Source organism: Adiantum capillus-veneris, chromosome 19 (assembly GCF_014529385.1).
Source record: "Adiantum capillus-veneris isolate H3 chromosome 19, ASM1452938v2, whole genome shotgun sequence".
NCBI lineage: Eukaryota > Viridiplantae > Streptophyta > Polypodiopsida > Polypodiales > Pteridaceae > Adiantum > Adiantum capillus-veneris.
The window spans coordinates 32,040,271-32,112,359 of NC_140949.1; the positions used below are offsets into that span (position 1 = coordinate 32,040,271).

The 72,089-nt window shown below is 43.4% G+C and overlaps 2 protein-coding genes across 3 annotated transcripts in view; one reads left to right on the top strand and one right to left on the bottom strand.

Annotated features, from left to right (window-relative positions):
* Positions 1-7,641: 7,641 nt before the first annotated feature.
* Positions 7,642-42,019, top strand: LOC147433786 (uncharacterized). Its single transcript, XM_086490392.1, has 8 exons — positions 7,642-8,820; positions 8,988-9,110; positions 9,197-9,263; positions 9,436-9,539; positions 10,049-10,151; positions 40,238-40,545; positions 40,650-40,955; positions 41,074-42,019. The coding sequence occupies exons 1-8, from the start codon at positions 7,642-7,644 to the stop codon at positions 41,449-41,451; spliced, it is 2,568 nt and encodes an 855-aa protein (XP_086346518.1). The 3' UTR covers positions 41,452-42,019.
* A 10,338-nt stretch (positions 42,020-52,357) lies between these two features.
* The window catches only part of LOC147433787 (protein MOTHER of FT and TFL1 homolog 1-like), a 24,282-nt gene continuing 4,550 nt past the window's right edge, over positions 52,358-72,089 (bottom strand). For both annotated transcript variants that reach the window (XM_086489804.1, XM_086489802.1), the window contains 2 exons: positions 69,634-69,725; positions 52,358-52,694 (listed from right to left, as the gene is read on the bottom strand). In XM_086489804.1, coding sequence (XP_086345930.1) covers positions 52,569-52,694; positions 69,634-69,725 — 218 coding nt within the window. In that variant the 3' untranslated portion in view covers positions 52,358-52,568. The remainder of the gene's footprint in view (positions 52,695-69,633; positions 69,726-72,089) is intronic.

Sequence of the window (72,089 nt, forward strand, 5' to 3'; positions counted from 1 at the left end):
CAACATGGCATCAAAGCACCTAGTCCTCTCTATACATGACCTATGATGAGGATGCAATAGTTGGGATCTCCAACAATCTAATCCACCTTGCACTAGGTAACCCGAGCCCCAATGTTCGGCTTCAAAAAACCTCAGGCACAACCCTCACAAAAGGCTAAGCAATGACACGACTATAATCAAGTCTCAGAAATGACTATCTTCCAGACCAAGTAGTACTAGCCAAGATGGCTTCACAAATGCATACAAGGGCGATATTCGCAACAAACATACATATGATAATCTCTACAATAAGCAAGATATGTGCTCAAACAAATGCCGATCAGAGTGCAAGCAAAATAACTATAACTTCCACCGGAAATGCAATCCGAGAGTAGATCAAAAGATGGTCAACACGTACCACTTGCTCTCAATGATAGAGTTGACCAGTGTAGATCAAAATATGGTCAACACTTGCCACCTGCTCTCAATGATAGAGCTGCCCAGAATGTCAAACATAGATGCCAAACACATATGCAGCATCACAGGTAGATCCAACTACCTGTAATGGGCAAGTACCACCTGTACCTGTAACATGTTGTGTTGTAGTCAATGACCACACCGCTCTCACATAGAGCATGTATAACCCACTTAAGCATACAATAAGCCAATGCTCAAAACACATGGGTTGTATCTCGATCACCCATGTCTTTCATGTCAAACGATTTTGCCATCTTTGACTTCAAAGCTGAAATTTCTTCCAAGTGCTTGCCAGCAATCAACATGTCATCCACATATAAGGATCAGCCAACTGCCATCCTTAGCCTTCTTTGTATATAGACAATGATCGAACTCACTACGTTTGTAGCCTTGAGAAAGCATAAACCTGTGGAATTTATGGTACCATGCCCTCGGTGATTGTTTTAAGCCATAAAGACTCTTTAACAACTGGCATACCCAATCTTCCTTGCCTTTCTCAACAAACCCTTCTGGCTGCTGCATGTAAATTTCCACATCTAAATCACCATGCAAGAACGCTGTCTTGACATCCATTTGGTGCAACACCAAATCTAATATGGCAACCAATGCAAGAAAGCATCTCAATGTAGTCATCTTGATCACCGGAGAGAAGACTTCATCAAAGTCAATGCCTTGTTCTTGCTTAAAGCCCTTGGCAACAAGCCTTGCTTTGTACTTTGGCTGACTATCATGAGCGGTGATCTTATACCTGTAAACCCATTTACAGGGTAGAGCCTTTTTGCCCCGTGGTAATTTAACTAGCTTCCATGTCTGGTTTTTATGCAGAGCTGTCATCTCTGACTGCATGGCCAATTGCCAATTCCCGGAGTCCTTCATTTGCACTGCTTCCTTGTAACATGAAGGCTCATTGCAATCAGTCAACATGACATAATTCATAGATGGAACAAACCTATCAGGAGGTCGCGTGACACGTCCAGATCTACGCACAATAGGTGGCTCAGGCTCAGCCACAACCTGTGGTTCCACTCTATCCTGTCCTTGCTCCTCTTGAGCTCTGACATTTTGTCTTGCACGTGCAGGTCCATCTTCTTGGAAGTCAACTCTTCTAATCTCCTCAACCCTCTCTGGTTTAGAATGATATTTGGATTCATTAAAGTGAACATCATTGCTGCGGACAACCTTTCTGGATTCGGGATCCCAAAGTCTGTACCCCATCTCACCAGAATTACCATAGCCTAGAAAGATGCACTTTCTACTCTTTGGCTCAAGTTTGTTCCTAAATTCCTTTGGAACGTGAGTATATGCCTCACAACCAAAGACTCTGAGATGCTTGTATGAGGGCATTTTGCCTGACCATACCATCTCTGGCACTGAATCCTTCTGCAAAACCTTGCTAGGAGATCTATTTACAAGATGAACAGCTGTTGATACAGCTTCAGCCCAAAAACCATTTGGCAGATATGCATTAGACAACATACTTCTGACCTTCTCTTGTATGGTCCTATTCATCCTCTCAGCAACACCATTTTGAGGAGGATTGTAAGGAGCAGTAAGTTCACGTTTTATACCTTTTGACTCACAAAAATCCTGAAAGGCCTTTGAAACATACTCTCCACCATTGTCAGTGCATAAGCATTTAAGCTTCTTGCCACTCTGATTCTCCACAAGTGTCACAAACGTTTTGAAAACACTAAACGCTTCATCCTTGTGCTTGAGAAAGTAAACCCATACTTTCCTCGAGTAATCATCTATAAATGTCATAAAGTAAGAAGCTCCCCCTAGAGATAGGTTAGGCATAGGTCCACACAAATCACTATGAACAAGTGCCAATTGTGTATCTCTTCTATTGCTTCTATGCTTATGTGGCTGCTGTGTTTGCTTATCATACATACAATGTTCACAGAATTCAAAATCATTAAATGAAAAGCCAGGCAAATAACCAGAACGAGACAAGATTTCCATTCCCTTCTTGGACATATGTCCTAACCGACTATGCCACAAAGAAACGTTCGGCTGCTCGGTTACATTGATTACATTTTTAGAGACATTTGATACATAAATCATGTAAAGTCCTCCAGACTTTACTCCATGTGCTACTGTCATAGAACCCTTGGATATCTTCCACATGTTCTGTCCAAAAGTGGTGACGTAGCCAGCATCATCAAGTAAACCTGTGCTGATCAAGCTCTTTGTAATTGTGGGAACATGTCTCACATTCTTCAGCGTGAAAGAAGAGCCATTCTGAAACTTCAATTGTACATCTCCAACACCTAAGATCTCACATGTTTGCCCATTGCCTAGCCGAACATGATCTTTAGTGGTCACATAAGCGGTAAACCACTCCTTGTTTGGAGACACATGAAGTGATGCCCCTGAGTCTATTATCCAGTCACTCAGTGCATTTCCATCAGATGCTGTAAGAAGAGCTGAGTCCATTGTATTCTTCAAGAAGTAGATGTCTCTTGACACTAGATTGTCATCTTCTGCGACAGTGTTTGTCACATTTATTTCTTGAATCTTCACCGAGGACTTGTTCTTCTCACCATGGTCTTCAGCTTTCTCTTTGCCTTTTTCTGCTTTCCATTCTCTGCAGTCTCTTTTCATGTGACCCTTCTCGCCACAATGGTAGCATTCTATGTCACTCTTGCCTTTAGCACTGCGGGACTTGCTACGAGACTGATTCCTCTTTCCACCTTTGTACTTTTCTTTGGTCCTTCCCCTGACAACTAAGGCTGTTCCTTTGCCTTTGTACATTGTCTTTCTATTGGTTTCTTCAGTAAGCAGACTTCCTTCTACACCTGCTATGTTCAAACCATCTGGAGGTGCAGAATTACTCAAAGCTGTGCGAAAAGTGTCCCAACTTTCCGGCAATGTGATCAACAGGAACATAGCTCTAACAGGTTCATCAAACTTGACACCTTGAGCTGACAACTGACTGTAGATTGTGTTGAATTCATTCAGATGATTGGACATAGGTGTCCCTTCTTTCATCTTCAAGTCAACAAGCTTCTTAAGCCAGTATACCTGTGAAGCTGCACTCTGCTTCTCATAAAGATCACTCAGCTTTAACCATGCTTGATAAGCCGACATCTCGTCTGCTACATTGAAGTAAACGCTTTCTGCCAAAGTCAGCATAATGGTAGAAAGTGCCAATTCATCCATTTCGCTCCATTCATCTTCGTCCATATCTTTTGGTTTTATCCCCTTGAGCTTTATAGGTTTTATCTGCTTCTTTTGTACCAACACGTGCCAAATCTGCTTCTTCCACAATGGGAAATTGGTTCCATCCAGCTTCTTGATATTGTAAAGAGCAGTGTCCTGTGATCCAGCCATAACTACGCTTCACAGTGGTTTACTTTCCTGGGAAAAATTTGGCAGAGTTTCCCCTGTAAACTGACCTCTGAACCAATATCAACCTGTCAAATGAACCAAGAAAGCTTCAAATTCTGCATAAATTTCGGCAGAGTCTCCTTTGTAAAATGGCTCTGGTGTACTAAAAACAGACCAAAAAACAGCTCAAAAAACACTGTCTCTCTGACACTGTAAGTTGCGGGTAAACCTGTCCTGCACCTGTACTGTCTCTCACTGTCCTGTAAGCATAGACTGTGACAATGCCTCAACGGCAGTAAAGCAAAGATGCAATCCCAACTGTCTAACTCACAGTCAATACATCCTAGCTGCCTATCTAAGAGTGCTCGAGGGATCGCTCCAAGACCTGTATCACCGAAAGGATCTCAACATTCGAGAATCCCCCAGCTCAATAAAACCTCACTCGACCCTCAACAAAGGCTGCAGTAAATCTGACAGTACATAGACTTCCCACAAAGTCATACATCCACAAATTTCCCACTATATGTTGTAACCGTTGCGGCGGTTGTTTGCTGCGTGACTCACAGCCAGCAAACCCTCAACAGACATACATCATCTCTGACAATACATCCCATGTGGAAGTACCTGCAATGTCAGGATGAAATCTGGAATATCAAGCAGCAAACACAAGCTACCTGATGAACTAGTGGATGTCGCCTATAGTCTGTGTGTAGATGCGCCCGTGTCGTATGTGACACGCCTCCAAGAACTGTGAGCCATCCTTCGATGTGTAGACAACCACAAATCAACACTCTGGGAGTGTCAATATCCTCAGCACCTGCAGTCGTAGGCCGAAAACCTCAAATTTGCAGAGTCGGATCTGCACCCGCTGAGACCACGTAGTCGAAAATGGCCTACGCAGACCTTTGTCGAAGCCGAACGGTGGCCGAGATGACCTCATAATGAAATTCTGACAACACCTAGCCCTTCGGGCTAACCACGATATTTTGGGCCGTGTTTTCGCTTGTCGAATATCACTCCAATCTGAGTTGGTGACTCTAGCCTCCTGCAGTGCTGTCCCGAGCCTCGATCTGAGCTCTGATACCAATTGAAGGAGTACGAGCGAAAGTGCGACGCGAGAAAGAGTGCGAGAAGAAGAGCACGACGATATGGTGAACTCGCTTTATTGTAATGTGTAGAGCATAGTGAGTTCTTATTAGATTTTTACAAAAGAATATGTGTACATACCTGGCGACCCGCCCACTTACCTGGGCGACCACATTGGGCTTTATACCCCAACAATTGTTGCTCACCCTCGGCTTTGCTCGGCCTCGCTTGGGTGATGCCGCTATTGGCGTCCATGTGAATCTCTCAACGGCCATTACAAAGTGCAAAGATTACAAAGAAGAGGTCAATTCAAGGTTTTTTAAAGACATTAAACTCATCGAGGGGTGTACATGCACACAAGAAATGAAATATTCAAAGGGCGTCTCCAAGGAGGGAGTTTTACACCCACATTGGGCGCGCCTTCCATGTGTGCCAAAAGAGAAAAAGTTTTTTCATGAAATCGATGTAATTCTTTAATGTATGCACATACTTTTTCATTTTCCACTCTATTCAACCATAAAAGTGTTCATGCTATGACTCATGAAAAGTAGAAGAATTGGTGTGCACTCATCCATGTATGTGTGAAGGCATGTCACTAGAAGTGGGAGTAAAATTTCAATAGTAAGCTTGGCATCATCCCACTTCTAAGAACCAAAATTTAAGCACTAAGATTTCAAGAGTAAGAACACGAAAATACTAGGATTTTAGACAGTAAGAATGGTACTCACTCGCATTTTAAGCCTACAACAACCCCCATCATCTTTAGTAAGAACTAGTACAGTCGGTCGCCTTCGACGGCCTCTTTCTCTTTCTCTCTCCCTCTTTATCGCGTGCACATGGGCTTCTCTAAGTTTTGGAGTTTAACCTTCATATCGCAGATTTCGACACGTGTAAAGGGCTCCCCCTTCCGTCATATTATGTTAGTTTAGATGGTACCCACTTGCATTTGAAGACCTACAACAACCCCACATCATCTAACTATTGAAAACTTAATATCTCGATGCTGGTCCAAAAATACTACTATTTTATTTTTAAAGGTCCAAAGCACATGTGGTGTGCTCAAAATTTTTGGGGGTGGAAGGGCATCTGAAGGAGTACCTGCACGTTTTGTTCTTGGTCTTGTCTCCTTATTCATCCTTGAATAGGAGGGCCTCTATTTTGGTGCCATAGTATCCCTACTAACATACAAACAAGCGTGAAAATAAAATAATTAATTATGGAGATACTCCATTTATTCCCCTCGCCCCCAAGGCACCTATGCGCACCCCGCCCCTAAGGCCCATCCCCTTCTTCACCACAACTATAACCCCCCCCCCCCCAAGTTCACAAAAATTGTCCAAGCTTTTCTCTCGCCAATAGCTGAGCAGCCTCTAGAATAGCTCTGTTGAAGCAGCCTCAACTGAGCAGCCTCTATGATAGTAGGCCCCTACTCTTGCAAGAAAGAATTCTCTTGCAGACGTAGAGAGAGAGAGAGAGAGAGAGAGAGAGAGAGAGAGAGAGAGAGAGAGAGAGAGAGAGAGTTTTCATTATCGTCCTCGGAGGTCAAATATAGGTCCTATAGGTCAAATATGACCTATAGAACCAAAAGAACATACATGGCGGGACTCTTTAGAAGAGTGCATGAACATAACTAAATGTCAAATTGTGACATATGTCACTTGGGGGGGGGGGGGGGGATGGTGTCTTTGGGGTTTTTGGAGTCCAAAACTCCTCGATGATAGCCTTGCCGCCCTCGGTAGACAACCCATTTGCCTGCGGCTCGTGCTTCTTATACCTTTTGAAGCTCTTGCTTTTTGTCTTTGAGTTGGACGGGGCTCAAGACCTCACTAATCCAGACTTTTGTGTCCTCGAGGAGTCGTGCTTGTTGTAGAAGCGAGATGTGTGCCTCTTTACTTTTGAAGACAAGAATGCCTTGATTCATGTGATTGTCGCAGTGAACCTTCTCGATGGTGTCCATGTTGAATTCGGTTGGATGAATGGCTTGGCTGAGCTTGACTAGAGTTGAAGTGCAGTCGTCGTCCTCCGTCCACCAAGTAGAAGGCAAGTCGCCGATGCGAACGAAGAGTGCCAATCCCTCCCGTCAACTTCGTTCTTGCATGCATTCTTCTACCGAGAGAGAGCTACCCATGCCACATGGATCCAATTGAGAGAACGGTAGGGAGAGGATCTGTGCAAGATTCCTCATAATTTGCATTTTTTCACTATTGGGCAGATTCGTCATTATATTCATTTCTAAGCAGATTCCTGTGCAAATCTGACAAGTCTCATGCCTCACCATATGTGCCAACACTTCATGCTGCGACTCTTGTCGATTCGTAAAGTAAAAAGAAACCAATGAACTCTGTGGCTGCCCCCCCGCCCCCAAAAACCCCCCGCGGGACCCTTCCGATGCAGTATCGTCGCTGATTAACCTCTTAATTTCTTTTCTTAGAATCGTTGCCAACATATTTGCCCCAACTTTGCAAGATTTAAAATTTCAAAATTTTCAGGGCTATAATATGATAAAATTTTAAATGTCGGAGTTATCTTGAGATTAAAAGCCTTGTTGAGAAGAAAGAAAAAGAAAAATCAGTCGATTTTATTTTCAGAAGTAGATCTTTTGAGCGAGGCAAAACCTCCTGCTTTACCCAAGGCGAGCGAGCTGCTTCTCGCTGCGGTGCGAAATTACCTGCGTGGGGTAACGCCTTGCCCTGTCTCTCTTTGCAACGACCCAAGTAAAGACGCACCGCCAAGCGTAAGTCATATCAGTAATCACCCACAATTATGCATATGCAGGAAAGACGGGGAGAGGACGCAGATGTCAGTGTTCCCGAGAATGGAAGAGAGAGTAGGAGACAAGATAGCAGTGATGATGAGAGACGGCACTCTAATTCTCGCAGAGCGGAGAGGCGAGCCAATGTTGAAAGGAGGAGGCATGACTCATCTTCTCCCGACAGGAAATCTAGAAGCCACAGGGACAAGGATGCACATTCTCCTTCTCATGACAGGAAATATACAGACAATGACGGCTTTCCTAGGAAACAAAGAGAGAGCAGCAGACTTGATGATAGTGATATCGAGCGACGGCATTCTAATTCTCACCGCGATGGTAGGCGATCCTACAATGAAAGAAAGAGGCATTATTCATCTTCCCCTGATAGGAAACTAAGAAGCCACAGCGACAAAGGTGCCCGTTCTCCTTCCAATCATAGACAACATGATGACAGTACACTACAAAATAATGGTTTGCAGCGAGAACACCACAGGAAGCAGAGAACTGGAGATTCTGGAGGTGAGGAAAATAGAAGAGACAGGTCAAGAGATAATGAAGATGATAAAGAGCGCAGCAGAAGCTACAGGTCAAGAAATAATGAAGAAGAAAGGGGGCATAGCAGAAGCTCAAAAAGGCGACATGGTGATGATAATAAGATCAAGCAGAAACGTTGGGCAGTTGAAGGCGATGAAGAGGAGGAGGAAACTCGACGCTCTTATTCCAGGACATCCACCAGGGAGGAAGAGGTGCATGCCGCAGGAAAGGAGAACAAGCCGTCTATTAGCAACATTCCAGCTGCAAATGCCAGTGCACAGCAGCCCCAGGGAAGAAGTGGAGGTGTGTACATTCCACCCTTCAAGTTGGCACAGATGATGAAAGAGATTCAAGATAAAAGCAGTGTTGAATATCAGCGCATGACTTGGGATGCTTTGAGAAAAAGCATCAATGGTCTTGTTAACAAAGTGAATGCATCTAATATCAAGAATATTATCCCTGAGCTTTTGGGTGAAAATCTGATTCGGGGACGTGGGCTTTTTGCACGGTCTTGCATGAAGTCTCAGATGGCATCTCCTCTATTTACACACGTGTTTTCGGCTCTGGTTGCTGTGGTCAACACTAAGTTTCCTGAGCTTGGCGAACTTCTTCTGAAAAGAATCATACTACAGTTCAGAAGGGCTCTAAAGCGGAATGACAAGGTTTGTGTCCCGCTCTGTTACTTTTAAGTACTTTTGTTGTTATTTGGTGGAATTTTAAGTTCTGCTCATGTTTAATCCACCTCTGTGTTTTTTTGGACATGGCTGTTTACAAATTTGGATCATCTTGTCCTCTTTATGGCTTACTTTTGGTTTTTATTCTTGACCAGCCTGTACTGCTAGCAGCGGCAAGATTTATTGCACACTTAGTTAACCAACAAGTTGCGCATGAAGTGGTTGCGCTGGAGGTGTTGATGGTATTATTGGAGAATCCTACAGATGACAGTGTAGAGGTATCAAACACTTTTTTGCAGTGAAAAATGTTAAGAAGAATGATGGTTTACAGGGAAAAATTTGAAATGAGCTTCGTGTGTTTCAGGTTTCTGTTGGTTTTGTGAAAGAATGTGGTGCGATTCTTCAGGACCTTGCTCCCCAAGGGTTGCATGGTAAGCTGAAACCATAAAAATTCAAGGGTACATGCTTTCTTGCATGTTTGGAAATTCTGTTGTGAGTGTGTGGTAATCTAATTGTGTCATTTGGGATGTTAATGTCGGTACTCTTTCAAGGTTTTTAGGACTGTTCAAAATTTTAAAATATTTGTCTCTGTTTTATCTCTAGGTATTTTTGAAAGATTCAGGGGAATCCTTCACGAAGGAGAAATCGATAAGCGTGTTCAGTTTATGATTGAAGGCCTGTTTGCGATCAGAAAATCTGGCTTTCAGGTACTGCATTATATTTGCTGCTTCCATTTAAATTTTAAGAATTGCAGTGTTCAGGCACCTTATTGTTCACATTTCACATGCACTGTTTGCAGTATCTGTAATTATCAAACATATGTTTTAGAAAAAGAAACTTCAACAATGATGATGCCATCAGAGTTTTTCTGGTAATTGTCGTTGTTTTGTTCTTACCTTTACCATTGGTAGAATAGGAGAGTGGTTGAACATTTTATCAGTGAACTTTTGGAATATACAAATTGTGGCTGATGGTCAACATTATGTTCAGGAGAGGTTGGCTTGTTTATTGAGGGGCTCAAGGGAGAGCTTGTCATAGAATTGTTTGGCATTTAAATGTTGAAGATAAATTTTTGCAGGGTACTCATTAGCAAAAGGGGAGGGCTTTTACTAACAGTGAAATAGTTTGCGAAGGGGTGTGTGAGTTAGCTTATGCACACGGATAAGAGGAAGGGAGCATTGCAAATTCTGATTTATTTTTATGCTTCTTTCCTCAGGGCCATCCAGCTGTGTTACCAGAGCTGGATCTTGTGGATCAAGAGGACCAATTTACTCACGAGATTTCTCTATCCGAGGATTTAGACGCAGAGATGAGCCTCGGTAAGTTTCTTTTTGTCATGTGCTGTAGTCTAGATTATTCTAGCAATGTGCTTGAGAGAATCGGCAGAGGAGGTGTTTGTTTGGCTTGTGTGCGGGCACCAAAGACCTAAACCACAACTAATTAGGAAGCTCTATTCTAATATCAACACAACAGAGTGGATTTATATAAACTTTATTGCTGTAACTTTTTCCGCCTTAGCCATCGCTGAGGTAGGTCTATGCATCCCCTTTCTTAACTCTGCTGCTAGGACTGCATTCTTTGCCTATGAGCTGGTTTGGGGTAAGTGTTTTGTAGTGGCCAACTTGCCAAGGGTGGCTTCTGAGTCAAAAATATTGCGGCCATCTGACCCGTTGGCCTGTGACAGTGTACTACACTAGAACTGCGATCCTTCCTTCCCATAAGTTTGGCCAAGATGTAGACAACAAATCCCAGCCCTGGAGCATATGAATCTCTACAGTTCAGCAAAGTAGCATTCTGCATCTCTGATCTGAGCATGTGTGCTCAGAGCTTGTCATCTTCTACTGCTCTCTGACTTGGCCCAAGAGCTCAGTGTAAATGGTGCCAAGTGGAGTTTGTGCAGGAGTTAGTGGGCTGACATGGAGCAATGATCTGCATCTTTCCAGTTAGGGAAGCAGACGAAGGAGGTGACCCTTGGAAACTGCCAATTTTATCGAACAGGTAAGGAGCATTGAATCTGCTCGAAGGTGGTGCTTGTGAGGGTGAAAAGGGGGCTGCGATCTGCATCGTTCCAGCCAAATGGAGAAAAGAGAGATCTCCCTTGGACAATCCCTTGTCTTAGTGTTTGCTAGTGCAAGGGGATGAACCCCTCTTCCAATAGCTTGCATTTGGATTGTTTGGGAGTTGGAGGTGCTGCTGTTCCAGCAGCCCCTGTTGTAATTCAGCTCTACAGCCCCTTCCCCGCCCCCCCCCCCCCCCCCCCCCAAAACAGCCCACGCCCTTCCAGGGCTGAAAGGGCAGGAGGTCTGAAACCGGCCCGTAGGGCGGTAGACTTTGGCTTTCACCCGAAACTTTACTTTATACTCTAGGACATAGAGAAACTTTGCAAATAAAAACCTGTAACAGGAATTGACACTTCAAAGACACATGGCTTGGAAGCTAGAGCGCTACCAAGCAGACCCGACACTTGTTGGCCCCAAAGACTGGCGCCCCTTTCGGTATTACTTTATTCTTAGCGCAAAGAAACGATCCGATCACTTTCACCTAACTCCCACCAAGCTGTCCGGACCTGTCCATGGCTGTAATCGCAGGTTTTTGACCTAATTTCGCCAGCATAACGGTGCAAAATCCTTGTAGGTCAAAAGTACACGCCTAGGACGCTTTTCCTTGCATTCTGGAAGCTTTATGGTGAGCTGCAGGTCAATTTCAGCGTGCTGTAATTTTCTGTTTTGCCACTGTTAGGTGCCTACAGCCCTGTACACTCATCCTAAGGCCTTTCCGAGGCTCCCCTGGCGATTTGCTGTAGTTTAGGTGTGAACCCTAAACCTGCAGTAAAACACAGCAGGCTGTAATTCTCTGTTTTGGACCGTTTCGAGTGGAGCGAACACTTCTATGCGTGTCTCAGATGCTTCCGCACGCAATGGGATAGTTCCCCTTCGAATCGGGCGAGTTTTCACGTGAGAAAACTCTCCGATTTCGCAATCCTTCGCGATGGAACTGTGGGGAATTAGCAATTAGCTAATCCGGTTCCTGTTTAGAAGGCTCTTGCCTTGGCAAATGCGCATAAACCCTCATAACTGTACATGGTCAACTGAGTAGCCCATCTAGTGGGGCATTACCATATGTGCCAAAGGGGGGAGAGAGATACGCAAGTCATCGTGTTGCATGAGACAAGGGAGAAGGCAAGGTTTTTATTAAAGCTGTGATCACCTGCACCTATTACTCACCCACACACTGTAAAGCACAATGAGCTGCAAATCAACCTCCTCTCTCAATTTGAGCGCCCCCTCTTGCTGATGCTTGTGGCAAATCGCTTTGGAGCCGCCATGTGTCCAGTTTGCCTCTTTAGAGTTAATTCCTAGTACCCACGGACTTATAAGTGTAGCGAGGGGGCTTAAGTGACTTTGAAGTGAGCCTAGACACCCTTTTATTGCTCGGATTCCAGTGCCGATTGGCCCGACCCTCTCGTGGCGACTTGCCCTTTCCAATTGCGGATGGAACTCTCGGCTGTCGGCCGTTTCACACGTCATGCAATGTTCGGCTATTTGTGACTTCAAAAAGAGGGTCCCAAAAATTAAATAAAAATCATCGGAAAGAAACCAACAACTAAGGTTAGCAGATGCCACGTCCTTGTGATAGTGATTAGCAATTGCCACGTCCTCGTGGCATTATCCCCTCTTGAAATCGCAAACGTCGGGAAAATAGGCCTATGCACTGTAAAAATGCTATTGATGGGATCTGATTGGAATCTGATGGTCATGCTGTGTGCAACCAGAGGATATGCATCTAATCTAAGTGTCTGGACATGCATGGTTTGCGAACAGACTCACAAAACTGCCAGATCACTTCCTATTCTAGACTGACTTGAACATTGGTCATGCTGTAGCTTGTCCACGGACACATAGGGTTGGATGTGTCACGTGACATCCCCTCCTTTTCAAAGTGAGGTACTAGTACCGGACTGTATGGCGTTGAGGGAGATCGCCAATAGCATCCGGAATCTTGGAAGGGACTCTTCGTCGGCCCACTCTGATGTGTGGGTCGTGCGGTACTTGAACTTCATGAAGGTCTGCAACGCTTGCTTCTTTGGGCCGCGCCGAAAGCGATACAAAGTCTTCTGTGGCTCCTTCGATGCTTCAACTTCGTCTAGAGTCATGCTTCTTTCTTCTTCAAGAATCTCCATGGCTGAAAATTCCTGAAACCACTTCCAACACAAAACCATGAACATACCTGTTTTATGTAAAGTGAGTGGGAAAAATCTTGTCTTCTCTAAAGACTGCATGCAATGTAGATGAACATAGAAATGGAGTGCCAAACCGTTCATCAAACACATGCAAACAATGAGATCGAATCTTTTCTTGCTGATCTAAATCAATAAACTGTGGCAATTTACAATGGAAATGACCATTCTTGGTGCTCATACTTTCATGTGCTCTTTCTACAACTGTGTCGTGTCAAGGAAGAGACATGAAATGTGACTTCCTTGAATGCATACTTTTCAGCTTTTCATGAACCGCATACATTCGTGCTCATTCATGAGTGAAACGTGCTCAACGTACAATATGTCATGCCTAGGATAAGGAATCACACAAAGATGCTGACGAAAATACAGGAAAACGATCACGAATGAAACACTCGAACAATGTGTGCTGACAAATCATTCGAACACATAGTACTTCCTGTAAGGGTTCTTTGGACCTAGGCTCGAGAGCCAAGATCGGTTCTTCGTGTTTGATTGAATCTTCCTGTGGGGGTTCTGTGGACCTCGACTCGAGAGCCAAGATCGGTTCTTCGTGATTGATTGAATCTGCAATTAGGTTAGCTTCACTAGAGAAAGTATCCACTAACACATCATCCTTGTGAACAATCACATCATGTTCATGCAAATCATCATGCTTGTGAGAAATCACATCTTGATCATGCAAATCATCATGCTTATCATTGTCATTCAAATCATCATCATGCAAATCATGTGTGTCATTCTTGGGAGAAGAAGAGACTTGAGAGAGTCTCCTTTTTCTGATTTTGTGCAAACTGCGCCTACACAATAGAAAAGAGTCGCAAGAACTCTTTCATGTGTTGGTCGCTCTGTTCTTGTCTTGCTTTGTTCTCGCGATCAAATTCGGCTTCTCTTTCTTTGTTCTCACAATCCAATTTGGCTTGACTTTCTTTGTTCTTGTGATCCAATTTGGCTTGACTTTCTTTGTTCTCGTGATCCAATTTGGCTTGACTTTCTTTGGCTTCCAAGTCATACTTACGCTCTATGGTTGCCACTCTTTCTTCGTAGTCACGATCTATGGCTGCCATTCTTTCTGCGAACTCCTTGTGCATCATCCTCTTGTCGAAAGCCTCCATAGGAGTTAGGGCAATCCTTGTCGTAGATGGGAAAGGGTCCGAAAAACCTCCTGGTGGGGAAAATTCTTCTTCGCCTCTCTCATGCTCATCACCTCCAAGCGAAGTATCCATTCCGCTTTGAGTGATGACCATACACTGAAGTCGTGGGTTCTTGTGGGTTCTTAAGTTCACGAGGAACTTGGGTTCTTGGGGATCTTGGTTTCTTGGGGTTCTTGAAGTTCTTCTTTCGCTTGCAATCTGTGCTCGAGAAGGATCTTCTCTTCACCCGAGTTGTGCTCTTTTCAGCGGGCGCACCCCTTGGCGGCCTTGCGCTCACACCAAGGTTGCTTTTTCCCACCTCACGTCGATTGGCCGGCCGCTAAGTGCACGGTCTGCTCTCAATGAGTGAAAAGAGGCACAAGGGGAGGTTGGACAAGACCTTCTTTCCTGGGATTCTCGTCATTCTTTAAAAACACGATTAGGAATCGACATGCCCAAGCGAACTTGGGTTCGTGCGACCTCAACAAGCAAAAAAATTCTTGTGATTCTTGTGGTTCTTTCCTTGAGTGATACAGAACATTGCCAAAGCTTTGATACCAATGTAAAGTGAATCTTGAACTTTGCTCAAGATGAGTGCTCCGAACTGTGCTCAAGGGTTCCTTTTACTTACGGAAGGGAGAGCCTTCCGTTCCTTTAGTGAGAGAGTGCAATGGACACACACAAAGTGAATGGACACTGTGAATGGAAGTGCATGAGACTGAGAGATAGAGAGAGAAGAATACGACACCAGAATGTTGTCAAACCCTCCTACGAAGGCCCCACTCTCTATGGCGAGAGCGGTCTACTTATGATTGCACAAATCTCTACAATGCTTGGTGTTATGTCCCGCTCCACAGGAGAGGGGATCTAGCCCAGATGCCGTCGGGATGGGCGTCCAGTGCCCGGGCAGACGTAGTGTGAACCGGTTGGTGTGGCCGGCCATTATTATAAAAGGGAGGCCAAGGCCTCATTTTAAGTTATCGACGCCCACTGGCAGAGTGCTAGTGGTTAGCCCGCGAGGCTAGGAGTGCGCGAGGTCACTCGAGGAGGTGAGGCCGGGTGGTATGGGACGCTCAGTCTTACAGGTGCACGCCTACGTCCTCGGACGCTGGCTCCAGCATGGGGGAGCTGCCGAATGGTGGCTATGGTCGGGTGGTTCGTCCGACGTGCATCTGTAGGCGGTCCGTGTGGCCGGGAGATCCTATCTCCTCGTTCGTTTCATGGTATCAGAGCCGACTTGGCTGCACGAAGGATTGTGTACATACGTACGGAACGGTTCGGGTCGGAAAACCTCAATTTTGCATAATTTTTAGTGATTAAATTGCTGAAATTACTTACTTTTCTTCTCGAAAGCATGTTTGCAGGTGAAATTTGATGTGCTTTTTGCTGATTTTTTGATAAAATTCAGCAATTCGGCAGGTGACAGTGTTGAGAATTGATGGACTTTTATTGCTTTTGCTGATTTTTGATGGAAATCAGTGATTTGTTTATTTATCTGCTGACTTTAGACTAAATTCAGCACTTAAAACTTCTAATCTTTCTCTAATTCTTCTCTGTGCTCCTCTTTTGTGTGTAGTACAGAGAGAGAGAGAGAGAGAGTACCTCTCTCCTACAGCGCTGCTGTTTTTTTCTGAGTTGGAGGGAGGAGGCAGCGTGAGGTTCTAGCATGGAACCAGCGTGGAGTTTTTTTTAAGCTTGTCGTGTGCGGGGCACAAGCGTTCGCAAGCCTCCCAATTGCACCAGCGCCCACCCTCTCTCCCCACGCGTCGGCACTTCCTGAGGCCTTGGCTGATTTTTGTTTACGCTGGCAGATTTTTTGCCTTGAGTTAAGTTTCAACGCCATCGTTTGTTTAATAAATTGGCCCTTTTTTTAAAGGGTGCCCAGGACACTTTAGTTTTTTTAAAAAAGGTATGAAACCTGTCATTTCTTAAAAACTCACTTACAGAGCTTTGTAAGTTACAGAGAATTTCATTTTCCCTCTTTTGCTCCTCTCTCGAGTCTACCCTCTCTCATCTGCTCGCGCTCCCGCGCTCCCGCCATCACCTGCTCGCGTTCTGAAGCTCACGCCGACGCGTAAAGCTCTTCAACCTTCGACTTTTCGCGATCGAAAAGTGCAGAAAAGGCTCGATTTCGCGTGAATTTTTCAGTTTTTCGCGCACTTCGCCATGGATTCCTCCAGCTCTGATGTGCAGCGTGATGACGCGCTAGGTAACATCCAAATTCCATTCACGCATGCTCTCTACACATGGATTACAAGCACTTTCCAGAGTTTCGACCAGCGCGTTACTGCTCTGGAAAACGCGAATGTTTAGACGAACCTTCGCTTGGCCTCTCTCGAAGGGGTCGTACAGGGGCTCAGTTCCCGACTTTCTGCTCTCGAAAATATGGCTCAGTCGACGACTGCACGTATTTTCAAGGGCGAAACCCATCTCCAGCATTTGCGGACACAGATTGTTGCTTTTGGGCGTTCGCAGGGTGGTCCGACTGCTACAATTCTGTACAAAACTACAAATTTCTCAGGTGAAGAGAAGGAGTGTACGGAATTGGCCGTAAATAACTGGCTGCACCAGTGGACCACATACTTTGATTTCCATGGGGAGCATGATGAACGGAGGATTCAGACGATTCCTCTCTATCTGCGCAGCAAGGCGCTTACCTGGTGGCGTGACATGATAGAGAAGCCTACGACGTGGGCTGACTTTTGCGTGAAATTCAAGAGGGATTTCGCCAAAATGGACCCTTTGAAAGCTTACGCCAAACTACAGAGTCTTAACTCTGTCTTTTGATAAATATATGACAGCTTTCAAAGAGGCGCTCACCTTCTGCAAGGTGGACTCTACGCACGCGGTGCACATGTATCTGCTGGGATTGCATGAGGACTACCGTTGGGCCTTAATAAAGGATAAAGCCCTGACTGACGTCGAGGATGCAGTGGCCAAGGCCAGAACGTTCCATTTGATAAATGGAGCGAATTATGAGAAGAAAAGAACTGCAGACCATCAATCCGGTGAGGGTGCTTCGAGGAAGCGACCCCGGTTCCAGCATAAGTCCAAATCACCGCCGAGATCTTCTCAGGAAAAGAAGAAGGCCCTTCAGTTGCTCATGAAGTGAAGAAGGGGGCTTGCTTCGGATGTGGCCAGACGGGTCACCAAATCAAGGATTGCCCAAAAAGAAGAAGACGCAGAAACGGCAAGGCCGTCCTTCGGTTCAAATTCACGAGATCTCAGGTAACTCTGATGTTGTTCAAGTTGAAATCCATCACTTAGTGCACAGTTCATGCACAAACTGTACTTTTAGCACCAAAGTGTTTGATAAGCACGATCTTCTCCGTTTCCCCGGGAAGATCAATGGTCACAAGAGAAGGCAAAAACGTGATTTTCAGCTGTGAGCTCGTTTTTGAGTGCTGTCACAGGTGGGAGAGCTTCAATGGAGTGCTGGCTTACCCTCTATGTATAGTGAGGTGCAGGATGTCATGACCTGCACACCTCTCACTGCCCTCTCTCTTCCCAATGGCAGTATGTTATGCCCCTCTAGTGGGCTCATCAGATTGACCAATGTACAGTCGTGTGGGTTCATGCGCGATTGCCAAGGCAAGAGCCTCTTGCACATGTACTGGATTAACTAGCGGCTAATCCCCCGCATGTACAAGTGATTTCGGAGAGGTTTCACGCCCGAAATCTTGTCCGATTCAAAGGGCAAGTAGCCCTACAGGTGCGGGAGCTTGAGGTCTTGCTACAGATGCGACCGGCACGCGAAACGGAGCCCAAAACAGGGAATTACAGCCTGCTGTGTATTTTGCAGGTTTAGGGTTTTGGCCCTAAACGGACCCTAATATCCCCAGGAGGTTCGGGGACGCAAGGGGACCGCTGTACAGGTGATCTGGCGCATTTTCGGGGCAAAAAAACAGAGAATACAGCGTGCTGCAGATTCTCGCCAGGTTTTGCAAAGTGCCCGTATGCGTCGGGAAAGTCAGTCAATGCGTGGGAATATTGACTGTGAAGTGTCCTAGTATAGTTATGCTGCCGAAATCGGGCCGAAACAGTTGAAATTCAGCCAAGTTTGTGCGGGGCAGCTTGTAGGGAACCACAGCTTTTATTCCCTCTTTTAAAGAATAAAGAAATACCGAAAGGGGCGCCTATTTAGGGGCCAGTATGGTGTTTGACTCGCATACAGATGCATTCTAGCATCTGTATCCCATTCCCCTCTCTTGTGTCATTATAGCACAGGTAGAATAGACGACTAATAATGGGTGAAAGCTAAATCAAGGTTTGAAGTAAAGTCTACCGCCCTTTTTGAAGTTAACAGGCCGGTTACATGGTTCCATCGATGGGATTAAATCACTTCTTCCTCAAAAAGTGAGCCTTGGTCAGTTTGGGTTAAAGACACAGAGAGAGTTTGGGTTAAAGACACAGAGAGAGTTTGGGATGACCTTGAAAACATAGAGAGTTTGAAAGTAGATCGAGTGGATTTACAGGTGAGAAAGGCTACGAGAGTTTTTCTTTGGATACGGGTGAGAAAGGCTACGAGAGTCTTTCTTTGGATACAGGTGAGAAAGGCTACGAGTCTTTCTTTGGATATATGATGGATGGCAACAAGGAAGAGGGTTCCTCTTCAGAGGATAGACAACCTATTCAAACTGCACATGAAATTGGCGAGAGTTCAGGCCAAGCAGAGAAAGCTTTGCAGGTTGTTACTGCCATGATCATGTTCAAGCAATTGATGGAGAATCCAAGATTTATGGAGTTCATACAATCTTCATCAATAGCACATTAAGTTCAAGGCAGTTTTGGCATGCCAGGAACAATGTTTAGGGGTATGCAAGGCATGGTGCCCAACCCCATGTATGCAAACATTGGTTTGCACCCAGGATTTCAGGGCACACAAGGTCAGTTTGGGGTGTCACAAGGCAACTTGGGTATGGCTGGTTTTTCAATCCCATGAGTGAATATGACACCTGGACATCAACATGTTACTGGCAAGGGAGTACAGATGGCTCCCACAGGTGTACCCATTATGCAAACTGTCTCTTTTGACAATTTGGAGTCAATGGATAAGCTAAAGCCATACAAAGAAGATGATCAGTGAGTCCATTGACACATTCAATGGCTTTGATGAGAGGACAAAGATTTTCTCTTTCCTCGAACAGTTTGACAAAGCATTTGTTGGATGGAGCATTTAAAGTCAGGAAAGCTGCCACTTTTTTGGAAAAAAAAAAAATGCAAGTCAGTGGTGGAATACACTGTTGTTACAAGGACAGACTCCTTCCACGATTTCATACAGGTACCGAATTAGCCAAAGGCTAATTCAAGACAGGTACAAGATGATTTAACAAGATTTCTTGCGAGAAATCTTGTGTAAATCAAAGGGCAAGTAGTCCTACTGATGCAGAAGATCAAAGGCTACGAATTGGTGCGATTGGCACGCAAAACAGAGCCCGAAAGAAGAAAATACAGCTTGCTGTATTTTTCTATAGATTTAGGGTTTTGACCCTATTTGATGCCTTTTTGTCCCAAGAGCTTCGGGGAAGCTAGAGGACAGTAATACAAGTGATTTGGAGCATTTTAGGAGCTAAAAACAGAGAATTCAGCGTGCTGAATTTCTAGGACAGGCTTGCAAAAGTGCTCTATTATGTGTGGATAATCACTTGGATATGTGGAATTTTGGTTGTGAAGGTTTCTACTACAATTATGCTGCCAAAATTGGGTCAAAAAGAGAATTCTCAGCCCAATAAAAGTGATAGCATAAGGGTAGATCACAGGTTAATCTCCAAAGATCAAGATGAAGAGCAGCGAAAGACTGTTTTCGATGCTCAGTATGCAAATCAGTGATATTGCATAAAGGCTGAAATTGCCTGAGAATTGGAAGATTCACAATGCGTTTCACGTGAGTCTTCTCAGACCCTATGTGGGTGATGTGCCAGAAGATATGCCAGCTGAAGATCAGTCGGAAGTCGAGGAACTTGACGAGATCTTGGTCCCGGAACAGATTTTGCACATAAAGAAAGAAAAGAAAAGGCAAGGTTGCAAGGTGCTGTTTGGTAAAGTTCAAAAGCTATTCACCTCTTGATGTCAAGTGGATGGAAAAAAGTGAACTTGCAAAGTCACTAAAAGTATGGGAACTTGAAGCCTTGGTTTGCAACCTACCTTGACCCCTTGAGATTCAGAGCTACATGGATTGTCAGTGTGACAATCGCTTCTAAAAGAAATGATGTACATGTTACTTACAGTGAGCTCAATGAAGTGCATGTTACATGAATGTTAGAGCTGTACAGATTGTCAGTTTGGCAATTGCTCTTATGGAATGTCCAAAAGTTTGGTTAGTGCTATAGAAGTGAGTATTTCTTGTCAGTTTGTCAAGGGTACATCAATTGCTTCTATTAAAGGGTACATGTGTAAATGCATTCTCAAACTGTTGGTTTGGGTAATGCTCGAAAGTGTTACTGGATCTAACGTGTACTAAAAGACGGTGACAAAATGTGACGCTTCCATTTTGTCGTTGGAAAGTTATGGACTCAAAGCAATGGCAGAGTGTGACGCTTCCACTATGTCATTGGAACAGGGTTCACACGTAGGCAATACATGTGTCGACGAGATGTTGAATACACTAGGGTTGACAATGAGCATGTATGTATCGTGCATGTGTCGACAGGTGTTGAATACACCCGAGTGTTGAGTGTAAGCATGTACGACATAGGTGCAAACGAGGACGTTTGAGATTTCAAGAGGGGGGTATGTCACCAGCCAGTGGCAATTCCATTTTTGTTTATTTTCTCTTTCTTTGGGAAATTTCGTTTGTTTTACCTTTTGGAAACACTCCTCTGGAAATCTAACTGCCCTGCATTGCATAGCCAGTGTGGAACTGTTTAGAGAGAGTCCAGGCCTGAGGGCTAAAGAGCACTAAGGTTGGACAAGGACTATGGTTAGCCAAAGTGGAGTCATTGGCGAGCCAAAGCGGAATCCTTTGCTACATAGGCTACATTTCAGTTCTGGGTGTGGCTGCAGTGTACAAAGAGGGTCAGATGACCTAGAAGAATGTAATGGCAGAAACTCCTAAATTTTAGGGACTGCTATTTTTGGACGGCAAAATGTCTTCGTGTCATTATGTGCAGTTTGACATAGGGATCATTTTGTTACTCTATGGCCAAGTCAACAGAGGCTGCAGGTGACATATTTTTAGACCCGAGGGTCTAAAGCGGGAAAATGCACAAATGAGTGACACTTGGCACTCTGAGGCCAGTTTACTACTTAAAGAGAAGGCAAAAACGTGATTTTCAGCTGTGAACTCGTTTTTGAGTGCTGTCACAGGTGGGAGAGCTTCAATGGAGTGCTGGCTTATCCTCTATGTACAGTGAGGTGTAGGATGTCATGACCTGCACACCTCTCACTGCCTCTCTTTCCCCTATGGCAGTATGTTATGCCCCTCTAGTGGGCTCATCAGATTGACCAATGTACAGTTGTGTGGGTTCATGCGCGATTGCCGAGGCAAGAGCCTCTTGCACAGGTGCTGGATTAGCTAGCGGCTAATCCCCCGCAGGTACAGGTGAATTCGGAGAGGTTTCACACGCGAAATCTTGTTCGATTCAAAGGGCAAGTAGCCCTACAGGTGCGGGAGCTTGAGGTCTTGCTACAGATGCGACCGCACGCGAAACGAAGCCCAAAACAGGGAATTACAGCCTGCTGTGTATTTTTGCATGTTTAGGGTTTTGGCCCTAAACGGACCATAATACCCCCAGGAGGTTCGGGGACGCAAGGGGACCGCTGTACAGGTGATCTGGCGCATTTTCGGGGCAAAAAAACAGAGAATACAGCGTGCTGCAGATTCTCACCAGGTTTTGCAAAGTGCCCGTATGCGTCGGGAAAGTCAGTCAATGCGTGGGAATATTGACTGTGAAGTGTCCTAGTACAGTTATGCTGCCGAAATCGGGCCGGAACAGTTGAAATTCAGCCAAGTTTGTGCGGGGCAGCTTGTAGGGAACCACAGCTTTTATTCCCTCTTTTAAAGAATAAAGAAATACCGAAAGGGGCGCCTATTTAGGGACCAATCTCGTGTCTGACTCGCATACAGATGCATTCTAGCATCTGTATCCCATTCCCCTCTCTTGTGTCATTATAGCACAGGTAGAATAGACGACTAATAATGGGTGAAAGCTAAATCAAGGTTTGAAGTAAAGTCTATCGCTCTTTTTGAAGTTAACAGGCCGGTTACAACCATCTGCTTGGTTTGATTCATTAGTGCTTAGTACTTCTGTCACTGAATTTCGTAAAAATGTTTCATGTTTTTCTGTTGAACTTGGGGATTTGGACGAATCCAACCTTGTTCGAGAAATCATGACTAATTTCAAGGATGTTTTTCCTGATGATCTACCTCTTGGCTTGCCGCCTTCGAGAGGAGTAGATCATGGCATTGAGTTGGTGGTTGGTAGTCCGCCCTTCTCAAAGCAACCCTATCAGTTTAGTAAAACCGAGGAGGACGAGATTCAGCGACAGCTAAAGGATTATCTCGACAGGGGTTTCGTTCGGCCTAGCATATCCCCGTGGGGAGTGCCAGTGCTATTTTCTCGAAAGAAGGATAACACTATGCGCTACTGCGTGGATTACAAGGGGTTGAATAAACTCACTGTTAAGAATAAGTATCCGCTCCCGCGCATGGACGATCTGATAGATCGGCTCCATGGAGCGTTGTATTTTACGAAGATAGACCTGCGATCAGGCTATCACTAGATACGGATCAAACTGGAAGATATTCCTAAGATAGGCTTCCATACGCGTTATGGTCACTACGAGTTTTTGGTCTTGCCTTTTGGTTTGACCAATGCTCCGGCTACGTTTCAGCAGATGATGAATGATCTGCTGAGACCATTTTTAGGCAACTTCGTTATTGTATTTCTCGATGATATCTTGATCTACAGCCGAAGTTTATCTGAGCACCCAGTGCATATACGTACTGTTCTCGCAGTACTGAGAACTGAGAAGCTTTACGCTAAGGCTTCTAAGTGTGAATTCTTTAAGAAAGAGCTTCTGTACTTGGGTCACATCATTACTCTCGATGGAATTCGCGTCGATCCTGGATAAAGTGTGAAATTGGCCCATTCTGAAGAATGTGCGCCAAGTAAAGTCCTTTTTAGGCTTTACTGGATTCTTTCGCAAGTTTATCAAGGATTACTCTAAAGTTGCTGCTCCGCTTACGCAACTTTTAAAAGGAGGGGTGAAAGGGCCGAAGACTTCGGGTCCTCGTCGTAAAGGTAATCCCCCTGTTGTCTGGAATGAGCGCCTCGACGAGAGCTTTCGGACACTAAAGCACTTGGTGACTACTGCGCCAATATTGCACATTGTGGATCCTAGCAAATCGTTTGTGGTTGAAACGGATACTAGTGATTATGCTATTGGTGCGGCGTTATACGAGGATGGATGTCCTGTTGCGTTTGAAAGTAAGAAGCTTTTTGACGTCGAGATGCATTATCCAACGTATGAAAAAGAGCTTTATGCTGTAGTCCACGCCCTGAGGAAATGGCGGCACTACTTGTATGGCTCTACGTTTGTTGCATGGACAGATCATCATTCCTTGTGCTATATCTGTGATCAGGGTGATCTCAGAGGCCGGAAGGCTAGATGGGTTGAGCTTATGCAAGAGTTTGACTTTGAGATCCGTTATAGAAAAGGATCCAGCAATCGAGTTGCTGATGCGCTCAACAGGATTCCTGAGGTCAATGCCTTGCCTATGGCTGAAATCTCGACGGATTTCTCTCTCTCTCTCTCCGAGGTCTATGTCGTTCCGATGGCCATTTTGGCAAGATATGGAACGAGGTCGAGGCAGGGCATGACTCGCATACAGGCTTGGATGATCCGGAGACCCAAGTGAGTCGTGCTGGAGAGACGAGACAATGACAATATTCCATTAGAGGTGGACTATTGTTCAGAAATGGTAAAGTCTGCGTGCCGAAAATCGATGAGATTCGACAAAGGATTTTGTGCGAATGCCATGATGTTCCTAGCGTTGGGCACCCAAGCATCCAACGAACTTTGGCTTTGGTCAAGCGATATTTCTATTGGCCAAGAATGCGCTCTTACATAGAGAGCTATGTGAAGAGATGCGCTAAATGTCAGGTCAATAAGGCAGAACGCCTTAGGAAAGCTGGCCTGCTACACCCATTGGAAATCCCAGATGCCAAGTGGCAGAGGATTTCATCGTTGGTTTGCCTAATACTAGTCGGGGCAATGACGCTATTTGGGTTGTGGTTCATAGACTTACAAAAATGGCGAAGTTTATACCAACGAAGTCGACAGTAAAAAGCCATGAGTTGGCGGTTTTATTTGTCGATCAGCTTTATAAGCTGTATGGTCTCCCAGAAGATATCGTTAGTGATCGTGATACTAAGTTCACTGGCCGATTTTGGTGAGATGTCTTTGGTCACCTTCAGATGAAGTTGAGTATGTCGTCTTCTGACCATCCTGAGTCCGACGGACAAACTGAGAGGATGAATCAGACGTTAGAGGACATGTTGAGAGCCTATGTCTCTCATAGGCAGTCTGACTGGGAAAGGTATCTTCCACAGTTAGAGTTTGCCTATAATAGTAGCAAGCATTCTGCTACTAGATTTAGCCCATTCATGCTGATGTATGGATTTGAGCTTAAATCCCCAATTGCTATTGGCTTAGAGAAAGTCAAAGAACACCAAGTTCGTGATTTTGCTGTATGACATGCAGGAAATGCTCGAATTGGCTAAGGATAGTATAAGAACGGCTCGTGACCGAGTCACTACTTATGCTAATCAAAAGAGATCTCCAAGGACTCTAGATGTGGGACAATGGGTCTATCTGAAGATACCCAAGGATTCCAAGACTATGTGAACAGGAAAGCATTATAAGCTTTCAGCTAGATATTGTGGTCCGTTCTTGATCACAAAGAAAATTGGCCAAGTTGCCTACAAACTGGCTCTTCCTTCGGATGTTAGTGTACATCTAGTGTTTCGTGTCAGCCGCCTTAAAGTGAAATTGGGCGAAGCTGATGTTGTCGTGCCTATCGAGGAAAATGTATGGCAAGATATGCAAACTGAGTATATTCCTCGAGAACCAGAAGCAGTTTTGGATCATCGTACCCGTCATTCTCGCGAAAAGGCATATGACAAGTACTTAATCAAATGGAAGGGTCAATTTGAAAGGTTTGCTACTTGGGAACCTGTTAGAGCTTTGAAGGCTCAGTATCCCCACTTCATTGATGAGGACATCAATGGTCTTTAAGGGGGGAAGTATGTTATGTCCCGCTCACAGGAGAGGGGATCTAGCCCAGATGCCGTCGGGATGGGCGTCCAGTGTCCGGGCAGACGCAGTGTGAACCCGGCCGGTGTGGCCGGCCATTATTATAGATGGGAGGCCAAGGCCTCATTTTCAATTATCGACCCCCACTGGTAGAGTGCCAGTGGTTAGCCCGCGAGGCTAGGAGTGCGCGAGGTCACCTCGAGGAGGTGAGGCTAGGTGGTATGGGACGCTCGGTCTTACAGGTGCACGCCTACGTCCTCGGACGTTGGCCCCAGCACGGGGGAGCTGCCGGATGGTGGCTATGGTCGGGTGGTTCGTCCGACGCGCATCTGTAGGCGGTCTGTGTGGCCGGGAGATCCTATCTCCTCGTTCGTTTCACTTGGACTTGCCGACGACGATGAGGACGACGACGAGACGGGCTGAAATTTGAAAATGCTAATGGTTGAAATCTGCAAATCTTTATCTGCTGAATTCTGACTCTATGTCAGTGACGATGTCGATGGCGACGATGCGACGACGAGGCGTTGAAAACGCAGATGCTGAAATCTACATTTTCCGGGTTGAAACTGCGAACTTTATAGGATCTAACCGTGCGGCGAGGATCTGTTGCGGGAAGGTGAGATCTGCGAGGTTCGGGACTTGTTCTGCGGGTTCCAACTGCTGAAAACTGTAGGGCTGATTCCGTCGCGACGATATGCAAAAACGTTGAGGTTGATTTGCAAACCAAAAACGCTAGGGCTGAAAATGGGTCCTGTTGCAAACACGCCGTGGATCTGCTTGTGCAAACCACTATCGCTAGTGCTGATCTGTCCTTTGCTGTCGCTGGGCTGATGCAGATGCAAAAATACTGGCTGATCTGGGTTCTTGTCCAAAAACGCTAGGTCATCTGCAGTGATGCAAAAACGCTAGAGTCTTGGGGTCCTACTGAGAAGTTGCCTGTGAGCAAGATGCTCCTGCTGCCTCTTCCAGAAAGTGCTAGCGCTAGGTTTTTATTTATATAAACCTAGCAAAATTGCCCTACCTACTTTCCAACAAAAGTCACTTAAAAATAATAAGTGAAAAATGTCAAAAATAGGGAAAATAGGCCTATGCACTGTAAAAATGCTACTGATGGGATCTGATTGGAAATTGATGGTCATGCTGTGTGCAACCAGAGGATATGCATCTAATCTAAGTGTCTAGACATGCACGGTCTGCGAACACTCACAAAAGTGCCAGATTACTTCCTATTCTAGACTGACTCGATTGAATTGAACCCTGATCATGCTGTAGCTTGTCCACGGACACATAGGGTTGGATGTGTCACGTGACAGGAAGGGGGAGGGTCGGAAAAACCTCTTGGTGAGGAAAACTCTTCTTCGCCACTCCCATGCTCACCACCTCCATGCGAAGTATCCATGCTGCTTCGGGTGATGACCATCCACTGAAGCCTTGGGTTCTTGTGGGTCTTGGGTTCTTGAGGTTCTTGAGTTCTTGAGGTTCTTGAGGTTCTTCTTTAGCTTGCAATCTGTGTTAGAGAAGGATCTTCTCTTTCCCCGAGCTCTTCTCTTTTCCGCAAGCGCACCCCTTGGCGGCCTTGCGCTCACACCAAGGTTGCCTTTTCCCACCTCACGTCGATTGGTCGGCCGCCGAGTGCACGGTCCGCTCTTAATGAGTGAAAAGAGGCACAAGGGGAGGCTTGACAAGCCCTTCTTTCTTGGGTTTCCTGTCACTCTTCAAAAACACGATTCGGAATCGACACGCCCAAGAGGACTTGGGTAATGTGCGACCTTAACAAGTAATTTTTTTTTTCTGTGGTTCTTTCCTTGAGTGATACAGAACACTGCCAAAGCATTGATACCAATGTAAGGTGTAGCGGAAGTGAATGTTGAACTTTGCTCAAGATGAGTGCTCCGAACTCAAGGTTCCTTTTACTTACGGAAGGGAGAGCCTTCCATTCCTTTAGTGAGAGAGTGCAATGGACACAAACAAAGTGGGGATCACTATGAATGAAGGTGCTGAAACTGAGAGATAGAGAGAGAAGAATACGACACCAGAATGTTGTCAAAAGCCTCCTCCGAAGGCCCCACTCTCTATGGCGAGAGCGGTCTACTTATGATTGCACAAATCTCTACAATGCTTTGGAATTGCCGACGATGTCGACGACGATGGGGATGACGACGAGACGGGCTGAAATTTGAAAACGCTAATGGCTGAAATCTGCAAATCTTTATCTTCTGAATTTTCTGATTCTATGTCGGTGATGATGTCGATGGCGACGATGCGACGACGACGCGCTGAAAACGAAGATGCTGAAATCTGCGTTTTCCGAGCTGAATCTACAAATGCGGGCCGATCTGACCGTGCGGCGAGGATCTGCCCCGGGAAGGTGAGATTTGCGAGGTTTAGGACTTCTACTGCTGTGTCTGATTGCTGAAAATTGAAAACATTGGTGCTTCTGATGGTCTTGTCACGGAGAATCTGCAAAACGCTAGAAGATCTACTGTTTCCAAAAACGCTAGGCTGATTTGTGGTCTGATGCAAAAACGATATGGATCTGTTGCGTCTGCTAATGCCGGGGCTGATCTTCACTGCAAAAACGTGAAGGACTGATCTTGCTGAAAACCCCTAGCTGTATTGATGCAGAAAATGCTAGGGGTCATTTGCTGCAAAAACGCTAGGTGTCTTGTTGGGGGTCTTGCTGAGAAGGTGCCTGTTGAACAAAGTGTTCCTATTGGCTCTTCTGTCAGAAAGTGCTAGGGCTAGGTTTCTTATGTACTTGGCTTGCTAAATTGCCCTACTCAGTTTCACAACAAAAGTCACTTAAAAAATAATAAGTGAAAATTGGCTAAAATAGGGAAAATAGGTCTATGCACTATAAAAATGCTCTTGATGGGTTCTGACTGTAATCTGATGATCATGCTGTGTGCAACCAGAGGATATGCATCTACTCTTAAGTGTCTGGACATGCATGGTCTGCGAACACTCACAAAAGTGCCAGAACACTTCCTAAGCTAACTGAACTGAACCCTTGCCATGAAGTAGCTTGTCCACGTACACATAGGGTTAGATGTGCACGTGACATATATCGCATGAAGGTGACAATACTGGTAACATATATAGATTTTTTCTCCTTACTAAAGGGGTTTTTTTCATAGAAACTCTGGTAGGTTGACAGTTGTAAATGAATATGTGATTGATAATACGGCTTGACAAAAGCTGAAAGTTTTTTTTGAAGGTATCTAGAGTTGGTATTGAGAAACACTTTATGGCTTCATGGTAATTAGTTAAGCTAGTGAAATTGGAGCCTGACAAAATTGGCAAGGATGTTCCGGTATTGGTACATATCTCAAGCTGATAACTAGGTTACTTTATGCATACTTGGGAATTTGGGCCTAAACAAATTGGCGTAACAATTTTCTAAAAACAAACAAACTTATGGGTTAAAATAAGATACTTGGATCAAAAGGGGTAATGGTCTTTTGATCAAAATGATATATACGTTAAAAATGTTTTTGAAGGTCTTTTGAAACATTGGGATATAAAGAGAACATACAATTACTAATTTTTTTTTTGAAAGGAACTAAAAAACATGAACATTTTTTGACAGTTCAAAAGGGTTGTAAGTTGGACATGGATAATAACTGATATAGTCTATTGACACCTGTAATACACATCCAAGGCTAACGAATTTGTTGTCTTATTTGGATGAATGCAACTCTATCTTTTCTTGGAATTTTTTTTGGCTTAAAGCTATTGTCAAATCAAGATAATATACCTGCGCTTAGCACTTGGGAAGTAATTCTATATTGGATCACTATCATTGTATATTAGAATGAGGCTTCATTCTCATATGCCATGTACAAAGATAATTCTAAGACTGAGTTATTTTTGTACTAATTTTTGCCTTTTCTCTGAAGCCAGCTGTCTTTTGAATGTAAAAGTTCAATTATGTCTTATATATAAGTTAAAACAGCTACACACACGTCCTATACATAGGTTTTTTTTAAAAAAACACTGGGACGTTGGCTTTAGAGACTATCTTCAATCTTGGTTCTATACTTGGATCCACTACTGTTAATTCCTTGATTGGTTGGCTTGTGTTAGGTGGTCCTACATAAGCTAAGATTTTGGTTTCCTGCTCACGGCTTTCATGGTCTTTGACCTTGCCGGTTTAAGGATTGGAGGCCCGGACTAATCATATATACACTTTCTTTCAAGATCACAAACACTTTTAAGTTGACAGCAAACCGTGACCCGGAGAAACATACAAGGATTTAAAAAAAAAAAAGATTTTACCTAAAGGACCAGACTCCTAAAAATGCCCTAGCTGTTAGAACTAGACCTTTTTTGGCTAGACAGGCCAAACATTGTATTACGTACTACCACAAGTAATCCATGACTTACTAACTAATTTTGCCTATTGCAAACCCTTGCTCTCTCGCAAGGCTTGGAACTTTCTTTTGAACCCCTTTCTGTGGCTACCTCTCTTGTCCTCTTTAATGAATGGGTCAAAATTCTAGCTACCTTGGACAAGGACTCCAAAGATGGGGTGAATATGATTGCTTAGTACATAGCCCAATTGCCTATTCTTTCTTTACAATATCAGTAAGAGCTTGCCTTATTTTCGTCTTCTGGAGCTGATCTATCTAACTTTTTGAAAAAATTGTGTGGGCTCAATCCATCTTTTATTAGTGCCCCTGCTGTCCCTTCTATTCCTCAAACCGGTGGAATATTTTGCAGAGATAGCGCAGCTCTTGAGGCTGTCAAGGATTCCAAAACAATCTTTGTTCCCTAAGTGACTCTAATCTTTTAGAGATGGTTTCCAAGATTTTTCCTTTCCTCGCTGTCAGACAGATTGAAATTGAATCCTTTGGTATGGATCATCAGCTTTGGGTTCTTCCTAACAAAGCTTTTCTGGCACCTATGCTTAGCAAGACTTGGGTTTTGTCTGGCTAACCTTCCAGCTGTCACCATTGAGGACTGTGGACTCAAAATTATGAAAGGTGGCCAGTTCTTAGACAAAGAAGAACTCATAAAAGCCCCCTTCAACCTCAACTTGATAGACGACTCCAAGTGCTCTTCTAATACAGGTCTTTCAATATGTACAAAAGGGAACATAGAGTTTGCTAAAAGTAATCTTGATTTCTACGAGAATCCATTTGGAATGTCTTTTGACCTAATATTAAATGTGCTTGTAAATTTCTAGATCCTAAAGCCCCATGTGAATCCAACATTATGTGGTTTGACCATGCTATCTGGTTTATCCTCAATCATTTGGACCAGCTCTTTCCTGAAAAACTGGTGGACTTTCATTTCTCTCTCATCTGCTCCGGGCTTGGTGGCCAGGCCAAACAATTGGTTATTGCTCAAATTGCTTTCAACATTTTTCGTGGGCTTATGCTTGATATCCTCAAGGAATTGAAGCTGAGGAACCTGGGACCTATCTTACTACCTATGCAAATTACAGGGGTGTTAAGAATGTCACCAGTCTTCTTAGCCTTGTATTGATGATGATGATGGTTCCCCCTCACTGAAAAGACCAAACTCTCTTGCCACTCCCAATTCTTTCACTTCATTCCTGACTCCCAGCTCTTCCTTTAATTTTACTAGAGGAAAATCTCGTAGCTTGTTGCGGTGTTCCTATGCTCGTGTCAACATCCGGGAGTGGTTTCGTGCAGTTCAGATGAAGGCAAAGTGGAGGTTATCATCTTGGTCAACACAAGTACTTTCATAGCAATTTTTCCCATCAAAACTTCTTGCCTCTAAGGTCATTAGCCGCCCTCCTCTCGGCTTCGGGGACAGATTGGTCTTTTTGCATGCATGGGACGAGGATTTTTCATTAGCAGCTTTTGAGGACATATGTCAGGTCTGAAGTATCTACTAAAACTAGCTTATCCTGAGTTGCCAGCACAATTTTGGTTACTAGACATGTTGAGGCCGATGGGTTCTATCTGTGGCACACCATTCATGCGCTTAGTGCAGACCCAGACATCTGTGCCTTCTATAAAGGTGGCTACTATCCCTTCCACAATCTTTTCAGATACCATCACTTTTGAGTGAAAAGGGGCATTGCACTTGCAAAGGATTGTGGTTACGGGTGAACCAAACCAGTGCCTTGGATATCATGCGATGGGGGCACTTGGTGAGGGTTTGTCCTTTCTGTACAGCAGTAGCAGGACCCCGAGCAGAGTGGGCAACAACAGAGTAATGAGCTGACTCAGAGACAGAGACAAAGACAGAGACAAGCAGGTAGACAGGACATGCACAACCTATCCTTGTTTACTGAAGGGTAGTGAGATAGAGGTTGCAGAGGCAGAGCAACCCTTAGAGAGATGTCACGTGCACATCTAACCCTATGTGTACGTGGACAAGCTACTTCATGGCAAGGGTTCAGTTCAGTTCAGTTAGCCTAGCTTAGGAAGTGTTCTGGCACTTTCGTCAGTCTGTTCCCAGACCGTGCATGTCCAACACTTAGATTAGATGCATATCCTCTAGTTGCACACAGCATGATCATCAGATTTCCATCAGAACCCATCAGAAGCATTTTTACAGTGCTACATTTTTCACTTATTATTTTTAAGTGACTTTTGTTGGGAACAAGGTAGGGCAATTTTAGAAAGCAAGTACATAAAGAAACCTAGCGCTAGCACTTTCTAGCAGAAGAGGCAGCAGGAACCCTGTGTTCATCAGGCAACTTCTCAGCAAGACCCCCCAACGCAGAAGACCTAGCGTTTTTGCATTGCAAGGCCTAGCGTTTTTCACCCAAATCAGCCTTCGCGATTTGGATTGCAGATCAGCCCTGGCAGCAGCAAGACAGCACGACTCCCTAGCGTTTTTGGCATCAAGACCACAAATCAGCCATAGCGTTAGCAGTTTTCCACCGCAGCAGACAGTTTTCAGCCCTACCGTTTTTGCATCAGCATAACACTTCAGCATTTTGCAGATTCATTGCGACGGAACCCCAAGAAGCATCAGCGTTTTCAGTTTTCAGCAGTCGGACTCCGCACTAGAACCCCCGAACCTCGCATATCTCACCTTCCCACAGCAGATCCTCGCTGCACGGTCAGATCTCGCATAGTTTGCAGATTCACCCGAAAAACGCAGATTTCAGCATCTGCATTTTCAGCGCGTCGTCGTCGCATTGTCGCCATCGACATCGTCATCGACATAGAGTCAGAATTCAGCAGATAAAGATTTGCAGATTTCAGCCCTTAGCATTTTCAGATTTCAGCCCGTCTCGTCGTCGTCCTCATCGTCATCGACATCGTCGGCAAGTCCAAATCATTGTAGAGATTTGTGCAATCATAAGTAGACCGCTCTCGCCATAGAGAGTGGGGCCTTCGGAGGAGGGTTTTGACAACATTCTGGTGTCATATTCTTCTCTCTCTCTCTCTCTCTCTCTCTCTCTCTCTCTCTCTCTCTCTCAGTCTCAGCACCTTCATTCATAGTGTTCACCACTTTGTTTGTGTCCATTGCACTCTCTCACTAAAGGAACGGAAGGCTCTCCCTTCCGTAAGTAAAAGGAACCCTTGAGCACAGTTCGGAGCACTCATCTTGAGCAAAGTTCAACATTCAATTCCGCCGCACCTTACAACAGACCTTCGAAGGAGAGATTACTAGACCAGGATCGAGAGGAGGTTCCAGAGCAGTTGGACAGAGGGATAGAGGAGGATCAGCAATCGACGAAAGTTCAGGAGCAGCCTGAGTTGGATAGAGGGATAGAGGAGGATCGGCAATTGACCGCAGTTCAGGAGCGGCGTAAGTTCAACAGGCTTTCGATCTCTTGGAGATGCAATCACGAGTGCCTCTCACAGTAGGCTTCGTTTAGAGGGAGCAGGATAGTGAGTCTTTGCAGTTTGTAGAGGATTTTGACTATTCAGCAGACTTTGCATCTGGAGTAGACATCCCACTCTCTGAGATTTTGCCACCTCAGTTCTTTGCGTTTGGTCCATGGAGATCTCCATATCTTTCTTTGAGGAGTAGGCCTCTATGTGTAGACATTCTTTTCCGAGGCTGTGTATGATATCTTACAGGAGCAGACAATGGTTGAGGCCAATTACTTTATGAATATCAGGCAGTTTTCAGATTTGTTTGAGAGTCAGTTCGGAGAAGCCTTAGGGAAGTTGGTTTGGTTAGAGAGATGTGCATTTTGGTACCTTCCCTTGGCTTTTGAAGTGGACAATGGTGGACAGAGCTTTGGGAATATTTGTCACTATCTAGATAGCTATACTTTACTACCTGGTTAAAGTATCTTTATCCCTAGATGTTTCGTGTAGTTTGTTATGGGATTTTCCCCCATGATCTCGTTGTACATTCGTCACGGTTTTTCCCACATTTCTTGTATATAGACCAGGCCTCACTCTTTTGCCAACACAAACACACACACACACACACACACACACACACACACACACACACACACACACACACACACACACACACACACACACACACACACACACACACACACACACACACACACACACACACACACACACACACACAAAGAGTCCAAGCTTCACTTCGGGTCTTGCTTTTCCCGTTTGCCAGTCTACCCCATTCTTCATGGCGGCTTTGCCGGTCTCGAGTGCTACACACGGTGCTCCATCACCACTTGCCTGTCGCGTGGATTGTACTGGTGACCTGTTGACACGCATTGACTCCAAAATTCACCGCTTGGCACAGCATGCCTTGGTTGGCCGGATGATTGGACAGTCTCCACCTCGCTCTTCTATACGTGATTGGTCTCAGACTGCATTGGGCACCACTCAGGGATGGGTCTCGGAGCTTTCATTCCTTGGTAGAGGCATATTCATGGTACGTCTTTCAGATCCTGCCACTGCCTCAGCTCTCCTGGCTCGCTCTCCGATACTTTCTGATCGCAGAATGATATACTTGACGAGGTGGTATCCCAAGTTTACTACTGAGGAGTTTGATAGTCGGCATCTTATTCCCAGATTCCCTTTGACGCTCTCCTTCCCGGATATGCCTCTTCATTTTATTGATGAGCATCTCCTTCAGATGATTGCTGCTCATTTTGGCATAGTAGTTCCAGGTTCCTGCATCTTCTCATCTGGTCCACCTCGCATTCAGGTCCTGGTGTTTGGGGATACTTCGTTACCAGATACAGTTACTGTGGCTGTGCGTGATAGAGACTACTCTTGCCGAATGGTAGTCACTGGCCGCCCAGGACAGTGCCTACGTTGTCACGCGATGGGACACTTGGCTCGCGATTGCCCCACTCAGCCACACCATCGGCGACAACAACAGCCGGCTCGTGGCACTCAGGCTCAGCCACGTGGTCAGCGTCCACAGCCGGTTCCTACTACTACTACTAGAGCACCTCAGCAGCCTCCGGGTGCTCCATCTGCTTCAGTTCCTACTGAGACTGCATGGCAGACAGTTGGTCGTAACCATTCTTTCCGTCCTCGTCAGCAACACACACCACATGCAGCCCCCAGTGTTAACTCTCCTGCTCCCTCTCAAGTTTCTGCCACTCCCTTACCTCCTGCTTCTCCTCGCCCTTCTTCTTCTTCAGCCGAGGATCACTTACCTCTGCTACCAGCTCCTCCTTCACTTGCCATCCCCTTGCCCGTTCCTACCCCTCTTCCCGAGGTCCCTATTCCCATGCAGATGGATCATTCACCGCTACTACCTCTTCCTTTTCCTCCTCTACCTCTCGCCCTTACTCCCCCCCCTCCACCTTCTGGTCCACCCCCTCCCTCAGCTGCTCATACTTACGTCCCACGCAGTTTCCTCAGCTCTTGCCCTCTTTCCTGGGGAACTCATCGGGCTGAAATGTGTGGTGACTCAGAAGGACCATTGCGGGTGCAGCTCTACCTTATGCATCACAAGCCAGGTTGTGTTCCCTCTTTAATAGGCAGTCGCTCTCAACCTACCCATTCCTTTTTCCTTCCATTCCATGCAGCTCAGGAATGGTCCGAGGATCAGGTTCTGCATTTTGTGCATGCACAAACTATGTCTCAGCTTCATTTATGGTTGTCTACTTCCGCTCCGGATGTATTGTCTCCACACTTTCCGTCATGTATTGGTGGTATGGAATGGAGTGATGTATATGCTTGCTATTCATTGCCTATGATCATTCATGTATCCTCAGATGTGGTGCTTCCTATGTCTATGCGCATTTGGGGTGTCAAAGCTGCAGCATCGGTAATGCAATGTAAACAAGCTGAGGTTCACAGTTGGTGCAATGAGACACCATATTTTAGAGAGGGCTTGCGGGTTGCTTTCCTCCCGCCTGAAGCTCACCCCTTGGATGGCCCAACTGCCTCCAAGAAGATGCGCAGTTAGACAGATTCTTTACCAATTCTTTCATGCAGAGTATGGATTTACATGTAGTTTCTTGGAATGCAAATGGTTTACAGACTTCTCGGGTAAGAGGTTCACGTAAGCTTTTACTTCGCAGAGATTTACACGCTCATGTAGTAGGCACTGTGGATATATTACTCGTACAGGAGCATAAGATTGCCACTCCCTTTGGTAATCTCATGCCCTCAGGAGCTCACACTTTTTGGGAGCCTGCTCTGGGCATTCATGGACCGAGTTGCGGTGTATTTATATCAGTGGGGCCACGTTACTTGGCATCAGTTCAGCAGCATGGCACCCTGGTCGCTGGCAGAGCAATCTATGTTTCTATCCGGATTCAGGATTCTATCATTGGTTTTATGTCAGTCTATGCACCCACTACTCCTCGGGAGAGAGCTACTTTTTGGTCCTCCTTGGTTGCTGCTCTACCTGCTGTAGACTCTTGGGTTGTCGGAGGCGACTTCAACAACGTCGAGAGCGACTCTGACTGGCGATCGATCACTTCTCCAGTTCTATCATCCATTTCTCCCGATGAGCAGCCAGCTTGGGATCGATTTCTTCTAGCTATTCAAGGTGTTGACGCCTAGCACATACCCTCTTTTGGTCACCACCCTGCTACACTTCATTACTCGTGGGGGTTTCAGCGACAGCAGGGAAGATTATTAGAGCGACTTGATCGTTTTTACATTGGGCCTTGGGCAGCAGCTCTGGGTGGATTTACTACTATTTGGCGAGGGACCAGCCTCTCAGATCATTTACCCATCTCATTATTTATCTCTTTCACTAGATCCTTTGCACAGAGACGAGGCTGCTGCATCCCTGACAGTGTTCTCACCACTGAAGTTTTGCAGCAACAGATTCGTGACTTGTGGTCCACGGGTGCTTCTTACAGTGGTCCCCCTGGAGAGTTCCTTGCCCATTGCATTACTCAGTCTAGTATTTAGTGCCGTGATCAAACTGCTACTATTCATCGTCAGTTGAGAGTACGCGAGTCTGACCTCCACATTCCTCTTGGTTCCACACAGCGCTTGCTTGAAGAGTGGCCTCAGGATGCTTATCTCGCTGCTCGACAAACAGAGCTCACAGAGGAAATTCGTCGCGTAGAGGAGGCTAGGTCTGAGTTCACTCATCATGCTTCAGTATCTCACTGGGTAGCTAAAGCTGATCGAATGAATAAGGACTTCTTTGCTGCTCACAAAGAACGCCCTCCTGGCACCACCCTTCGGACTTTGTGTGATGCTCAGGGAACACTTCATATGCATCCTGATGTTATTCTTGATATGTATGCAGATTATTTCGAAGCATTCTTCACTGCTGATGTATGCACTACTGAGGTTTTAGATGCCCGTGAGCAGATATGGCATCACACTCGACGTCGTTGTACAGACACTATGGCAGAGATCTTGTTGGCTCCATTCACACTTGCAGAGCTTTATGTTGCTATCGAGAGTCTAGATCCATCTTCCTGTCCAGGCGAGGATGGCCTCACTAGAGCTTTCTTTTTGACTTATTGGGATGTATTGCAAATACCACTGCTTCGTGGTTGTCAGGATATCTTTGCATCAGGATATATGCATCCGGATCTTTGTTTAGGTCTCATATCTCTTATTCCGAAAGGGGGCGACACCACACAGCTCAGCCATCGCTTGCGACCGTTCTTACCAGATATTATTCATACTTCTCAGACAGGTTTTGTCATGGATTGATGCATATTGGATAATATCTTCACTTTTTATGAGGCAGTAGAGTGGGCCAGATCATCTTCTGAACCTCTCGCTTTTTTCATCCTTGACTTCGAGAAAGCATACGATCGTGTTGAGTGGGAGTTTCTTGAAGGATCATTAGCCAGGATGGGTTTTCCTTCGACATGGATCTCCGGCATTTCCACTCTCTTCAGGACTGCCAGCAGTGCAATTACTATTGGTGGTCGTGTCAGTCGCAGTTTTGAGCTCTCTTGATCTGTCCGTCAAGGATGTCCTTTAGCAGCATATCTGTATCTGTTTGTAGGAGAGACTATGTCCGACTTTCTTCGAGCGCAGAGTCATGCATTTCGTGGCTTGACCATGCCAGTACCTTCAGCTCCGGACCTTATCGATCAGGAGTTTGCTGATGACATTATGCTGATGTTGCGCTATTTGCTAGCAGCTCTTGATGCCATGAGGGAGGCCCATTAGGTTTTTTGCATTGCCAGTGGTGCACGCATTAACTGGCATAAATCTATGGGTTACTGGTTGGCAGTGATGACATACCTACTTGGGGGGTGACTGATGGTTTCACATTGCTGTAGCCGGTCGGACATGCAGATATCTTGGCTTTCAGGTTGGATTAGACATTTCCTCACAGCAGCAGTTTGCACCCGTACTACAGTCTATTCGCAGGAAGCTATGTCATTGGTCTTCACGTCATCTGTCGTTGGCTGGCCGTGCTTTGGTTGCCAACCAGGTCATTCTGGCTACAGTATGGTATACGGCCTCCTGTTGGATGCTACATTCTGGTGTGATAGCTCAGCTTCGCAGACTCGTGCGGAATTTTTTATGGAGTGGCACAGATGGGTCTACTGATACTCGTGCTCGAGTTCGCTGGTCCACGATTATTCGTCCTAGGTCAGCAAGCGGCCTTGGCATTATTGATCCAGAATTACAAAGCCGCGCCTCTTTCCACAGCGACTCCACGCCTCGGCACTAGAGATGGCCATACTTGGCAAACAGGGTTTTGTTTCCTCTTTACGGATGCCCCCTTGTGCACCAGCACTCTCTCACCCTTCATCCGCTCACTCATTCAGATTTGGGTATCCATGCGGAGAGCTATCATACGCTCACCTCCCTCATGCCGTGAAGAGATTGAACGCCAACCTCTCATTTGGAATGATGCAGTTCTTGATTCTTCAGTTAATCCACCCCGTCAGCTTGGAGAGAGGACCCACATTGATTGGGCTGCTTGGGACACTGGCCCTGCTGCCTCTATGCGGTTGTTTCATGAGACACGTATGATGGATGCAGATTTGGTGGCAGAACATTATGACATTGGTCGCGGGGTAACAGACAGACTGCTTGAGATTGACTCCGCCATGTGAGACACGGTTCAGATGCCTCCACATTGTGGCTGGGAAGGCCTCTTTGCTCAGAGCACCCTCTTATTAGTTCGTTTTGACACCATGCTGTTCACAGTTGAGACTGACTACTCTCCGGGGATGCATGCTAGATTGACATATGCTACCACCTCTCCGCACCTTCTCTACAGCGGCGCTCGATGGGAGGCCATGCGAGTAGTTGGCTCTCGCGGGAAGCGTCGTTGTGTTGACCCCTGTTTTGCTTCCGCTGATGCTGCACTTTGGAGGCTTTGGGTGTGGGAGGGTCGTGCCCTATCTCAGCTTTATTGGGACCCAGGAGAGTGGCATTGGCCTCACCCTAACCCCACCGGTGCACATGTATCATTCTTTGAGTACACTGTCAAAATTGGAAGATTCGCATTGCTGAGACAGCACCTAGAGCAGTCCACTCGTATGCGTTTCTGGTTGCATTCAGGTCTCTCCCATGCCTATCTACAGCAGTTTTGGTCAGCCATGTGGGATTTACATGTGGCTCGTCGTATTTCTTTTTTCATGTGGATGATTGCACATGCAGGACTTCCAGTTGGGACTTGGCTAGCTTCTATGGGTCATGATCCGTTATGTACTCGCTGTCCTTCGCGACTCCCTGAGTCACCTGCACACTGTCTTTGGTCATGCTCGTCTTCTCATGTAGTGTGGCTAGCAGTTTGCTCTTTACTTAGCAGAGCTGGTGTTCAGCATGGATTTCTCACTTGGGGATCTGTCTCCTGGTTGATGCGGATGCCCGGACCGCATCTTTTCTACGAGGGCTCAGACACAGATCCAGCTCTTATGCTTACTTGGTTATCGGCGAGGGACTTTGGCTATGTTACCACAGATTGCTTGGCAGGGGGATCCTCAGAGGCGTGATGAAATCTTCTCAGTTATCACTAGCATTGCACTATGGAATGTTTGGAGAGCTCGTTGTCTTCACATTCTCAATGCGGCTCCACAGCTCCTTCCGGATACCCTCACTGCCATTTGGCTGGACATCATTCACACCCTCATTTGGCAGTGGGATTCTTCCTCGGGTACATCTAGAGCAGCCGAGGCTCGTCGATTTGACTTCCTTCGGCGTTGGGCTCGATCTCCACTCTTCTTCACGCTTACAGGTGGACAGATTACATGGCATTATGCACCTCCTCAGTGGTTTCTCCTCCACTCATCATATAGACCACCATGAGATTGTTCTAGTAGAGTTGTCACTATAGTGACTATCACCCTTACATTCAGCTTGTACACCCCACGTGATAGGCCTTTTTGGCATCCGTTGGGGATTATATTGTACTCAGTAATATACAGCCATGATTTTTCCAAAAAAGAGAGAGAGAGAGAGAGAGAGAGAGAGAGAGAGAGAGAGAGAGAGATTTTTTTCTTTGCCAGATATTTTCAAGGCTGATCCCAATTTTTTGGAAAGCGAGAAGAAATATGAAGATATTAAGAAGGATATTTTGGGAGAGTCGTCTAGTGATGATGATGATGATGGTGATAATGGCTCTGGGCAGTCATCTGATGACGATGAGGATGATGAAGATGAGGAGGAAGAAATGCAGAGAATGAAAATCAGAGATGAAACAGAGACTAATTTGGTTAATCTAAGAAGAACAATTTATTTGACAATTATGTCTAGTGTGGATTTTGAAGAAGCAGGCCACAAGCTTCTCAAGATAAAACTGGAACCTGGACAGGAGGTATGGAATCAATTTCTTTGGTTGAATGACATGTCTAAGTAAGGTAAGATAATGATCCTTTTAACTTTAAGAATGGTTCACATAACTGTTCGTTTGTCTTTCAGATGGAACTAAACATTATGCTTCTGGAATGCTGTAGTCAAGAAAGGACATACCTTCGCTACTATGGCCTTCTTGGTCAACGGTTTTGCATGATCAACAGCATCTATCAGAAGAATTTCGACATGTGTTTCATGAAGCAGTATTCCATGATTCACAGACTGGAGACAAATAAATTGCGAAACGTCGCCAAGTTTTTCGCTCATCTCTTGGGTACAGATGCTCTTCCTTGGACCGTGCTGGTATATATCAAACTCACAGAGGAGGACACAACATCTTCTTCACGTATTTTTATCAAGATACTTTGCCAGGTAAGTACCTATATTATTTGTGTGAATGGCTTTTTACTGGCACAATTTTTTGCATGTGGCAGTATGTATGCCAGAATATATGTGTCTGCGAGCTAATGCCATTGTTTTTCCCCTTCAGGAACTGTCGGAGCATCTTGGCTTACGCAAGCTTAATGAGAAGTTGAATGATCCTGAAATGCAAGATTCATTTAAGGGGATATTTCCCAAGGATAACCCTAAAGACACTAGGTTTGCAATCAACTTCTTTACTTCTATTGGTTTGGGAGGTATCACTGACAGTCTACGAGAGCATTTGAAGAATATGCCAAGGCTAATTATGCAGCAACAGAGACAAGTGGATAGTGATTCAGACAGCTCCGATTCCGAAGACATATCTGAGAGTGAGAGCAGTAGCACAGAGAGTGATTCTGGAAGCAGCAGCTCTGGCTCTGGATCAAAGTCAGAGTCGGAGTCGGAGTCAGAGTCGGAGTCCAGACGAAAGCGAAGGCGGAAGTGAGTTCAGAGTTTGGGTTATCAAGGATCAAATGGTGTACACTTTGACTGTATAATAGTTTCTCTTCTTCATATGAAGTGATTGGCCTTGCACATCCCAGGTATCCTTCGTGCATATTGTATCAGGGAATGCTTTGATAGCTGTTACCTCCGTGCTACTGACTGCATTGTTGAGAGTGATCTACATTCGTACGTGTATAAAGAGGGTCATATACATCTGCCAGCTTTCAGCACATATAAGCAAAGCATTCAAAGGTTGTTTCGTAAATGTTGCGTGGTTCTTCTTCGAGCTATCGTTTCCGCGGACACGTTATATCTCATTGGTGCTGTGGCTGCTGTCTTTCTGAAGAATCTCGCAGACTTCCTTCACATTTAAGCGCAGCGCTACTGGCTGACCTGTTGATGTGTAATGCTTTGTTTATTGTGTACGTTGCGGACATGTTTTGGTGTGATTACAAGTGGGAAGGTATGATACAAAAAACAATCGAGGACTTGAGTATAGTGTCTACGCTTCCTTTTTTACCAAATCAGATTGTATGGTATACTCAGTAGAATGCTTGCTTACAGAGCTAGTACTATGGGTCTTTCCACATAGCCATGAGCTAGTTGGAGTTTCATCGAGCGTTTTAAGTTGATCAGAGGGTCTTCATCAATACGAGTTGGCCCGCACTATCTCATATAGCTTTGGTGAGGACTAAAGTAAAGATTGGAAAGTGAACTATGACCATGTGTTCTCGTTGGAATGTTGCCTCATCTTTGTAGACTTGCTAACACATCTCATGAAGCGTGAGTTCATTTGAGAAGTATGATGAGTGGAGAAACAACCAGTCTTGAGAAGAAGTGATAATGCACTTAAAACCTAGCTGACTGCTTATGGCTGAATGTGGGGATTGGCTAGAATTCTACATTAAGTCTTAAGTAAAAGCTAAAGAGGTTTTGGAAACACAGCACCTTTTAATCCGTATGATCTAGGAAGGGGTTCTTGTAAAGAAGGGGGATGCATACTATCTTGGAATTTAATTCTTATAGCTCTCGTGTCTGTTGTGCTTACAAATTCTGTAATGTTGCCGCCTGTTAAGGTTTATGTGTTGGCCAAGCTTAGCCTCTCTCTCTCTCTCTCTCTCAACCCTCTCCTCTCTCTCTCTCTCTCTCTCTCAGCCCTCTCCTATCTTTAGCATCCTTCAAGCATAAGTGTGTGCCCTACGACTTTAGCCCTGTTGTAGTCACCTACCTTGTGAAAAATCACATCTGCCCCACTTGCATCAATTTTAACAGAAGTTGTATTCACTATCACAACACTAGTTGTCTTTGCTATCACTGTTGAACAGTTACCTAAATGATTGAGGTGAGAACTAGACCCTCTAAAGGCCAAGGATAAAGTTGTCGAGGCTTTGATTGAGGATGTGGGAGGGAGGCGGGCAGGTGGGGACATGATTATAAGGTAGTAACATATCGATGCAAGTGCTTTTACTACAGTAATCCCATTCTCCATATTATTCACTGTTTACTTGGCTGGCACAACACCCATCTGGGAAACACTGGAAGAAGGTGAGGCCACTTGGCCAATCCCATCATCTGTGGATGTGTGCTGGGAAATCTGGGCCATTAACATAACCAATAAAATATTGGGTGCATGCCCTTATGAAAAACACACTCTCTCTCTCTCTCTCTCTCTCTCTCTCTCTCTGTGCTGCGTGTTGTAGCTAAAGCCATCTTCCGTCGTTTATGCCACAGGGCCTGAGGTCACCTTCCCCCCCTTGTGCACGGAGGCAGGCTAGATAGGTGCAACTAGACAATGGCCGGTCGGTTCGAGAGCAGGGGCAAGCTGGATGTCTGGCATCATGTTCCCACACCTACCACATAGATACTTGCTTATTAGTTCTTTCTTTGTACCTAAGCATTAGTGGGTGACATTTGATACCCACAAAACCATAACAAAAAAAGAATCAATTAACATTAATTCTTTTAAAAAAGGAACTGCATTTTGCGAGGTAGCTCTCTCTCTCTCTCTCTCTCTCTCTCACATGATGATTACTATCAATGCAGCTTGCCATTGCTAGACCCTATACAATCATAGGCGTGTCATTGCGGATGCGAACAATGTGGTTGATGATGGATTTGTGGGCTTGTATACGTCTTACAAGTTCAAGGATTTGTGAGGAGGTGCACACACACGAGACTCCACATGTAGGCGCTCATCCACAAGCTCCTTGAGGCTACCCATGGTGTTGTCAAGCTTCTCCTCAAGCTCCTTGGCCATAGCAATCTCCCTCTCTCCTCTTGAAACTTCTCTCACAATTTTTTCGTCGTTCCTCTCTCTCTTTCTCTCTCTCTCTCTCTCTCTCTCTCTCTCTCTCTCTCTTCCCCCATCTAACATTAACTAGCAACTTTATTCAATCAAATACTACTCTCTCTCTCTCTCTCTCTCTCTCTCTCTCTCATGTTTCTATTGATGTGCTCCATGCCATCAAAGTTTAACCTCGGATAAACTTCTAACAATGGTGAGCTTTTGATTGAAGATTTGACTCTTGTAGAGATGCATGGCTAGGCAAAGTTCAAGCAGAAAGAAGTCTGAAACTCATAGATAGACTATAGATCCAATATTTTTTAGAGCCTTTTTCCTTAAAAAGCATGAGGTCCCTACCTCTATATTCATGTGTTTCAGCCTGTGCACTTGGAGGTTCTATCAATTGTTTCCTCTAGAAAAGAAGCATGGCTACTTGTATCACTTGACTAAACATCCTATGGTTTCCATTTCCTCCTCCTTAGTTTTTGACTTTTCCACCTACCATCACTTTATTCACAAACATCATGTAAAAATTTCCTCAAAATTAGCTAGAGAAATACAAGTAAACAAGTTGCAAGCAATGAATATATAGGCTAACAAAGATAGAGAGATGAATAAAAATGGCTACAAGCAAGAGGCAATTGTGCCATCTACCTTAGTTGGTGTTTTAGTATCTCCTCCATTGTTAAAAGATAAAGATGAGACATTCCAAAAAAATCTTTGTGGCTATAATATCTACTAGAAGTGCAATCCCATTGTAGCCACATGTGTCATTTGCAATACCTCATGCATTTCTATCTCTGACCCTACGAAAGGTTTCCATGTTCAATTCAACAAATACAAACACATGAATGTAGATGGAAGAGAGAAATGTGAAAAGGAGGGGATATAAACCATTCCATGCCTATGTAATATGAATTCCATATGCAACAAGTAAAACTCTTTTGGGATATGTAATGATAATAATTCATATTTGAGGTTTTACTATTGAATTTAGGTACTAGGTATCTTTTTTGTGAATGAACCTCTTGAATTTACACCTCTTTTGTCATATTGAGTTACAACAAAATGAGCATTGACAACAATCACTAAAATAAAGGACCAACATCAATCATTAATAATAATTTTAAGTTTGTTGCTTGTTCTTGATTACCATCCTATTTACTAGAAACTAGACTATGGAGCACGATACCTCCTCCATTATCTCTATCATACGTATGGCACTCATTTAGCCCATGTGCTATCCATCTTTTTCATACATTTTAAAAAAATTCCATAGTATGAAAAGTTTAACGTGCGGTTTAAAGCTTTGGTTCATAGCTTCTCAAAGTGGATGGAGATTTTCGTATGCAAACTTGTTGTAGTGACCATTACTCATAAAACCTAAGTACTCTATCTTGATGGAGAAACTGCACTTGTTGCTTTATGCAAAAAAGAATATTTGATTTTACTATAGCAATTACAATATAATTTTAGCATCTAAATATGTTTAATAATAATTTTTATGTATGAATTGCTTTATGCAAAGAGGAATACTTGATTTTACTATAGCAATTACAATATAATTTTAGCATGTAAATATGTCTACCAATTTATCAATATACTATCGGTTGAAGACACCAACCACAACTGGAATGATCAAAAACCTAGTATGATTTTGGTGTCCAATCTAGCCTTGAGTCCCTAAGATCGATACACTAAGGAATACAAGTTTTCATACAACCTTGTCTAATCCCTTATAACACTTAGTGAGAATACTTGCAATGATTTGTAAGAATTAGACAACACGTTTCAAAGAGCTTGGGTGACAATTGGTTACTTGAACATTTGTACCTTGGTCCAATCTTTATCCTTATTGTGTTTGCATGGAAAGAGTTATTTTTAAACTTGTTTCAAAAAAATGAAATCAGAATAACATTGTCAAAATCCACAAGGCTATTATCAAATCAAGGTTCTTGAAAACTTATGAGAGCAGATGGGGAGCTTGAGGGGGTCAAATTTTGATGGAGAAATTGATGTGGGACTTTAAGATCTTCTTCTTGGCAGGTGAAGCCACCAATGTAATATAACACAATAAACACCAATATGATGACTTAGTTTGTGGATTCACTTTTTGGTCATATACATGGTTGGTTCTACCATAGGTGGTGGCCTATACCAACCTTCACTAAGTGAAATGGAAGAGCTACTTGGTCCATTTGGCATGGCAAGAACCATGGCTTTCCATCCACTTTCAATTTAGCTTGCATCCATTCAAGGGAAATTGAATTTCCACCTTAACGGCAATGCGCCAATGATGAATATGTCCTACTAGTTAACCTACTAGTATATACAAGAAAATAGGTGAGAGAGTCTCTCAACCTACGTCCACTGGCTTGCTCAAGTGATCTACATGCAGCCGTATCGGCTCTAGTGATTGGCGAGTGTGCGTATCCATGCTAGAGCTTGCATGTAAATTTTGTAGAAGACTCTAAATGGTATGCATAGCTCCATAATGCATAATGCTAGTGTCAGTCACCGTACGACTAACAATCCTACTGCAAATGCTGCGACTACATAGCTGCTAGGTTGGGCCTCGATAAAAGTAGGTCATACATGAGATGCCCGAACACTTACAAAATCTGCACAAACATGGCTGTAAAGCCTCTCTTGTGCTATCTACATGTACTATATTATCATGACTACTCACCATGAATGGATGTGTCATTGCCGACACTAGGATGGCTATGTCCCTCTCATCCATAGTAGGTGGAACCATGTGTTCTGGCATCAACTCATCAGCCTCTTGCATTAGCATATGAAAAGCCATCCTATCTGACCTGAGGATTTGGTTTATCCCTTATGGTTAGCCTGCCCATCCCAACATGAAACAAGTGTAACTCTATGTCCGTCATCTCTGTCTATGTCTCTAGGGAGCAGACCTGGTCTATCTCTGCCTACACAGACTATGACAACACCTATTGTGTCTCACTAGAGCATTGCTGCTCTACCTCAGTCTTTACAAAGTCTACCAGCATGTCCTGCATAGCTACATGCTCCGTCTGCACAACATACTGGAGCTCACTAGCGAAGCAGACAAGTCTCATCTCGCGCTCAATGCATGCCAACAACAAAATTGAGACTATGCCATCTTGTACCTCATATATATGCATGGAATATGCCAAGCCACTGTGGGCTCCCCTGGAAATCTCTAGTGATCCACAATGTATATGGAAAGAATGATTTCTAAGCAATGTCTGATACCCATAATCTGCTAATTATGTCACTGAGATCAAACTCTATCCCAGCTTAGGAACATAGCGCACATGTTGTAGCGTATAGGATGTACCACTGAGTAATGAGAAGCAAACATCTCTTACACCTACAATGTCAAACACCGAGCCATTGACCAAGTGTACACAACCAAATTTCCCACTAGAGAAAGTGCTAAACCACTCATGATATGGCGTGACGTGGAAAACTACATCCTCATCTAGCAACCAACGGGGAGAAGTGTCACCTCTAAAAGACATATAAGCATTAAGAATGCTAAAGGTAGATGTAACATCGCTGTCATTGACATAGGAAGCCACTGCTCTAGCCTGTGCCAAAATGTCATCTGCATCATGCATACATCTCCACTCTTGCCTCATACATCTAAAACATTGACACCTAATGTGTCCTATGTAACCACAATGCCAACATTGCATATATCAACAACTACGAGACCGACGTCTCTCAAGAGTCATCATTGTCTACTCTAAACTTTCACACATGTGTGCTAGCATAAGTGAAATGTCAAAGTCGGAGATACCCTTTCCCAGTACACAATCATGAAAACCATGATCAATCTCATCAAAATGGATGCTCGCATATGCATAAAATGGCTTCACAATCTGCAAGCATAATCAACTTCACTAGACCAAGTGAGCCAAATATGGGTCAAGTGGCTCAATCGAGCGTAAAGCGCATAACCATGTATGCAAGTATTGAGAAAACACGCTCAAAAAATATCCCACGAGAAAATTGAGTGAAAAAATATGCAAAAAACTTGTACAGCGTGTGGCTGCCTATAATTTTGTAGCCACTCAAGCATATGCTACTCTCACTCTTGCAAGAGTGGATGCAAGAACACTCACCAAAACCGTATAAGGCATGAACATACACTCAATGTCTCAGAAGAAAAATCCACATATGGTGTACATGAACTTCCACTTTGAGCTCCAAGATCTGCCTCGATCCTTGCCGGATCCTCATTGAACTGCTCTGATCCGACACTGCCAAGCTTCAAGCTCTGTGTGCATGGATGCGCGTGTGTGCACGGTTGGGTGCGGGGAGGAGAAGAGTGCACGATGCTGTGTGAAGTGGGAGGAGCTCCTTATTCATTTTGGTATAAGAAGAAGAAGGGAATGGATTAGTGGGCGGATGATGTTTGCCAGCCGCAAGTAGCGACCGTCGGCCGTGGGCAAAGGCATAACACCTTTACCCCAACATCTCGTCAATCAAGTCTTGGTGACCTTCGTGTCTTGAGATACCTACTTTGGAATTCAAAATCCATTTAGAAATTATCTATTTCTCACAGGTTGTTTTTCTAGCTATAGTACATTCAATTTGGAGTTATGTATCAAAATTTAGAGCAATTTTGGTGCTTGTACTTCGTCTCTATTGTGTATTTTTGGCTCAAAGCTGAGATGTGAGACATGCCCAAGTATATCTATAAGCTTGTCAAGTCAGATGCCCCTACTATAAAGAATTGTTAAGTATCACAATATTATACTTTTTTAGCTATGAAACGATTCAACTACAAAGAATTGTTATTAATGATTAGTTATATCCGTTGGTCAATTTTGGTTCTATTTAAATCACTTTTGCTTGACCCAATTGCAAATTTCTAAGGTATCAAAATATTTGATTCTAGATTTGGACTTTGGAGTTGATCATAAGCACTAAATTTTATCAAAGCTCATGAATGGGCCATATATTTGACATGTATATTGAGTTTATACTCAAGATGACAAGTGTTTCCCAATTTTGGCTCTGATATTTAGTATTGTGATACTAAACTTTTGCTAAGAATTTAACCAGACTCATGTCACTTGTTGCCCTCAATTGGATGAACCCACTGGATATCCTTGTTTAGCAATTTGGCATTGGTTTGAAGCATTTCCCAAGGATTCTTGGTCTATTTGTATCTTTCTACACATCTATGGTGTTGGTCTCACTTTGGTGGTTTGAATTTTCCCAACCTTGATGATAAGATGTGAAACCAAAGTGCAAGGTTCAAATCTCTGTTATGCTATATTGTTTAGTATCGCGATACTAAGCAATTATGCAAAAGTTAAAGTTTTCTAGGAATGATTACTCTAGAGTGGCTCTAGAGTGGCTCTAGAGTGATCAAGGGGAAGTTGGAGATAATGAAAACTAGTACACGTGGCTAGGTACTGGACAATGGCATAAAATGTTACGAAGCTCCGTTGGTCTTTTTGTAGGAATAACAATACCCTTGAACAAAATTTTAATTCGAGGGATCTAATAAGGACAATCAAATAATCAAGAGCTAGTCTATGATTGCTTGTCAAAACTCATGCATTCCACAGAGAAAATGATGCCTGACTGCTCAAAGCTTGCCATGATGATAACACTATCTAAGAAGACCCTAAGTCTCAAATTCATTAAACAATGGTCAGATGCCAAAACATTGCAAAATAGTAACCCTAACTTAGACACATCTTAGAGCCTTTTAATGTTGAGATTATACACATTAACTTACAAAATTCAGATTGGATACTTAGATCACAAGATATGACCATAAACAACATGTAGAGAGCCCAAAACACCAAAATACCACGACTGACTTATGTTAACTTGTATTAACTTCTAGGGTTTTCACCTGGAAATCCAAAGCCACTCTCAAAATCAAAATCAAAACTTGTGTTCAATTTATAAAAATTGGCCTTCATATTTTGCCGACGATAAAAAATTTTGCTCCTCAGTGAACATGGATCAATAAATTATCAGACTAAGTGTCGATAGACAAAGTAAATACAATTTGAAATCTCATAGCTTTGAACTAATCATTGATGGCTCAAATATATGCCCGTAGTATTAAAATTTACAATACTTGACATTGTAAAATGATAGGAACAACTTCTGTCTATAATAGAGAAAATACAAAAATGTGTGAAAAGATTAGCCTTTAGATGTATAAGTTAGCTCAATAGTTAACCAAGAGTTATTATGAAATCTTTGTCTGCAAATGTTTGAAAATTCCGTTCGTTTGTTTACGTCAGCACTTAATCATTGGTCTACATATTTTCTTATGGTCTTGCTCATCAACATCACCATCCTTCGGCATCCGTGCCATCCCTTTCTCCATGATTCTTTTGTCCCTCTTATTTGTAGCCGAGTAGTCTTGTAAACCGGACACAACATCCCTTGGGATGTCTTGTGAAATTGTCAATTGAGGACAAACTAAAGCAGCTACTGCAAGTATGTAGAATCAAGTTTTTTCTAGATCTCATGTACCATGTTATTTACAATCGTGAAAAAAGGGTGTATTTTTTGATACCAAACTAGCGTTAAGCTATGGAGCATAGTTTTGAAGAAGCTACTGAAAGGTAAAGTATGCGAGAAGCAGCCACCATGGTGTGCGTGACACACACACACACACACACACACACACACACACACACACACGAGAGAGAGAGAGAGAGAGAGAGAGAGAGAGAGAGAGAGAGAGAGGGAGAAGCTAGCATTGTGGTGGTTAATGTTCATACTTTCTTGGTTAGATTTCTTCCAAAATTAAAAATAGACTAGAAAACTAATGGACCCTATTTCTCTCCAATCAAGCCTCCAAAAAGGAGTATCCAAGACACTTTGTTTTGGTACCGACAGTACATGGTTTAATCCACAAAACAACGGGGAAAAACCTCTTAGCAAGGGGGAAAATTGCCTTGCTGATCCTAAGTGTTTTCACACACATCACTACCATGATATAGTTTCTAAAACAAAAATAATATAAAATTCTCTCTCCAAAATGCTTTCAGATCCACTCTATATGTCTCTTCATCATGTATAAAGAACCCCAAATTTTAGAATAGATAGTATTGTACATATATACACAAAATGGAGAAATAGATAATCATAGATTACCCTCCCAAGTCTATCTTAGTGCTCTCACTCACTTTCTTTCTCAAACACTAGGTATGCACTTCTATCATTTCATGAATTGTGCATTTGGGATGAAGTTGAATGTGCAATTTCATTTGTACTTGAAATGTTTAGCAAAATTTGTGAAACAAAAAGCCAATGATTGCAACAATTTGTCTTTCGACCTCATTCGTGGTGGTCAATAACTACTGAAAGCCTTTACTAGTCCAATGATTTTCAATAAACTTAATATGGTCAAAATACATATCCTTGCACCAATTGTTCTATTCTTCATCATCTTGTGGATTTCCCATAAGTTATATGTAGGCTCAACATGTAAGGGCCTCGCATAGCCTCATGACTAAGTAACACGGGGTCTTAAATGACCCTGAGCGGTGGGATCAACGGTTGCGGGTAAGTGGGGGGGATCTCGAGGATGACGGACGACGGACAAAAAGTCAACGCGAGCGAGATTGTAACCCGGGCTGGATTTGAATTCAGGCGGCCGCGGTGAGAGGCACATGTCCTAACCACGTGCACGCGGGCGTTTGGTTGCCCAAGATGGAAAAACATAAACATATAAAGTAAACGAAAATGCTAAAATGGACACAAAAAGTAAACACGGACACGTCCATTTAAAATCAGACGGCCGGCCGTGCCTCTGCTTTTGTGCACATCGTTGCTCGCCGCTGGATCCCATGACGGGGTCTTCATTTAAGACCCTGTGTTACTTAGTCCTGAGGCTCACATAGGTACATAGTACATATTTTGTCTTTGTTTAAAGCAATTGCACTCATTGCATGTTGTTGCAAATGGCATTCTTTCTATCTCGATTGTTAGCCTATTGTTCAGTTCACTTTATGGAATGGCCCATACTCGACCCACATTGTTAGACTCCAATGCTATTTAGCATTGCTTAGATCAATATTTGGTGCAAAATAATTAAGGCCATGTGTTTGACACCCCCACTTGCCAAATCAAATGATGAAAATAAGCCAAAATATATCTAGAGTTAGTGCCAAATAAAAAGAAAGTGCAAAGCGCCATAATCTATCATATGCACATGATAATTCCTAAAAATTTAATATGTCCAAGATTAAGATGGAGGTCGTTTTGCTATTATAGCCACCTTGTTAGAGAATCTTGGAGAAGGGAGAGAAGAACAAGAGAGATATATGGTTTCATGCAGGATTAACCACAAAATGAATCCTCACTCATACAATACATATATGGTTGATGTGATTGAGTAAGAAGGATCAAGCTATGAGAAGAATAAGAAGAATCAATTCTCCTATAAGAAGAAGAAGAAGAAGAAGAAGAAGAAGAGAATTTAAACGTCGTTAAGAAACTATCCCAAGAGACCGATGAAGAGAGTTGAACTCAAGACCTCTTATTCAAGAGGGAAATGGCATAACCAATCTACCACACTTGGGTGATTGAGAGAGAGAGAGAGAGAGAGAGAGAGAGAGAGAGAGAGAGAGAGAGAGATTTGAACCAGTTAAAGTAGTCACCTGTGAGTTTCCATAAAGCATAAATTATGTGCTATTTTTGAGGGCTACCATATTTAGAGAATGGATATACAAACACTATTAGCACAAGTCTTTTCTTGATTGGTTTGAAGAAGCTTCAAGGCTCTGCAATTTGAGCATCAGAATGATGCTTGCTTAATGAAAAATTCATTTTTGGCATTTAAAGGCACTAAATGCTTAAGAACCAGCTTTCACTCTGAAGAATGTTCCTCCATGAGGATAGCTCAAGTCATACTTCTTAGTGAATTCTCGTACACTAAACTTCGTACGATCTAATATGGTTGTAACATTGAGTTTCTTTTCCTGCGAAATCAAAACATGTGCAACACAATATTTCAAACATTATGTCTTCAAAAAAGTTATCACCCTATCAAAAAGCACGCATTATCAAGGTATTTGTGTAGCTAAAATAATCTACAACAAAAAGAAAAAATACAAGTTCTGTAATGAGTAAATTTGATTATTGGCCTCTCTCTCTCTCTCTCTCTCTCTCTCTCACACACACACACACACACACACACACACACACACACACACACACACACACACACACACACACACACACACACACACACACACACACACACACACACACACACACACGGTCACTTCATTTGGCTATGATTGCTTCATCACATACACTTACACTGGACCAAACAATCAGACACTTCAATGTGGACTAAAAACTTTGTTTAAACATTTGGGTTGACCTCACCCTTGAAATTGTTCCTACAAATATTATCCTAGGTACCTGTCACTTAATACCTATAGTTTATAGCTCTCCTGGTAATGTTCAAACCCTAGCTTGTACCATCTTGGCTTTTACACAACCCATTGAAATAATTGCTCGTAAAACTCACCTCTAATAGGTTTCTCTACCATAGTGATTGTGTGTGAACAAACCTCTTAGGCATTGTCTTAATTTGACATGATGATGTTGTGTGAACCAACCTCTCAGGCATTCTCTCTATGGGTCATTAACCCTTGCACTATCGACTACATGCCTTTAAGGCCGGTAGAACTCACCCCTAGACATAATGGAAACAATGACTTTATCCAGTCATGTGAACATTCCCCTTATAATTATACCCCTAAAAACTTGACATTCGGCAGTGGTATGACAACCCCCCTATTTCTTATTCTCAAGGGGTTGATTACCCTGGCATTTTTTATTACACGCGCTTTAATGGTAGTTCTCTTCCCAAGCCAAATATGAGGCTCGTTGATTGCGTTGTCCCTGCCTAATTCTTATCAACACTAGATCTAATCCATATTCTCTCTCTCTCTCTCGGGCCTTTGACTGCTCTGCACACAACCAGAGGAGGTACCTGAGCCAATCTCGTAAGTGATGCTTGGGGGATTTTCTACTTACAACAGGGTGGACTCTCCTCCACTTACTACTATGTATTGAGGTGAGGGTTGAATCTTCCCCTCACTTAGCCTTGAATCTTGTTTTGTCTTGCATGCTGTGAAGTGAGGGTTGTGGTATGCTTATTGGCTCACTGACTGCAATGTGGAAAGTTGTGTGTGCTTGAAAAGTTGGTTGAGTGAGTAATTTTTGTCAAAGATACTGGTTCTTTGCAACTATGGGGTATGGGGGGGCGTTGTATCCCTTCCTAAAGCTTCACAAATCTGATGATGGTTGAACAAAGCAAAGCACCTCACATCGGTGCCAAACTTTTGTTGATACATGATACTTGCAATCTGATGCTTTGTTCTAGTTTTTGATTTTTGATGTGCCAAACTAGGGAATGCCTCTAGGCATCTTTGGGCTGTATACTGTCCGCTTGATGTTGTTTTCAATAAGATTATAATCTCAATTATCTTTTGGTTTTTGCACTTACTGTGTTAAGGAGAACCTGGGTTTAATTATTTTAACACAATTTTTTTGGGATTGATTGAGCAATGTTGGCTCCTTCCCGTATATCCTCTCAAATCTAGGTGAATTTCCACTTTTTGAAACTAAGTTTATGCTGGTGTAGTTCGGGTATGCTGGGATCATTCACTCCCTTAGGGTGCTTTGGGCAGTTCCTGATATGATACTTTTCTCTCAATAATGCCGACTGATTGTTGGCTTGGGTTGTTTCACCTACTTACTAACACACCTGGCTTACCCATGCTGCATACCTTAGTGACAAGAATTTCATAACCTGTTTAGGGTTGGGTTTACTTTGGTCTGATAGCCTCGAATTGCTGCTAATAGATGATAAAATTGATATTAATTATGAGTTCTGGCTCATGTTGGCTAAAAACATTGCTGGCTCCTGATGATTTCATTGATCTGTTGTTTATAGCAATTTTGATCGTTTACTTCTGAAACTAATAGAGCTATATGACCTGGTAGTACTTGGCATACTTAGTTGATATAATTTACTTCCCTTGGACATGTGGGTTTATAGAACCATGAAAACCTTTTTGATAGTAAATGAAGGTGCTATGATAAGTTCTATTAATGGGATTAGTTGTGCTACTTACACGTGGAGGACTTTGGAATAATTTGAACTCGGGTTGGTACTGCTATTTTAGATTGCTTAACAAAAACCAGGGATCACTTACATTGTTGATATTGATATTTGCTCATCTGATGTGAATGAGATATATTTTTTCTGAGCTTTTGTACTATAGTCTGAAAGCCCTACTTTTGGGATTGATTGCAATTATTTAGCATGCCTCTGATGGTTATTACCTTTAATGTATAAGTAAATATCATGGCCTGACTATTGCTTCCCATGCTGGCTTCGATTGCATATAGATAATATGGAGCCTTTAAACTTTTTTTAAAACAGTGCTTTTTCAGGGGGTGTTTTTTGCTCAAACTAGGGTAAGCACTAGTGCATATATTTGATATTTCTTCACTTACCTTGTGCTGGGTTAGCAACCTTGAAAGACTTGATGGGTCGATTGACAAGAATGACTTTATTCTATGGCAGCTTTAGGTTTCAAAAAAATAAAATAGGTTTATTGCACTTAAAGGGTTAGGAAATTTTAAAACTGGTCGTATCTATTGCCTATTTTTTTAAGCAGTTCATATATGTCTTTTCATTCTCAACTTTTTTATTGATGATTATGCTACAACTTGGATGGCTCTGATGAGTTGACTAGGAAGGATCTTGGCATTAGATGATGATACCTTTTGGCTGTTAGCATATAGTTTTTATTGACTTTATTGGGAGATTTTTGACTCAGATTTGGCCTTGAGTTCCTATGGGTTAATAACTGGCCATGATGAATTTAGAAACTTGATAATATGAGACCCTAATACTAGATGGGATCACTTAGCCTTGTCTATTGGCTATTTCAAATTTAGCATACAACACTTAAATATACCTTAGTTATAGGTGTTTTTACTCTATGGCTTGGCATATAACTTAGTATGTCTTGATCTACTGCTGGCTATTCTAAAAAAATTGTGGCCAACTGATGATTTTATACACTAAACTTAAAAATACTGATGGTATCAAGCTTCGACCATTAGATGATTGATACATGTGGGTGTTTTTTGTCTTGAACAATTTAAATGGGGTATTATTCACCAATCTCCTTTGACAAGGATGACCTAAAAGATTTTTAGAGTACTAGACACTATCATAGTACCTTGGCACTAAGTGACACCCATATTAAATGTGGGGTGGAGTAATGGGATCGATGGTCCGGGTTGAGGGGCAGGATCTCGAGGTGCACTAAACACGGTTGCACAAAAAGCGAGGTGCAATAAACTCGGCCAGCGGGAAAAATGAGGCGCGCTGTTGGGGTTTGAACCGGTGGCCTTGCAGTCCAGGTTGAGGTTCACATAGGCTAACCACCTCACCCACGCGTGCATCATGTATGCCTTGTCGTTTTTATGGACTTATATTGTGAGGTGATATGCATTTCCCATGCTATCCAGGTTTAGTGCCCGTCCAGGTTTAGTTTTTGATTTGACTACTGCGGCTGCAATCTCCTCGGATTTCGCACGTGAGCTTCTCCGCCTTTGATCCCATTGCCTCCCCCTCTTAAATATGGTGTTACTTAGTGCTGAGGATCATAGTATTTGAATAAAACTATCCAATGCACTATATGCTTACATATCTTTGGGTTAAGAAAGATTTAACTCTAAACAGCTAAATACCATCCACTTTGCATAGATTTTTATAGGTTTGATCATATCAGTAGTAAAAGATTACTGCCAATTGTACTTTATATGGAATATTTTTTCATTCATACCTTTGGAATGTTCATTCACTCATACTATACCGATCTTCTGAAACAAATCTATAAAAAACAGCTAGCTATGCAAGCTAAGTTGACGCTTGTGTTTGAATTCTCTGGGAGAATCCCCAATAGATATGAGCTTATACAATGGATTTAGGGGCCGCAAATCCTTGGGCATGGGGGAGCAATTGAAAATAATACTTACCTGGCCAAGGGTTTCTGCTCAGTTAGATTCAAGGAGGCATCCGGTGTTTCAAAGATTCTAGATAAAGGTCCCTTTTATTTAACAAGACTATTGTCTGTGCCGTACCATGGGAGCCAGTGTTCGACTCAACGGAGTTTCTCTAGGGGATACATCCTGTCTGGGTTGAGTTTGCCGGCCTACCTAGTTGGCTGTGGGATAATATCACGATGCTTGCTAGCCAACTGGTCACCCCCTTGTTTGTTCCTAATAAGAGGGGTCTAGGCACGTCCTCTAACCGGGTTTTTATAAGATGGAATGTGTCTAAGACACCACCAAAAAGCATGGTGATCAATGTTGGAGATGGACTTGTAACTATTCCGCTTAATTTTGAGACTTACTTTGGGGCATGCTTTGAGTGTAACAATTTGGGCATTTTGCCAAGGATTTCCCTAGGAGGACTAAAGTGAACCCGGAGCCTACAGCCCAGGCCGCTGGTTCAATGCCAGTTCAATGGAAGTCAATCATGTCCTTGTCAAGGAAACATTAGTGGAAGAGGGTGAGAAACAAGTGAAGAGCTGTGAACGAACAAGAATAGGGGAGGAAAAAGAGGCAATGATCTGTGACAACAAAGTCATCAAATTGCAAGAGAAGACTATAGAGGTGCAGAGCTTCACAATACAAATCCCCAAATGCCCACACAAAGGAAATTCATTTGTTTTTCCTGCACCTAGACCTAAGCTTATGATAGTAACGACTATGTTGACTGTGAAAGTCCCAGGGCTGAAGAGGGCCAGAAGGGTCAAGGAGGTGGCAAGAGAATCCATATAACTCGAGGCTAATAGAGCCTTGAAAGGGATAATCTCCTTTGCACCCCCCAACCAACCAAAAAGTGTGCCTTCATTCATATCTCGTCACAATCCCTTTGAAGTGCTACAAGAAAAGAAATCCTATGACTCTGAAGAACCTCCAAATTTTCCCGGGGTCAAGGATGTGGAGACTTTGCAAGAGTCAGATGTAGAGGAATTTGTCCCTCTCTCCCAACGAGCTTTAGCTATCCAATCATGGAATGTGAAAGGATTGAAGACCCGAAAGAAGCACACCCTCTTCTGGGAATAAGTAAAAAAGGATAAGGAAATTAACTGCTGGGCCATCCAAGAACATCATCTAGATGCTCGCAACAAAATAAAACAAGCATTGTGGAAGTTATATGGAGAAGGAGTGGACGGGTTCAATGGAATCCTCTCTATTGTGGACAAGGACCTGGAGCCCAAAGTGGTCTGGAATCACCCCTCTGGGAGAGTACTAGGAGTGAGTTATCTGGGAAAATCAACCTATGGCCATTGTATGTTGGGTTAAAGGCCCGTGTGCCCGGCTGCCCGTTGTTCAGCCGCCCATGTACAGCCATTCATTTACTCATTCATAATAACTATACTCATAACTACACATTGTAGTGCGTGTACCGCCCCGCCACACACTGTGTCTATCTCCTTCTTCGTGTTGGCTCTCTATGTGTGTGCTCTCCGATCCCAACAAGTGGTATCAGAGCTTGGTAGTGAGAGCATTGAGAGCTTCATCATCATTGTTGAGTGTGTTGAAACTTGCTGCTGTTTCATTGCCGTTTTTTGGTTTCGCGCACGCGCGCATTTCTAAAGAGCAGAAGGTTTTTCTGAGCTTGGCATTGGAAGGTTCAGCACTCCGCGAGTATTTTCAGCAGGTGTCCTGGGGTTTAACCCCCCTTTCGGAGCCATTCGTGCCATCAAAAATCCCATCCGAGCTACAGACTAGGAGCTGCGTTTTTCAGCTCTCTTTGGTAGTTTTCTGCTGCCAGAGCTTCCATAGCCATTACAGGTGCCATTGTTGTAGTGTCTTCCACTTACGTGAGCCCACAGCTCATTTGAGAGTGTGTAGCCTCTTCTTGGAGTGGCCTGATACACACAAAAAGAGTGGGAGTTTTGGCGACATTGTCTTCTTCGACTACAGGTACAGGTACAGGTACAGGTACGGGTACAGGTTACAGGTTACAGGGAGCTTTGGATACAGGTCTCTTCTGTGGTTACAAAACATGTATTTTGACTGTGGGACAGCCATGTATATGGTTGTGGTTTGAGTGGGAGCTCCTACTCTTCTCGGCAGTCTGTTTATGCGTGTTCTTGAGCTACAGGTTTACATCATCTATGTATGTTGATGGATGTGGATATGGCAGTTTGACAGACACTCTTTATGCATGATATTGTGGAGATTTGGTTCACTTATACATAGAGCGGGTTTGCTCTTGCTTGCAGTGTTGCGGTTTGAGTACGGATAGGTACTTGGTTGACAGTAGAGATTGGACTTCGTTGAGCTTGTGCATTGGTTATATGCTCACTTGGATCCATTTATGCTCACGGATTTGTGTAAGCTTGGTCAGCTTATGTCTCTATTGTGGTTATTCAGACATGGAGTATGTTTATGCCTCTATGACAGCTCATTGTTGATGCATTTTGTGGCACAGTTTGCCTAGGCCGGTTGAGTTACAGGTGTCACGGGTTTATGCATTTGTTTGTGGATTTCTATGTACGTTTTTTGACCATATTATGGGCTAATTTATACTCTATGCGTTTGCTCTTTGATTGAGCAGCAGGTGTTGTCAGATTTGCAACACTACTTTGTTGTGGCAGTTTGTTGGTTGGTTACAGGTTTCTCATTGTTGCATTCTTGTTGTAATGGGCACTAAAGAGGACACAGTTTTCAATATTGAGAAGTTGGATGGTGCTAACTTCTCATATTGGAAAGATCAGATTTGGGATGTCTTGGTGTAGAAGAAACAGATTCGACCTCTAAAGTTGCAGGGAGTTAAGCCAGAGAACATGGAGAGGGATGATTGGGAGGAGTTGGATGAGATGTGCAGGTCTACCATTAGGCTTTCCCTTTCAAAGTCTGTTTATTACAATGTGAAAGATGCACAGGGTGGAGCTTATGAGCTATGGCAGCGGATTTGCGATATGTATGATAAGCATTCGGCTGCTTCTATGGTGTATTGGATTAAAAAGCTTATTGATTTGCGAATGGAGGAAGGTGCTTCCATGAATGCGCATTTGAATGAGTTCAATACAATTTTCAGCCAACTTGCTACGCAGGAAATTACGTTTGAGGAAAATGTAAAAGCTATGTTTTTACTTGTCACGTTGCCTGAGTCATGGGACACATTTAGGACAGCCATAAGTAACTCGGTTCCTGCGAATGAGTTGACAAGTACTAATGTGGAGTCTAGTCTTCTCACGGAAGAGATTAATCGAAAGAATAATGCAGGTAGTAAGTCTTCTAGTGCAATGGTTGTCAGAGGCAGGACTATGGACAAGTATAAGTCCAACAGGGGTAAATCTAGAAGCAAGTCCCGTGCAGGCACAAGTAAAAAGGATGTGGAATGTTTTCATTGTGGTAGAAAAGGCCATTTCAAAAAGGATTGTTACAAGTGGAAAAGGGAAAATGGAGATGGTAAGAAGAAAGACCATGATGCTAAGGACAAGCCTAAATCCAATGTCAAGATTGAGGAGTTAAATGCAACACAGGGAGAGTGTAGCTCTCAAGATGACCATGTATGTGCTCCGACTAGTGCTACTAGTGAAGAGCTTGGTGATGTGTTGCTTGCATCCTATTTTGATGACGCTTTTCTTCTCACTCATGAGCGTAGTATGCCTATGGATTGGGTCATTGACAGTGGTGCTTCTTTTCACGTTACGCCTCATAGGTCGTGGTTTCATGACTACGATGCTTCGAGCACAGGTACTGTCAGGATTGCCGATGGGCGTTCTATGCAGATTCATGGCATTGGGGATATTCATTTGGCTATGCCAAACTCTACTACGTTTGTCTTGCAGCGTGTGCGTCATGTGCCGGCTCTTGCAAAAAGCTTGATTAGTGTGGGTCAGTTGGATTCACTTGGTTTCAATGTATCTTTTGGTGATGGAGGTTGGAAGATCACTAAGGGCAGCCTTGTTTTGGTTAAAGGTGCTAAGAGGAATACGTTGTATTCCCTTTGTGTAGCTAGTGTGGCTGATCACATTGTGGGGATCACTGAGCAACCTCCTGCTTCTTTATGGCATCAGCTATTGGGGCATATGTCACTAAAAGGTTTGAAGTTGTTGGCACGTGCGGATTACATTCCCGTTTCAGATTTTGGTGGTTTTGAGTTTTGTGAGCATTGCCTTTATGGTCGACATGCTCGGTCTTCTCATAAGAAAAGTGTTCCACACAGATCTTTGGAAAAGCTAGCTTTGGTGCATAGTGATGTATGTGGGCCGATGCCCAATGCTTCTCTTGGAGGTGCTATGTACTTTGTTACGTTCATTGATGATGCTAGCAGGAAGGTATGGGCATACCCCATTCGTAAGAAGGATATGGTGTTTGATATATTTAAGCAATGGTTGGCTCTTGTTGAGAACCAATCAGGTTGTAAGTTGAAGTGCTTACGTACGGACAATGGGGGTGAATTTATGTCTCATGCTTTCACAACATTATGTGTTGAGAAGGGTATACGGCGCGAGCTTAGTGCTCCCTATACACCTCCTCAAAATGGTGTGGCAGAGCGCATGAACAGGACTATACAGGAAAAAGTCCGTAGTATGCTTTCTATGGCTGGTTTGTCAAATGGATTTTGGGCTGAAGCTGTTGCCACTTCTGTGCATTTGATAAATCGTTCACCTAGTGTTCCTTTGGGCTTCAAAGTGCCTGAAGAGGTATGGACAGGTTTGCCACCTTCGTATGGTCACCTTCGTGTTTTTGGCTGTGAAGCTTATGTACATGTACCTAAGGCAAAACGCAGCAAATTGGATCCAAAGAGCAAGAGATGTATCTTCTTGGGTTATGGTAGCTCTGGTGAGATGGGTTATCGATTGTGGGATCCTATTGACAGGAAGATTGTGCGCAGCCATGATGTTGTTTTTCATGAGGACTCTATGTATAGAGCATCACCGCGAACGGTTGAGGTTCGGCGTGTGATATTTGAGGAGGATGGTCATCGGTATGATGGTCCCATGGCTGCTCGTGGGCAGCCCATTGACCCTCAAGTGGGAGATCAGCCCTTGTTGGGAGATCATGTAGATGTGGGACAGCCAGATCAGCCCTTGTTGGGAGATCATGTAGATGTGGGACAGCCAGATGCACCTCCTGCACAGTCTTTGAGGCGTTCAGAGCGGCGTGCAAGACAGCCTCAGCATTTTGTGCCTTCTATGGATTATGTATTGTTGACTGATTGCGGGGAGCCATCATGTTATGATGAGGCCATGTCTAGTGTTGACAAGCTCAAGTGGGAGCAGGCTATGCAGTCAGAGATGGATTCGTTGATCCAAAATAAAACGTGGGAGCTTACTCCTTTGCCAAAGGGTAAGAAGGCACTACCATGCAAGTGGGTTTACAAGATAAAATTGTGTTCAATGGATGCAAAGCCTAGGTACAAAGCAAGGCTTGTGGCTAAAGGATTCAAGCAACAGAAGGGCATTGATTTTGACGAGATCTTCTCCCCAGTGGTGAAGATGTCTACTTTGCGTATGTTGTTTGCCTTGGTAGCTACAGAAGACATGGAGTTGAAGCAAATGGATGTAAAGACAGCTTTCTTACATCCGGACTTGCACGAGGATTTGTACATGGAGCAACCAAGTGGGTTTGTTATTCATGGTTCAAAGAAGATGGTATGCCGGCTTCTTAAGACCTTGTATGGGCTGAAGCAATCATCTCGTGAATGGTATCGTAAGTTTGATGCATTCATGAGTTCATTGGGTTATGTACGCAGTTATGAGGACCCATGCCTCTATACTCGCAAGGCTGCAGATGGTAGTCTTATTGTTTTGGTTTTGTATGTGGATGACATGCTGATCGCAGGGAAGTGTATTTCTGATGTGGATGCCTTGAAACATAGGCTACATGAGACCTTTTCCATGAAGGATCTTGGGGATGCCAGTCATATTTTGGGTATGCGGATCACTCGTGATCGTTCTCGCAAGATGCTCTTTCTTAGTCAGAAAGAGTACATTGACAGGGTGCTTGAGCGTTTTCATATGGAAGGGGGGAAGGCCATTAGTACCCCGTTGCCTCCATATGTAAAACTCAGCCATGATGACTGCCCTCAGACAGATTTGGAGACTACAGAGATGTCTCAGATTCCCTATGCGTCAGCTGTTGGTTCCTTGATGTATGCCATGGTGGCTACGCGTCCAGATCTTGCTCATGCAGTTGGTGTGGTTAGCAGGTACATGTCTAACCCGGGCAAGCGTCATTGGGATGCAGTGAGAGGTATTCTCAGATACTTGAGAGGGACTTCAGAGTTGTCCCTATGTTATGGTGAGAAGGATATGTCTGTTTGCGGATATACAGATTCAGACTATGCAGGGTCAGTGGACTCGAGGAAGTCTACTAGCGGCTATGTGTTCACAGTTGCAGGTGGACCGGTTTCGTGGGCATCACGTTTACAGCCATGCGTTGCTTTGAGCACTACAGAGGCTGAATATATGGCTGCCACTGAGGCTGCCAAGGAGGCCGTATGGCTCTCACGACTAGTGGGAGATCTTGGTATGGCTTGTGATGCTCCGATTCTACATTGTGATAGCCAGAGTGCCATAGCATTGGCACGGAATCCTGTCTTCCATGCGAAGACAAAGCACATTGAGGTGAGGTATCACTTCATACGAGAGGTGCTAGAGGACAAGCGCATAGAGCTTGTCAAGGTACACACTGACGATAACCCTGCTGATCTACTCACGAAGTCATTAGCCTCACAGCGGTTTGCACACTGCAGATCGCTGATGGGTATGGCTTGACTTCTTTTGCTGTACTTTGGCCACTTTAAAGGCACACTGCCTTTAAGTGGGAGATTGTTGGGTTAAAGGCCCGTGTGCCCGGCTGCCCGTTGTTCAGCCGCCCATGTACAGCCATTCATTTACTCATTCATAATAACTATACTCATAACTACACATTGTAGTGCGTGTACCGCCCCGCCACACACTGTGTCTATCTCCTTCTTCGTGTTGGCTCTCTGTGTGTGTGCTCTCCGATCCCAACATTGTAAGCATATATTGCCTCTACAATGCCAAGGATAGAGCCAAATTGTGGATGCACCTTAGGGATTCCCCTATTGAAGGGGAGTGGCTACTGATAGGAGACTTTAACATGGTGGAAGAGAAAGGATAGAATAGGCTCAACCAATCTATTGGCACGTTCTATAAAAACTAAATGGCTAGGTCTCTATGAGAAATGGGTTATGGTGGACTTGTGGGAAGTGGGTCCCTGTAAGAGCACGTCGAGCTTCACATACACAAGCCTACAATATGCCAGCATGGCTTCCCTATTTGACATGTGTTACTACTCTCACCAAGCTGACTGGATCCTGTCGCTACTTGAGATGAAGGTGATCACAACAAAGAGCGTGTTAGATCATCTACCTTTACGCATGAAACTCAAAAAAGCCAAAGGGGAGGAGCATGCCCCGAGAGGGTGTAAGAAGTTGCTTATTACTAGGGCACACCTATTCAAAGACCCTACGTTTAGGAGGCTTATCAAGAAAGCTTTGAGCAAACTCAATAAAGATATGAATCTAGAAGAACCTAAAGCTTGGGACTCTTTGCTCGGAGTATATAGAAAGCGATCAAAAGCTCAAGCCCTCAGATGAAAAAGTCCCTTGAAGAGCATTGGAAGGAGCTCAAAGAGGAGGTTGCTCGTCTTGCTTCCAAAAAAGCTGCTAGGATGGCCTCCGAAGAAGAACACAAAAGGTGGCTAGAGGCTAAATCCAACCTGGCCAAGCAATATCTTGAGGAGGTCAAGAGGGCAAGATTGATATCAAGGGAGACCTACATTCAGCCAGAGGCCACTAATCAAGCTCACTTTTTCAGGGCCTTGAAAATCAAGAAAATCTCGGGCTACATCCAATTGCTCACAAATGAGAATGGGAATGCTAGGCAAGATCAAGACAAAATGGCTAGGATGATGCTTGATCATCTAAGACAAATCATTGGCCAACCAAAGACCCGCTCTCACGAAGTGGATGAAGCCATAGCGACCCTGCTTGAGACTGTCAATAGTAAAATTCCCCAACCTGAAGCCAATCTTCTTGAGATGGACTTTTTTGAAGATGAGTGCTTGCTTGCGTTGCAAGCTCTTGGCAAGGAGAAGTCCCCTAGTTGAGATGGTATGACCATTGAATTCTTTAGAGAATGTTGAGAGGATCTCAAGGTCCCAATCACGCTAACCAAGCCATTACTGACTCTGCCGTTGGATACTAGTGTGAAGAGAGGGCTTATCAAACCCATCCCCAAATAGGTATGCTGCTGTCAACTTAAGCATTGGTGCCCTATGATGATGATGTCTGTAGCTTACAAAGTTATTGCCAAGGCAGTAGCCCTCATACTAGCCCCCCTATTGATACTAGTGTGAAGAGAGGGCTTATCAAACCCATCCCCAAATAGGTATGCTGCTGTCAACTTAAGCATTGGTGCCCTATGATGATGATGTTTGTAGCTTACAAAGTTATTGCCAAGGCAGTAGCCCTCATACTAGCCCCCCTATTGAATAGAATTATTTCTCCCCATCAGAATGGGTTCATTAAAGGAAGATCTATTTATAACAACATCTTGACAACGAAGGTGGGCATTGAATACATAGCCTTCACCAAGTAAGAGTGCATTCTGCTATAGCAAGATCTTGATAATGCTTATGACAGAATAACATGGTCATATATAGAAACTGTCATGGAAGCTCTGGGTTTTGGGCCTCACCTATGTCGTCTCATTCTCACACTAGAGGCTGGCATCTAGTCAGAGATCCTATTTAATGATAGAATTGTGGGCTCCTTCGAGATCAAAAGGTCTATTACGCATGGATGCCCCTTGACCCCCCTGCTTTTTGCCATCGGATCACGTCCTTTCATCACGATGCTTGAAGCTAGTGATGCGTAAGGGGAGTTACAAGGCCTGACTTTACCGTGCAATGACCATGGCCTGGCAAAACTCTTTGCAGATGATTCACTCCTCTTCTTATAGACGTGCCCCTAGGTTGTCAAAAAAGCTTTGGATATTGTTCAAATGTTTTCCGTGGCCTCGTGTTCCAAGTGTAATATTGAGAAGTCAAGGCTAATATCCTTGTCAAAAAATGACTCCTTCGACCCTTCTGATTGGTGAGGTGAGATTGTCTCAAAAGGGAATATCTTCAGGCATTTGGGCGCCCCCTTGGAGGTGGATGTAACTCACAAACAAAGATTTCATTGGGTCCTTGAAAAAGTCAGCACAAAAATGAAAAGGTGGGCCCGTATGCCCTTCTCCCATTCCCGAGCCAGATGAAAGCAATAAATTCATTTATGCTCCCCTATTTGCTTTCCCTGGCCCACTTCTCAAGATGGCTAAGTGTCAATGGAAAGAGTTCTTAAAACTAGTAAATAGATTCTAATATGGAAAATCAACATGAAATCCTCCAAACCATGGTAGTGGTCCAAATGGGAGTCAGTCGCTCAACCATTGGATCAAGGAGGTCTTGGAATTCTTAGACTGGTTGCCCATGCTGAGGTCCATTGCGCCAAATTCGTGGCCTCATTGGCTAAAGAGAACCAAGATTGGACTATCATGATCAAAGATATGCTAGATGCAACTAAACTTGGTTTGAAAGTGGGTAAGTGGAAAGGAGTTAGAGTTTCACGACAAATTCTTAGCCCAACATGGTCTAGCCTAAGTCTGGGGGGCATCTCAGGGGAACTGGTAAGGAAGTGCAAAAGAGTGGGGGGAAGAAACCAGGTACTTCAAGAACTCAATCTTGCATTGGTCCCCCTGGCTCTCTAAGATTGCAGGACAACCACAAAGCCCCTATTGGTTAGAAACTTCCAAGAAAGTGAATAATAAGGGGCTGAATCGGCTAGCTCACTTCTGGGGCGGTAACATTAAGAGTTGGAAAACCATTGACCTTCTGGAATGCTTGGAGATGGCTAGGAAGTACTCTTTTTTGGAAACCTCAGTGTAAAGGCATATATTATGCAATTATACACGAGAATAATTGTTCTAGCCCCCTCAACAAATTATGGAAGAGACAATGGTCGAAAGAACAATGAGAGGAAGTCATGGAGAACATTTAGAAGCCAAAGTGGCCACTGGTTATGAAGACTTTTTTATGGAAGTTGATGTGGGGAGCTCTATCAAGGAGCGTAAAGATCCAGGAGAGAGGAATTGGGTTAGATCAATGCCTCGGGTGTAGGTTAGCTAGTGAGGATTTGGCCCACCTATTCATGGAATGCCAGGCAATCGGAGGCCTAACAAGGAAAATATGCACATGGGTCCAAAGGACATGGCCGATCACATTCTTCAAGACAGATCTGTTCCTTGGTGGCAAGAAGCTTCGAAGTCTTGCTCTTCTCATCTGCACTCAAATTGTGAGGTACTTCTTCTTTCGTCATGTATGGCAGGCGAGGAACCAGCGTGTGTTTGAAGAAGATCTTAGCGTGGCAAGATTTTCAATGATTATACAAGGAAACAGAGTTGTGATCTATATACTCGAATGCAAGCAAGACTCGGAAGATTGGTATAGGGCTACTCAAGCCACACTATCAACCTGCGATAAGTAAATACTAGAACTATAGTTCACCTACTTTGTTAAGACAGTGGTGATAAGCCTCGATGAGAGGCGGTATACATCCAAAGTGTAATCTCCAGCACCTCAAGGCTCGACAGGAGCTTAGGTTGTTTTGCAATTTTATGTTGTGCTTTTTGAGTTTTTCTTTAAAAAAAAAACACTTGGATAAAAACATGGGTGATGGCCTTCTAATCAGAACCTAATCTATTTAAATAAATATGTATAAATTCCTTTAAAAAAGAGGTTACTATACTAACCTTAATAATAACCTATGATCTCATTTGGGTCTGAAGGAGTGATGCCTTTTAGATAAAAAATTCAAACAAATTAAAAGGAATTAAAAGTGAAACACTTTACACTTAATCAGGAGGGGCAATGGCCTTCAGATTACAAAAAAAAAGTAGTAGCTTCATATCAACTGTTTTGTGAAATTTGGACAATTGCGGATATTTTGCACTAATTGGATGGTAGGTATAAGTTAAAAAGGTTTTAAGTAGGACATGTATAACAATTGATAGGGTTCATTGACACCTGTAAAACGTATTCAAAGCTAACAAATCTATTATCTTGTTTATATGGATGCAGGTGAGGACTCTATCTTTACTTAGGATCTTTTTTAACTTTGCTGATGTCAGTCGTCATCGAGCTTAGCCTCTATCACTTTAGGGTCAGTTGTTCTTGACTATCTTATGTAAAAATCACTAGAATGATACCTCATTCTTACTATGATGTACAAAAATGAATCAAAGACTGAGTCGGTTCTGTGCTAATCCTTGTCCTTTGTCTATAACTAGCTATCTTTTGAACTCTTCTGTGCTTTTTTGTATAAGTTTAAAAATAGCAACACACACACACACAAATACTAGTGTTGGGAAAGTCTCTTATTCTTTGGTGCAATGTCTCTGACTTTCTCAAAGAAATGCTCTCACACAGACACAAACTCATGGAATTGCATGCATTAGTTTTCCCGAAGGATGGTCTTGTACGCTTTAAATTGTTATATTCTATCCTAAAACCAATTTTGACATGACAATTTGAAGACATGTGATCATGTAAATCACTTTGGGCTACTGACCAATCACTTAGGGTCGTCATATATGGTCAAGGATTGAGATATCTTATAGATTATAGTAGTCGAGGTATTTTATAATTGTGATTAAACATTTTTCAAAACCTTGCTCAAGCATACATAGCATGCCTCAAGCATAAATAGCAATCTAGGTGATTTTGATGCATGCACAAGGATGCTCAACATTGGTTCTAGTTTCTTATCATAGAACAATCACCATCTCAAGCTCCCCCCCCCCCCCCCCCCAACACACACACGGTGGATCTACACATGCATAATACTGAAGGTAGATTGGTTGTTCTCCACAACTTGAATATCATAATCTCAACAACACCTTCCATTTATGATCACTCGCATTTACCCGAAGGTTGTGCTCTCTTTCATGATTTTAGCTGAGCCCACTTATTTGATCTTATCTACCCAAGGATCCACACACATGCATGCATGCTGGCAATTGGTTGGCTTACACAAGTTTGTTGTATCTTTGGTATGATTAATCTGATCGAGTAAATCTACCTCAACCCACACACATCTGCATTCTCATTGTTTCAAGGTCCGTTCCTTGCTTGGAAAACATCAATAGATTTCATAACAAAATAGACGTCTCTATTGTTAGTTGATAGTTATTGGATCTTTTGGATGGAACATTTTGAATTAATTATACCTTTACTTGATCTCTACTTAGTTGTTAATTTTGTGTAATTTTTGACACTAATAACAAGGGAAAGGGGTTCATTGACACCTATCTTCCTAAGTTATGCCAATATTGACGTGCTTATGTTTCTTGGATGGTGGTAGGAAAGAGTCTCCTTCCTTGGGATTACAATGGCAATTACAATAGTAGCAACAAGTCATCATACATAAGTTGATTCCAATTCCTCACATTACGTTAATGCCCTTGGAAATATGTTTGATTTTTTTTAATGATAATTGCATACAAAATCTATGAATATAAGTTTTCATATTGTGAAGTCCATTTTCTATTGTTTGACAAACTTTAATTCTCATTTTTTGGATATACATATGATTTGGTTTAATTCCATTGTATGGTTCAATAGTTATTGCATGTCAAACTATTGCTCAGTAATTACCGGCCCCCCCCCCCCCCTTTCTCTCGTTAACTATTGTGTGTGTGTGTGTGTGAGTGTGTGTGTGTGTGTATGTGTGTGTGTGTGTGTGTGTGTGAGAGAGAGAGAGAGAGAGAGAGAGAGAGAGATTACTTGCTCAAAAACCAAAATATAGTAGCGATGGGTTCCACTTGGAGGAGTCGGACCCACATATGGCATGACCTCATCACCGAAGATCTTTAGTTCTGGTATAGAAAATGAAAAAGCTTAAGATTAGACTTTATTTATTTAAAAAATTCAATCTTAAAAATTGATGGGACATATGAATAAAGCATTGCATATAAGAGTGTCGCTTTTTTTTACCTAGAATATTCAGGTTCATACTTTGATTGTCAACAAAGTTTGACCTACTCAAATAGTTTGCATTCATGTGCCGGCATGGGTTCATACATGAGTAAAGGATTTGTGACATTGGTGGATCTTGAAGTTGACATGTCTTTGCACTCGTGTATCGGCATGGGTTCATACATGAATAAAGGATTTTGTGACATTGAAGTTGACATGTCCTATGTTCCCAAAAGATTGGCATGGTCTATGCTATGGTCAAATAAGGTGGCAAAGAGCTCATAATCACTAACTGCAGAGAGATAGAGCATGCATAGTGCATCATGAATAATGCATATAACCTCTCAACAATTGGCTATATAATAATGGTCTATATGTCAACATTAGCTTGGATACCCATGAGCTCTCAGCCCATGGACATCCTCACCCTTGGAGCTCTAGACACTCTCTATATAATGTTAAGTATGGAGCCTGATTTACCCTTGTAATTTTCTATGGTAAAAGCGCACATTTGTAAGGCCCCCATTATGAGGAGAAGCCATCGTGCGTAAAGGAAAATCACTCGCCGGAAACCAAAAATTTCACGGAAAAAAATCAGAGGCAACTTTAGGGGTATTCCTTTTCGTCAGAATATTATGGCCGAACGGCGGCCGGAAAGTGGTCAGAAAACAACCGTCGACGGTTGGCCAGTGGCCGGTAGTCGGAAGTCAATGGCCGGTGGTCGGTGGCCGAATTCAAAAGCGGACTTGTCTTCTCAAGGGCGGCCACACATGGGCGGATTGAAGGGTTCGATTTGGACTTATTTACACAAGGGTGGCTACACATGGCTGCCTCTCATGAGAGAGGGCAGCCCTTTTGGCCTATAAAAGGAGGCCATTTCTACACAAATTAAATAGTGTGAAGTTGATGCAACAAGGTGAGTGTGAGGTGGTGAGAGTGAAGCAAGGCGGGAGCTCCATTAAGGGTATAATCCCATTGTAAACTACTTCTTGTTTTGAAGTACTAAAGCCATTGAGTGGCTGCTTTCCCATGGACGTAGCCAACATTGGGTGAACCACGTATATCGTGTGTACTCTCTCTCTCTCTCTCTCCTCTATAATCTTGTGTATGTAAATCTGTCTCTCTCCATGAAGTAATCTACTCAATTATCTATTTAGCTACATCTTATTTCCTAACATATAACGTGCATTCGTGGGGTACAAAAAATTTCCTCTTTTAACATGTCTGAATGAATAAAATGATCCTTTATTTTAAGACATTTTTTCAAAATTGAATATAAAAAACTCTTGTTTAAATCTATCTCTGTTAAATTGCTTAATTTTATCGAACTCACGTTATACATTAACATGATTACATAGTGCACCCCTCGAGTACCACCGTTATAAGCAATCTACAGGTATCTCCCCCGCTGAAATAGATAATCTCTATGATAAAGCTATGTGGGGGACATAAAGGAATCATGTAACTTCATTAAAGGTCAAGGAATACACCCTTACACAATCTTGTGCCATCTGCATTTTCCCTTGCCCAAAGTGTGCATTTGATAGAGGCTATACTCGTAATTGTAACACAAAAAACCATAATAGCATCACGTAATCATTGACTATTAGACTAGACATAGTCACCTCAACACTACAAGAAAATTGCAATTTTGAAGATCCTTTAAAAAATAAATCAATTTATATCTCTATCTCATTTGCGACATCTATGGTAGGTTGCCTAATGTATAATAATATCTAATGAAGATCTTCCACCAATATGGAGGAAGATTATTGCACCACTCTTAACTGTCGATTGGACTCCCCCCATAAACGGCATATACGAAATCTAGTAGCTTTTGATCATGTTTTGTTTTAGTATGTTGAGAAACGTTCTGGGTAAAGGGCCCTTGTAAAGCCGTGGACATTGATTTATTGTTAAATATGGTGTTGTGAGGATCAGGGATGCCATGGCTTGGTGTGAGCATGGCGGATTCTATAAATTTCTTGGTTTTCAGTGCATTACTCTCTTACAATTTATGAGGTGTACAAGCATTGCAATCCTTACATAAGCAATTTACACATGAATGCAATGACCCCTTGTCATCAGTTATGGAAAATCCTCATAACTCATCATCACTTATGGATGATCTATAGGGCTCATTAACTGATGAGCCTTTCCTAAAGTTGTTCACCACCATTGAACAAAATATTTCTTCTTATTTTGAGCCATGTTAATATATCAATAACATGGACATATATAGAAGCCGTCATGGAAGCTTTGGG

Bases quoted from the DNA above. Each gene is read 5' to 3' on its own strand.
- LOC147433786 (XM_086490392.1), top strand. From the start codon at position 7,642: ATGCAGGAAAGACGGGGAGAGGACGCAGATGTCAGTGTTCCCGAGAAT. The intron at 8,821-8,987 runs GTTTGTGTCCCG...ATTCTTGACCAG, and splicing joins CTCTAAAGCGGAATGACAAG to CCTGTACTGCTAGCAGCGGC. The intron at 9,540-10,048 runs GTACTGCATTAT...TTCTTTCCTCAG, and splicing joins TCAGAAAATCTGGCTTTCAG to GGCCATCCAGCTGTGTTACC.